This window comes from Triticum urartu, chromosome 5A (assembly GCF_056163025.1).
Source record: "Triticum urartu cultivar PI428250 chromosome 5A, HENAU_Tu73, whole genome shotgun sequence".
NCBI lineage: Eukaryota > Viridiplantae > Streptophyta > Magnoliopsida > Poales > Poaceae > Triticum > Triticum urartu.
Genome location: NC_141877.1, coordinates 595,053,678 through 595,125,766, shown reverse-complemented (window position 1 = coordinate 595,125,766; position 72,089 = coordinate 595,053,678).

Below are 72,089 nucleotides of genomic sequence, written 5' to 3'. Positions count from 1 at the left end.
GTGAGACTATTCCACATTGTTTCAAATGAAGACCAAACTCATAACTCAAATATTCACCTCCACGATCAGATCATAGAAACTTTATTTTCTTGTTACGATGATTTTCCACTTCACTCTGAAATTCTTTGAACTTTTCAAATGTTTCAGACTTATGTTTCATTAAGTAGATATACCCATATCTGCTCAAATCGTCTATGAATGTCAGAAAATAACGATACCCGCCGCGAGCCTCAACACTGATCGGACTGCATACATCAGTATGTATTATTTCCAATAAGTCACTTGTTCGCTCCATTGTTCCGGAGAACGGAGTCTTAGTCATCTTGCCCATGAGGCATGGTTTGCAAGCAACAAGTGATTCATAATCAAGTGATTGCAAAATCCCATCAGCATGGAGTTTCTTCATGCGCTTTACACCAATATAACCTAAACGGCAGTGCCACAAATAAGTTGCACTATTGTTATTAATTTTGCATCTTTTGACTTCAATATTATGAATATTTGTATCACTACAATCGAGATTCAACCAAAATAGACCACTCATCAAGGGTGCATGACCAACAAAAATATTACTCATATAAATAGAATAACCATTATTCTTTGATTTAAATGAATAACTGTCTCGCATGAAACAAGATCCAGATATAATGTTCATGCTCAAAGCTGGCATCAAATAATAATTACAGGTCTAAAAACTAACCCCGACGGTAGATGTAGAAGTAGTGTGCCGACGGCGATCACATCAACCTTGGAACCATTTCCCACGCGCATCGTCACCTCGTCCTTAGCCAATCTTCATTTAATCTGTAGCCCCTATTTTGAGTGGCAAATATGAGCAACAAAACCAATATCAAATACTCAGGCGTTACTATGAGCATTAGTAAGGTACACATCAATAACATGTATATCAAATACATCTTTCACTTTGCCATCCTTCTTATCCGCCAAATACTTGGGGCAGTTCTGCTTCCAGTGACCAGTCCCTTTGCAGTAGATCGGTCTCAGGCTTAGGTCCAGACTTGGGTTTCTTCCCTTGAGTATAAAATTGCTTGTTGTTCTTCTTGAAGTTCCCCTTATTCGCTTTGCCCTTTTTCTTGAAACTAGTGGTCTTGTTAACGATCAACACTTGATGCTCCTTCTTGATTTCTACCTCCGCAACCTTTAGAATCGGGAAGAGCTCGGGAATTGTCTTTTCCATCCTTTGGATATTATAGTTCATCAAGAAGCCTTTATAGCTTGGTTGCAGCGATTCAAGAACTCTGTCAATGGCACTATCATCAGGAAGATTAACTCCCAGCTGAGTCAAGTGGTTGTGGTACCCAGACATTCTGAGTATGTGTTCACTGACAGAACTATTCTCCTCCATTTTGCTGCTATAGAAATTGTTGGAGACTTCATATCTCTCAACTCAGGCATTTGCTTGAAATATTAACTTCAACTCCTGGAACATCTCATATGCTCCGTGACATTCAAAATGTCTTTGAAGTCTTCTAAGACATAAAGCATGGCACACTGAACTATCAAGTTGTCATCAACTTTGCTCCGCCAGACGGTCATAACGTCCGGAGTTGCTCCTGCAGTGGGTCTTACACCTAGCGGTGCTTCCAGGACGTAATTCTTTTGTGCAGTAATGAGGATAATCCTCAAGTTACGGCCCCAGTCCGTGCAGTTCCTACCATCATCTTTCAACTTAGCTTTCTCTAGGAACGCATTAAAATTCAAGGGAACGGTAGCACGGTCCATAGATCTACAACAACATAGACATGCAAAAACTATCAGGTACTAAGTTCATGACAAATTAAAGTTCGATTAATCATATTACTAAAGAAATCCCACTTAGATAGACATCCCTGTAGTCATCTAAATGATCACGTGATCCATATCAACTAAACCATGTCCGATCATCACATGAGATGGAGTAGCTTTCAATGGTGAACATCACTATGTTGATCATATCTACTATACGATTCACGTTCGACCTTTCGATTTTAGTGTTCCGATGCCATATCTGCATATGCTAGGCTCGTCAAGTGTACCCTGAGTATTCTGCACATGCAAAACTGGCTTGCACCCATTGTATGTGAATGTAGAGCTTATCACACCCGATCTTCACGTGGTGTCTCAGCGCGACGAAATGTAGCAACGGTGCATACTCAGGGAGAACACTTATACCTTTAAATTTAGTGAGGTATCATCTTATAATGCTTCCATCATACTATGTAAAATAAGATGCATAAAGGATATAAATCACATGCAATTAAAATATGTGACATGATATGGCCATCATCATCTAGTGCCTTTGATCTCCATCTCCAAAGCACCGTCATGATCTCCATCGTCACTGGCTAGACACCTTGATCTCCATTGTAGCATCATTGTCGTCTCGCCAACTATTGATTCTACGACTATCCCTACCGCTTAGTGATAAAGTAAAGAAATTACATGGCGATTGCATTTCATGCAATAAAGCAACAACCATAAGGCTCATGCCAGTTGCTTATAACTTTTACAAAACATGATCCTCTCGCCTTGACCATATCACATCACAACATGCCCTGCAAAAACAAGTTAGACATCCTCTACTTTGTTGTTGCAAATTTTACGTGGCTGCTACGGGCTTCTAGCAAGAACCGTTCTTATCTACGCATCAAAATCACAACGATTTTTCATTAAGTCTGTTGTTTTAACCTTCAACAAGGTCCGGCCGTATTCAAACTCGATTCAACTAAAGTTGGAGAAACAGACACCCGCCAACCACCTATGTGCGAAGCACGTCGGTAGAACCAGTCTCATGAACGCGTTCATGTAATGTCGGTCCGGGCCGCTTCATCCAACAATACCGCCGAATCAAAGTAAGACATTGGTGGTAAGCAGTATGACTATTATCGTCTACAACTCTTTGTGTTCTACTCGTGCATATCATCTACGGATAAACCTGGCTCGGATGCCATTGTTGGGAACGTAGTTATTCAAAAAAATTCCTACGATCACGCAAGATCTATCTAGGAGAAGCATAGCGACGAGACGGGAGAGTGTTTCCACGTACCCTCGTAGATCAAAAGCGGAAGCATTTAGTAACAAGGTTGATGTAGTCGAACGTCTTCACGATCCAACTGATCCACGTACCGAATGTACGACACCTCCGTGTTCAGCACACGTTCAGCATGATGACGCCCCTCAAGCTCTTGATCCAGTAGAGGGTCGAGGGAGAGTTCTATCAGCACAACGGCGTGGAGACGGTGTTGGTGATGTCATCCATGCAGGGCTTCGCCTAAGCACTACGGCAATATGACCGAGGTGGTAAACTGTAGAGGGGGGCACCACACATGGGTGACGAACAATTGATGTGTCTTCGGGTGCCTCCTGCCCCCGTATATAAAGGAGGAGGGGAGGAGGCGGCCGGCCTAGGGGCACGCCAAAGGGGGGATACTACTAGGGAAAATCCTAGCAGTAGCGCGGGTTTTAGACCTACCAGTAGTGAGGGTGGCCGTGCTACTAGTACGACGCTATAGCTAATGGTTAGCAGTTGCGTGGGATTAACCGCACTACTGCTATATCCACGTAGTAGTAGCTCTTTCTAGAAAGGGCGCTACTGGTAATTACTAGTAGCGGCTCTTGCAGCCCGAGCTACTACTACTATTCCGTATTATATTTCTTTTTTATTTCATGTTGTATTCATACACCTTTATACAAGTTTTCATACGACAACAATTTAGAGATTGTTTTTACATCATAATGAGTTACTACATCACTGGGTGAAAGAACCATGGACTAGTTTCAAGTGGATGGACATCCACTTGAAACTAATCTGCGGTTCTTTCACCCAATGATATAATAAGTATCATCACATCATCATCATATCAGTAACAACTTATAATCATAATACATCATTGTCATATGACACCTCCTCATGATTATCATTTTCTTCAATGAGACATCATATAGCAAGTTGGTCACTAGTCATAATCACAACTTCTCATCATCATCATCAACTCTAACACATTGTACCACATTGTTGGGGAACGTAGTATTTCAAAAAAATCCTACGATCAAGCAAGATCTATCTAGGAGAAGCATAGCAATGAGTGGGGAGAGTGTGTCCACATACCCACGTAGACCGAAAGAGGAAGCGTTTAGTAACGCGGTTGATATAGTCGAATGTCTTCATGATCCAACCGATCCAAGTACCGAATGCACGACACCTCCACGATCTGCACACGTTCAGCTCAGTGACGTCCTTCGAACTCTTGATCTAGTTGAGGCCGAGGGAGAGTTTCATTAGCACAACGGCGTGGTGACGGTGATGATGATGTTACCGGCGCAGGGCTTCGCCTAAGCACTACGACGATATGACCGAGCTGTTAACTGTGGAGGGGCGCCACACATTGCTAGGAACAATTGATGTGTGTTCTAGGGGTGCCCTCCCCATGTATATAAAGGAGGGAGAGGGAGGGAGGCAGCCTAGGGAGCGCCCAAGTAGGAGGAATCCTACTTGGGCCCCTAGTCCAATTCGTCCCCCCTTACCATATTTGGAAAGGGGGAAAGGAAGGAGGGGGAGGGGAAGGAAGTAGAAGTCGTACTTCATACTTTCCTTTTCCTTTCTCCCCACTTGGCTGGTCCTATAGGGGGCGCACCAGCCCCCTGTGGGCTGGTGTGTTCCTTGCTTGGCCCATTAAGCCCATATCTGTGCCAGGGTTTGCCCAGAACCCCTTCCGGTGACCCGGTATCACCCGGAACACTTTCGTTGTCCGATTATAGCCTTCCAATATATGAATCTTTACCTCTCGACCATTTCGAGACTCCTCGTCATGTCCGTGATCTCATCCGGGACTCCGAACAAACTTCGGTACATCTAATCACATAACTCATAATAGAAATCGTCATCGAACGTTAAGCGTGCGGACCCTACGGGTTCGAGAACTATGTAGACATGACCGAGACACATCTCCGGTCAATAACCAATAGCGGAACTTGGATGCTCATATTGGCTCCTACATATTCTATTAAGATCTTTATCGGTCAAACCGCATAACAATGACATACGTTGTTCCCTTTGTCATCGGTATGTTAGTTGCCCGAGACTCGATCGCTGGTATCATCATACCTAGTTCAATCTCGTTACCGGCAAGTCTCTTTGCTCATTCCGTAATGCATCATCCCGCAACTAACTCATTATTCACATTGTTTGCAAGGCTAATAGTGATGAGCATTATACACGGAGTGACAAATCCTAATCTTGATCTATGCCAACTCAAGAAACACCATCAGAGACACTTGTAGAACATCTTTCAGTCACCTAGTTACGTTGTCATGTTTGATAGCACACAGAGTGTACCTCCAGTATTCGGGAGTTGCATAATCTCATTGTCAGAGGAACATGCATAAGTCATGATGAAAGCAATAGCAATAAAACTAAACAATCATTTATGCTAAGCTAACGGATGGGTCATGTCCATCACATCATTCTCTAATGGTGTGATCCCGTTCATCAAATGACAACACATGTCTATGGTTAGGAGCCTTAACCATCTTTGATTAACGAGCTAGTCAAGTAGAGGCATACTAGGGATACTCTGTTTGTCTATGTATTCACACATGTACTAAGTTTCCGGTTAGTACAATTTTAGCATGAATAATAAACATTTATCATGATATAAGGAAATATAAATAACAACTTTATTATTGCCTCTAGGGCATATTTCCTTCAGTCTCCCACTTGCACTAGAGTCAATAATCTAGTTCACGTCGCCATGTGATTTAACACCAATAGTTCACATCATCATTTGATTTTACACTCTATAGTTCACATCGCTATGTGACCAATACCCAAAGGGTTTACTAGAGTCAATAATCTAGTTCACATCACCATGTGATTAAGACCCAAAGAGTACTAAGGTGTGATCATGTTTTGCTTGTGAGAGAAGTTTAGTCAGTGGGTCTGCCACATTTAGATCCATATGTATTTTGCAAATTTCTATGTCTACAATGCTCTGCACGGAGCTACTCTAGCTAATTGCTCCCACTTTCAATATGTATATAGATTGAGACTTAGAGTCATACAGATCGGTGTCAAAGCTTGCATCGACGTAACTCTTTACGACGAACTCTTTGTCCCCTCCATAACCGAGAAACATTTCCTTATTCCACTAAGTATAATTTTGACCGCTGTCCAGTGATCCTCTCCTGGATCACTATTGTACCCTCTTGCCAAACTCATGGTGAGGTACATAATAGGTCTGGTACACAGCATAGCATACTTTATAGAACCTATGACTGAGGCATAGGGAATGACTTTTCATTCTCTTTCTATTTTTTGCCGTGGTCGGGTTTTGAGTCTTTACTCAACATCATACCTTACAACACAGGCAAGAACTCCTCCTTTGACTGTTTCATTTTGAACAACTTCAAAAACTTGTCAAGGTATATACTCATTGAAAAAATTTATCAAGTGTCTTGATCAATCTCTATAGATCTTGATGCTCAATATGTAAGCAGCTTCACCGAGGTCTTTCTTTCAAAAACTGCTTTATGTTTTCTAGAAAATTCTACACTATTTCCGATCAACAATGTCATTCACATATACTTATTATAAAGGCTGTAGTGCTCCCACTCACTTTCATGTAAATACAGGCTGCTTCACCGCAAGTCTGTATAAACTATATGCTTTGATCAACTTATCAAAGCGTAAATTCCAACTCCGAGATGCTTGCACCAGTCCATAGATGGATCGCTGGAGCTTGCACACTTTGTTAGCACCTTTAGGATTGACAAAACTTTCTTATTGTGTCATATACAACTTTTCTTTAATAAATCCATTAAGGAATGCAGTTTTGACATCCATTTGCCAAATTTCATAAAATGTGGCAATTGCTAACATGATTCAGACAGACTTTAAGCATCGATACAAGTGACAAAATCTCATCGTAGTCAACATCTTGAACTTGTAAAGACCCTTTTCGACAAGTCGATCTTTGTAGATAGTAACACTACTATCAGTGTCTGTCTTCCTCCTTGAAGATCCATTTATTCTCAATGGCTCGCCGATCATCGGGCAAGTCAATCAAAGTCCATACTTTGTTCTCATACATGGATCCCATCTCAGATTTCATGGCCTCAAGCCATTTCGCGAAATCTGGGTTCCTAGGTTCGTCATGATCTAGTAACATGGCTTCCAGAACAGGATTACCGTACCACTCTGGTGCGTAACGTACTCTAGTTGACCTACGAGGTTCGGTAGTAAGTTGATCTGAAGTTCCATGATCATCATCATTAACTTCCTCACTAATTGGTATAGGCATCACTGGAACTGATTTCTGTGATGAACCATTTTCCAATTCGGGAGAAGGTACAACTACCTCATCAAGTTCTACTTTCCTTTCACTCACTTCTTTCGAGAGAAACTCCTTCTCTAGAAAGGATCCGTTCTTAGAAACAGATAGCTTGCCTTTGGATCTGTGATAGAAGGTGTAACCAATAGTTTCCTTTGGGTATCCTATGAAGACGCATTTCTCCAATTTGGGTTCGATCTTATCAGATTGAAACCTTTTCACATAAGCATCACAACCCCAAACTTTAAGAAACGACAACTTAGGTTTCTTGCCAAACCACAATTCATATGGTGTCGTCTCAACGGATTTTGGTGGTGCCCTATTTAAAGTGAATGCAGCTGTCTCTAATGCATAACCCCAAAATGATAGTAGTAATTCGGTAAGAGACATCACAGATCGCACCATATCTAATAAAGTACGGTTATGACGTTCGGACACACCACTATGCTGCGGTGTTCCAGGTGGCATGAGTTTGTGAAACTATTCCACATTGATTTAATTGAAGGTCAAACTCATAACTCAAATATTCGCCTCTGCGATCAGATCATAGAAACTTTATTTTCTCGTTACGATGATTCTCTACTTAACTCTAAAATTCTTTGAACTTTTTCAAATGTTCCATAATTGTGTTTCATCAAGTAGATATACCCATATCTGCTCAAATCATCTGTGAAGGTCAGAAAATAATGATACCCACCACGAGGCTTAACACTCATCGGACCGCATACATCAGTATGTAATATTTCCGATAAGTTAGTGGCTCGCTCCATTGTTCCAGAGAACGGAGGTTTAGTCATCTTGCCCATGAGGCATGATTCGCAAGCATCAAGTGATTCATAATCAAGTGATTCCAAAAACCCATCAGCATGAAGTTTCTTCATGTGCTCTACACCAATATGATCTAAACGGCAGTGCCACAAATATGTTACACCATCATTATCAACTTTGCATCTTTTGGCATCAATATTATGAATATGTGTATCACTATGACCGAGATTCAATAAACCATTTATTTTGAGTGTATGACCATAGAAGGTTTAATTCATGTAAATAGAACAACAATTATTCTTTGACTTAAATGAATAACCGTATTGCAATAAACATGATCCAATCATATTCATGCTCAATGCAAACACCAAATAACATTTATTTTAGGTTCAACACTAATCCCGAAGGTAAAGGTAGTGTGCGATGGTGATCTTATCATCCTTGGAATCATTTTCAACACACATCGTTACCTCGCCCTTAACTAGTCTCTTTTTATTTGGCAACTCTTGTTTCGAGTTACTACTCTTAGCAACTGAACCAATATCAAATACGAAGGGGTTGCTATAAACACTAGTAAAATACACATCAATAACATGTATATCAAATATACCTTTGTTCACTTTGCCATCCTTCTTATCCACCAAGTATTTGGGGTAGTTCCGCATCTAGTGACTATTCCCTTTGTAGTAGAAGCACTCAGTTTCAGGCTTATGTCTGGCTTTGGGTTTCATCACGGGAGTGGCAACTTGCTTGCCATTCTTTCTTGAAGTTCCCTTTCTTTTCCATTACCCCTTTCCTTGAAACTAGTGGTCTTGTTAACCATCAACACTTGATGCTCTTTCTTGATTTCTACCTTCCCTAATTTTATCATCGCAAAGAGCTCGAGAATCATTTTCATCATCACTTGCATATTATAGTTCATCACGAAGTTCCAGTAACTTGGTGATAGTGACTAGAGAACTGTATCAATCACTATCTTATCTGGAAGATTAACTCCCACTTGATTCAAGTGACTATAGTACTCAGACATTCTGAGCACATGCTCACTGGTTGAGCTATTCTCCTCCATCTTGTAGGCAAAGTACCTGTCAGAGGTCTCATACCTCTCGACTCAAGCATGAGTCGGAAATACTAATTTCATCTCTTGGAACGTCTTATATGGCCCATGGCGTTCAAAATGTTTTTGAAGTCCAGGTTCTAAGCCGTAAAGCATTTCGCACTAAACTATCAAGTAGCTAGTCATCATACCGAGCTTGCCAAACGTTCATAACGTCTGCATCTGCTCCTGTAATAGGTCCGTCACCTAGCGATGCATCAAGGACATAATTCTTCTATGCAGCAATGTGGACAATCCTTAGATCACGGACCCATCCCGCATCATTGCTACTATCATCTTTCAACTCATTTTTCTCTAGGAACATAACAAAATAAACAGGGAGCTACATCGCCAGATATTGATCTACAACATAGATATGCAAATACTATCAGGACTAAGTTCATGATAAATTAAAGTTCAATTAATCATATTACTTAAGAACTCCCACTTAGATATACATCCTCTAGTCATCTAAGTGATCACGTGATCCAAATCAACTAAACCATGCCCGATCAACACGTGAGATTGAGCAGCTTTCAATGGTGAACATAACTATGTTGATCATATCTACTATATGATTCACGCTCGACCTTTCGGTCTTAGTGTTCCGAGGCCATATCTGCATATGCTAGGCTCGTCAAGTTTAACCCGAGTATTTTGCGTGAGCAGAACTGACTTGCACCCGTTGTATGTGAATGTAGAGCTTATCACACCCGATCATCACCTGGTGTCTCGGCACGACGAATTGTAGCAACGGTGCATACTCAGGGAGAACACTTATACCTTGAAATTTAGTGAGAGATCATCTCATAATGCTATCGCCGTACTAAGCAATATAAGATGCATAAAAGATAAAAATCACATGCAATCAAAATATGTGACATGATATGGCCATCACCATCTTGTGCCTTTGATCTCCATCTCCAAAGTACCGTCAAGATCTCCATCGTCACCGGCATGACACCATGATCTCCATCATCTTGATCTTTATCAACATGTCATCACATGGTCATCTCGCCAACTATTGCTTTTGCAACTATTGCTATTGCATAGCGATAAAGTAAATCAATTATATGGCGCTTGCATCTTATGCAATAAAGAGAAAACCATAAGGCTCCTGCCAATTGTCGACAATTTTAACAAAACAAGATCATATCATACAACAATTTATATCTTATCATGTCTTGACCATATCACATCACAACATGCCCTGAAAAAACAAGTTAGACATCCTTTACTTTGTTGTTGCAAGTTTTACGTGGCTGCTAGGCTTCTAGCAAGAACTGTTCTTACCTACGCATCCAAACCACAACGACTTTTTGTCAAGTGTGTTGTTTTAACGTTCAACAAGGACCGGGCGTAGTCAAACTCGATTCAACTAAAGTTGGAGAAGCAGACACCCGCCAGCCACCTGTGTGCAAAGCACGTCGGTAGAACTAGTCTCATGAACGTGGTCATGTAATGTCGGCCCGGGCCGCTTCATCCAACAATACCGCCGAATCAAAGTAAGACATTGCTGGTAAGCAGTATGACTATTATCGCCCATAACTCTTTGTGTTCTACTCGTGCATATAACATCTACGCATAAACCTTGCTCTGATACCACTGTTGGGGGACATAGTATTTCAAAAAAAATTCCTACGATCACGCAAGATCTATCTAGGAGAATCATAGCAACAGGCGGGGAGAGTGTGTCCACATACCCTCGTAGACCGAAAGCGGAAGCGTTTAGTAACGCGGTGAATGTAGTCGAATGTCTTCGCGATCCAACCGATCCAAGTACCGATCGCACGACACCTCCGCGATCTGCACACGTTCAGCTCGGTGACGATCTTCGAACTCTTGATCAAGTTGAGGCCGAGGGAGAGTTTCGTCAGCACGATGGCGTGGTGACGGTGATGATGATGTTACCGGCGCAGGGCTTCGCCTAAGCACTACGACGATATGATCGAGCTGTTAACTGTGGAGGGGACGCCGCATATGGCTTGGAACAATTGATGTGTGTTCTAGGGGTACCCTCCCCACGTATATAAAGGAGGGAGAGGGAAGGAGGCAGCCTAGGGCGCGCCCAAGTAGGAGGAATCCTACTTGGGCCCCTAGTCCAATTCGGCCCCCTTACCATATTTGGACCAGGGGAAAGGAAGGAGGGGGGAGGGGAAGGAACTAGGAGTCCTACTTCATACTTTCCTTTTCCTCCTCTCCTTTTCCTTTCTCCCACCAGGCTGGCCCTATAGGGGGCGCACCAGCCCCTTGTGGGCTGGTGTGTTCCCTTCCATGGCCCACTAAGCCCATATCGCTGCCAGGGTTTGCCCGGAACCCCTTCCGGTGACCCGGTATCACCCGAAACACTTTCGGTGTCCGAATATAGCCTTCCAATATATCAATCTTTACCTCTCGACCGAGACTCATCGTCATGTCTGTGATCTCATCCGGGACTATGAACAAACTTCAGTACATCAAATCACATAACTCATAATACAAAATCATCATCGAACGTTAAGCGTGCGGACCTACGGGTTCGAGGACGATGTAGACATGACCGAGACATATCTCCGGTCAATAACCAATAGCGGAACCTATATGGTCATACTGGCTCCTACATATTCTACAAAGATCTTTATCAGTCAAACCGCATAACAACATACGGTGTTCCCTTTGTCATTGGCATGTTAGTTGCCCGAGATTCGATCGTTGGTATCATCATACCTAGTTTAATCTCGTTACTGGCAAGTCTCTTTCCTCGTTCCGTAATGCATCATCCCGCAACTAACTCATTAGTCACATTGCTTGCAAGGCTTATAGTGATGAGCATTACCGAGAGGGCCCAGGCATACCTCTCTAATACACCGAGTGACAAATCCTAATCTCAATCTATGGCAAGTCAACAAACACCATCGGAGACACCTGTAGAGCATCTTTATGATCACCCAGTTACGTTGTGACATTTGATAGAACACAAGGTGTTCCTCCGGTATTCGGGAGTTGCATAATCTCATAGTCAGAGGAACATGTATAAGTCATGATGAAAGCAATAGAAATAAAACTAAACGATCATTTATTCTAAGCTAATGGATGGGTCATGTCCATCACATCATTCCCTAATGATGTGATCCCGTACATCAACTGACAACACATGTCTATGGTTATGAAACTTAACCATCTTTGATTAACGAGCTAGTCAAGTAGAGGCATACTAGGGACACTCTGTTTGTCTATGTATTCACACATGTACTAAGTTTCCAGTTAATACCATTCTAGCATGAATAATAAACATTTATCATGATATAAGGAAATATAAATAACAACTTTATTATTGCCTCTAGGGTATACTTCCTTCACACATAATAACACATTCTACCTAGGACCTACTTCTCTCTCATATGACCTACTACCTTCTCTTAGGTAAAATAGCATAAAACAATATAGGCCCTGACTCTCCATTATGGAGAATGGAGATAATCATGTCTCCAATTCTTGCCTTTCGCGCAATGTTGCTTCCAAGTACCTCCTTATGACTGTCCATACTTTTTTCCATACTTTGATTTTTCATGTCTTCACCGGTTTTACAAATCCGATATGGACAGGTGTGATTCGTAGGATGACCTGGTAGTATGTTCAAAAATCAAGGCGACCATTCTGAAACATCAGATGAGGCACACAATCCTTCGGGATTTTTTGTTGAAAAACATAGTAATAACTAGGTAGTTAGCAATGTACTTCAGTTTTAGAAGAATTTATGCAAAACAAGAACGAATGTCATAATAGTAAAAAATCTCACCATGACATCTCCATGGATGTTAGCATAGTTCAACACGTGCACTAGTGGCACGTATTGACCATAATGTGGAGATAATAGATATTGTAATTCTCAAGATCAGTACAAAATGCGATGAGATGATTTTTCTCCTGATAGGTTAATTTTGAGCCATCTGTGTAGTAGGTTCTGTCTACCATCTTTCGCACATTCTTTGAAGAATGAAAATAAGCTGTCAGTGGAAATAAGCTGTCAACTATTTTGAAATAAACAATATAAATAACTTAATAACTATGTTTGAGAAACTCACATAGCGGTAGAATTGGAAGCGTATCAACAAGGACCCAAATGTCCATATTGTCTTGCTCGATGTCGGGATCACCAAGATCCATGGTGGCAAGCATACCCTCATAAAAACCTTACATCTTGCAAAGTGCTTCCCAATTTGTGCAACCAAAAAGGGTTACGCTCTCAGAATTGTACATATTTACTTCAAAATCCATACCATGATGGGTCCTTAGGTGAATTTTCTTTGTTTCGAAACTTTCGTGGTCTTCAAAACCCATCCTCTCGAAGACATAGTGTCTTGCATGGCATGGGATATGCTAGTTGAATTGTAAAAGATGAAAATTACACATTGAAATAGTTAAAGTCATGCTTAACTACGAAAAATCATGATATTTCCTACATATTCCAGCACAAGTCATGCCAAAAATCATGGAAAAGTTCGGCATGACCTTTGCTAAAAAAGGACATATCGAGAGCCTGAACGGAAATTAATCAACACTCCGGCAAAACATAGGCAAGCACATACCCTATTTGAGCAACACAAGATATACATGTTTTTATATACATCATATGAGCATTCAAACTTGACAGTCATTGCATTTCAATGGTTGAAAATATGAACAAAAACATTTCAAAATATCTTATAGGACTCATATTGACATGGAAATTTGGCTGGTCTCACCTCGAGGTCGGAGGGGGTCGGTGACGGGGACGATGACGGAGATGATGGAGGGGCTCCTTGATTTCTCCAAAAACAAAAACCCTATAAGCTATCAACTATTCAAATGCATACGCCTTGCATAGTGGGGTCCAATTTGAGCATTCAAAATAGGAGTACTTCTCCAATTTGAGCATTCAATATGCAAAACCAAATCGTAAAATAAATAATTATTCAAATTAGCATGCATTCAATAAGCAAAAGTAAATCATCTCTTGCGTCCATACATCGTCGAATATCATCACTAATACATATCGAATAGTATCATACATATAACATCACTAATACAACTGAATCCCTAGCAAACGACAGGTATCGGCGCGGGCGGTGGACACCCAAAGAGAAGGAAACATCACAGGATCATAGCTCCTGTGAGATCCTTGAAGAACCTACCAGGTATTGGAGAACCTTCCCTCCAACGCAACCTTGTATCGACGGACGTGTGTGTCCTCCTCGCTAACACGGTGACGTACCACCTCCGCGGGGTCCTCAAGCCTCTACACCGTCACTGGCCCACGTGACCACCACCAAAGAAGGTTTGGTTCAACGACGGGCTGGCTCCTTACCAAGTTGCGCCCCCCGGTAGGTAGCACCTTCCAGTACCAGCCCGGCGGAGCCCAGTCCGGACATGGCCCCTCTGATCAAGGTTTCCTTCACCAAGTCCACGACGAGGATGCGGGATAGGCATCGTCGACGTCGATGCGGGAATAATTGCTATAACTAAAAAAACAACTAAACATAAATTTTCTTACTAAAAATAAACTACTTCTATTAATTCAATTAAACACTTACTATAAATAAAAATAAACTACTTCTTACTAAAAATATACTAGTTCAACTAGTTCTATTAATTTTCTTACTAAAAATACACTAGTTCTTTTAATTCAACTAGTTCTTACTAAAAATAAACTAGTTCAACTAGTTCTATTAATTTTCTTACTAATTCTATTAAACACTACTTCCCTAGTTCTTAAGCATCTATAAGTAGTAACTAATTAGATGAACCCTACCTAGGAACTACTACCCTAATTAGCATCTAATTTGATGAACCCTAACTAATTTGATGCACTCTAAAATTTGATGAACCCTAGGAACCCTAGCTAGCACTGGTAGAAAAAGGGCCTATAGTCCTGGTTCGTAAGGGCCTTTAGTCCCGGTTCCAGAACCGGGACTAAAGTGTCGGTACTAATACCTCCCCCCTTTGTCCCGGTTCAATCCAGAACCGGGACTAAAGGTCCTCCACGTGGGCAGTGCGCAGAGCCCAGTCAGGAGACCCTTTGGTCCCGGTTGGTGGCACCAACCGGGACCAATAGGCATCCACGCGTCAGCATTTCTATGGCTAGGGTTTTTGTTTTTTTTGAAAGGGGGGGGGGGTTGGGGGTTTTGGGGGGTTAATTTAGGTGTTTCATATATTGTGTTAGCTAGCTATAATTAATAGAGAGAAGTGTCCTCTCTTATGTCCGTGCTTGGTCGACGCTACGTACTATACATACGTATAGAGAGGACTAGACACGCCGGCTAGCTAGTAAGCAAACGAAGGAAACAGAAGATCGTCATGAACATATATGCATACAGAGAGAAGTGATATCGACCACCTCTCCTTCTCCGAGAGATTGGTCGAACAACAAGTTCTCGTATATCTATCTGACACTACCGGCTACATATATACAATAATTATCTCTTACAAATATAATCATACGGACTCAGGGTCCACATAGAATTCTCCGTCTTCAGGGATCACGTGGTCAAGAAAGAATGACGCCAGTTCCTCTTGAATTGCTCGCATGTGAGCTGGTGCTAGGAGTTCATCCCGCTTCCGAAACATCTAATTTGAAGAAGGGGGTCAATACATATATATATATAAATGAATGAAACTCAACACAAATGATGGTAATAAAATAAAATTGTGAATGTTGTTATTTACGTACTTCATATTGTTCGTTAGAGTACCCGCCCCGCTCACAGGTCGTGTGGCGGATGGACTCGCAGATGTAGTATCCACAGAAATCATTCCCTTGTTCCTGCCACAACCACTTTACAAGAAATAGAGGTCAATCAAACTGATAAGCAAGAATGCTAAATGGTATTGATGAAACTAGCACTTGAATCACTAGGAGATGCGCGGAACATGCTACTATAGTACTTACTTTCGGGTGTCTAAATTCCAGCTCCTTCGGCAGTCCCGGAACTTTTTTGGTGAATTTTCTCCAAACCCTGCCGGACAAAGAAAACAATTACTTGATATCAGGAAATGAACAAAGTTGCTGATATGGTGGATAATGATCGATTTAACTTACTTCTTGAGGATTTCAGTCAAGTCAGCATACTCCTTGGGATCTTTTCATTTAGAGTCCAAGACGGTTACTACTCCCTGCTCAAGCTTAATCTCTAGGAGAATATAGTGGAAACTGCACACACATGCATAACTCATGAATTACGTTACTATAACCTTGACTAATATATAAGGGAAACCGAATACGCACAAGACAGTAACACTCACCTGAAGTTGTAAGGAAAGAGTATTATATCTTTGTTTTGATTTATTACGAATGATCATAGCAAGTTGGCCTCGGTAGCTGCGGCATGAAGTTTAACCTGAGTTGCATCTATGAGATATGTGTTAATGAACCCAATATCACCGACTTGTCTTTTCTTCAATTCGGCGATCTTCAATCTGCATAATATAGTGAGGATGATTATAAATACATGCAATGAAAGAGCTAAGCTATATAGAGAAACTTAATGACAGAAGTAGTAGTACTTACAGACAGTAGCAGGCGACCGTTGTTTTATTGAGGGCCAATTGATTGAAAACTGATAGAACTCCTCAAATGGAACAGGCAACAGATCAATTCCAACGAGGTCATGCTCCTTTTTAACTTTCACATACAAAGTACTCCTCCCCCAGAGTCTCTGCAGATTTTCAAGTACCAATCATGCAATCTTCGCATCATCGTTGATAGAGATCTTTCATCTTTGACGAGAGGCTTCCCGTACTCGTATCTTTGTATCTGCACCTCCATGGGTTCATAATGTACTTCTCGGGCAGGTAATCTGCAAGATTGCTATAACCGGGCACCATCCTCGGATCATTATCGACATTGTGGCTAGGCACCTTGAGCGGGGGGCACGATTGCTTCGCTTGTTCGCCGAGCTGGGCAATTTGTTTCCCAGCTTGTCATTCTTTCAGCCTTTGATCACTGACAGTACTTCCCGACCGCTCCGCTTCGGCAAATTCCTTTCCAATAATGCGTTCATAGTTTCCTTTCGGCGGATCAGACTTCGGTGGTTTTGTCAGGGCAGCCAGAGTGTGCTTCACTTTCACCCGATCTACCTTCTCCTCTGGAGGTGGATGTTTCTTTGCTTTCACCCCTTCAAAGAAGTTCCTCACTTATTCTCGCGCGATCTCGGCGTTCTCCTCCAGGGTCCTCTCATATGGTAACTTCTCTGGAGTCTTCAGAGAAGGACTGAATCTGTATGTCCTCCCACCTCTGGTTGTACTGCTAGACGCCGACCGAGCAAACGGAGCGGTTGTCTTCTTTACTTGCTTAAGCGGCGGAGGAGAAGGACTACGACGCGCCGGAGTAGCTGGAGCGGCGGCAGGTCTCTTCCGCCCTTGCTGACGAGGTGGAGAAGGAGGAGGCTGGCTGCTCGGGCGCGTCGGCGCAGGCGGAGAAGGAGGCGGAGTGCCGCCACGCGCCGGAGAAGGAGCCGGCCGAGGGCCCTGATCGTCACTCGCCGGAGGAGGAGGCGGTGGAGGCGGAGTGCCCTGACTCGCCGGAGGAGGAGGCGGTGGCGTCCAGTTCGGAAGGTTGATGAGCTCCTTCCGCCATAGGCATGGAGTCTTCAGAGCAGACCCCAGCCGAGTCTCCCCTTCACCGGTAGGGTGGTCAAGCTGGAGGTCCTCAAATCCCTCCGTTATCTCATCCACCATCACCCTAGCATATCCTTCTGGAATCGGCCGGCAGTGAAAAGTTGCGCCGGGTTCAGTAGGATAAACAGAGCCAACAGCCGCCTTGACCTTCAAATTCATCCATTGCGTCATAAGGTGGCAATTTTGAGACTCCGTTATAGCATCCACGGGATAGCTGGCAGGAGCCGTCAAGGCATGCTCCAGCTAAAGCAGCTCGTTGGAAGCCACGCTGCTTCTGCGCTGAGATGGCGGGGTAGCTTCGGGGGAGGCTTCAGCAGTACGTTTGCTGCGATTTGCTGCTCGTTCCTCTATCGCGTCTGCCCTTGCTTGCAGCGCCTGTATTTGGGTCTGCTGCACTTTTTTCCTCCTCTCATGGGATTTGTAACCGTCTGCGTCCGGAAACCCAACCTTCCACGGAATGGAGCCTGGCGTGCCTCATGTCCGTCCAGGGTGCTCAGGATTCCCGAGGGCCATTGTGAGCTCGTCGTTCTCTCTGTCTGGAAAGAACGTCCCTTCCTGCGCTGCTTCGATATACTTCTTAAGCTTACTGACTGGTATGTCCATTTGATTGTTCGTCCAAATGCACTTCCCTGTTACAGGGTCCAGTGTTCCACCAGCCCCGAAGAACCAAGTCCGGCAACGGTCTGGCCAGTTAATTGTCTCTGGTTCGATCCCTTTATGAACCAGATCATTCTCAGTCTTGGACCACTTAGGCCGGGCTACGAGGTAGCCACCTGACCCCGTGCGATGGTGAAGCTTCTTCTTCGCAGCATTTTGCTTGTTTGTCGCCGACATCTTCTTACTCTTTTCTGATATCTTGTGGGCCACAAATGCGGGCCAGTGATCTCTGATCTTCTCATATCTGCCCTTGAATTCTGGTGTCTCATTATTTTCGACAAACTTATTTAGCTCTTTCTTCCACCTCCTGAATAGTTCTGCCATCCTCTTCAGAGCAAAAGACTTGATTAATTTCTCTTTAACTGGGTTCTCTGGATTATCCTCAGGCGGTAGGGTGAAATTTGACTTCAGCTCAGTCCAAAGATCATTTTTCTGCATATCATTGACATAAGACACCTCAGGGTCTTCTGTAGCCGGCTTAAACCATTGCTGGATGCTTATCGGGATCTTGTCCCTAACCAGAACCCCGCACTGAGCAACAAATGCGCTCTTTGTCCGGAGGGGTTCAATAGGTTGGCCGTCGGGCGCGATTGCTATGATCTCAAACTTTTCATCCGAGCTCAACTTTTTCTTCGGCCCTCGTCTATTTACCGAAGTTGTGCTCGATTCGGAGGGCTAGAAAAAAGAACAAAGACTTAATTAATATGTGTACATACCAAAACAATGAATGCATTAATCAGCTAGTCAGCATAGGCTTAACTAATATATATACCTGGCCGGACTCGGTTCGGTCACTGGAGCCGTCATCACGGTCTCCTTCTTACACCGGCATTGGGTCACCGGAGCTGTCCTCATGTTCTTCTTCTTGCACCGGCATTAGGTCACCGTAGCCATCTTGTTCACCCTCTCCTTCCAGACCATCGGTTTCATTGAGAAACAACGAGATGGCATCACTTCCTTCTGCGATTATGTCCCTCAACAACGCTTCTTTTGTTGCTTCGTCTAGGGCGGTGTCCATAGTTTCTACATATATTTACAACATGGCAATTATTATTCAAACATGACAGATGGATATATTAGTGCCAAACGTAGAACTAGCTACCTAATCATAGTAAGCTATCGGGAGGGGGTATATATCGACAACGACGACACTACATCTATGTCCCTCGACGACCCTCGTTCCCGATAAAAAAAAGAGGAAGAAGAAGAAAAATAAGAGGAGAAGAAAGAATAGAGGAGAAGATATCTCATCTATTCTTTCTTCTCCTCTTATTTTTCTTCTTCCTCTTCTTTTTTTATCCTCTTCTTCCTCTCATGTTCGATAGGATCGCCGAGGGGTCGGGTGGTTGCCTAGTGTCAAGGGATTCAACAAAACCATGTCATCATCATTAGGTGAAAGTAACATGTGCATGATGGTACGAAGCTCTTCAAAGTTGTTCTGGAACGGAGTCCCAGATAGGATAATTCGCTTTTTGGTACAAAGTTCAGCAAGAGCCTTCCGAATATCGCTATTTGGAAGGCCTTTGCTGAATTCGTACCAAAAGGCGGATTATTCTATCCGGGACTCCATTCCAGAACAACTTTGCAGAACTTCGTACCAACATGCCCTGGTTACTTCCGGCTAATGATGAAGGCATGGATGTCTTCAATACTTTGACACTAGGAAACCTCTCTCTACTTCCGGCTAATAAGAATAAGAAGAAGAAGAAGAAGAAAAGAAGAAAAAAAAGAGGAGAAGAAAGGAATAGTGGAGAAAAGAGAAAATAGAATATATTCTATTTTCTCTTCTTCTCCACTATTCCTTTCTTCTTCTCCTCTTCTTTTTCTTCTTTTTTCTTCTTCTTATTTATTTGTCCTCTTCTTTTCGGTAGAGGAAACCCTAAATAGCTAGCAAGTATCGTGGGTTTGAGATACATGTGGCCTTCGGTGTCGGATACTACATCCATGTCCCACAAGTGACGTGGGCGTCGAAGCCCGCGCCACTTGTGGGATGTGGGTGTAGTGTCCGACACCGACGGTACATGTATCTCACACCGACGATACTTTCTATTTAGGGTTTCTCCTCTACCGCTCCTCGACCTCTCGACGACCCTCGTTCCCGATAAAATAAAGAGGAAGAAGAAGAAGAAAAAAGAAGAGAAGAAAGAATAGAGGAGAATACTTCCTCTTCTTCCTCTCCTCTTCTTCTCCCTCTTCTTCCCCTTCTTCCTCGCCTCTCTCATGAATGTCCGGCGTTCTCGACCCCCCCCCCACGTGTCGAAAAAAAAAAGAAGAAAAAAAAAGGAGAAGAAGAAAAGAATAGAGGAGAAAAGAGAAAATAGAATATATATTCTATTTTTCTCTTCTTCTCCTCTATTCCTTTCTTCTTCTCCTCTTCTTTTTATTCTTTTTTCTTCTTCTTATTTATTTCTCCTCTTCTTTTCCTCTCCTCTTCTTCTTTCTTTCCTCTTCTTATTTTCTTCTTTCCTATCCTTCTTTTTCTAAAATTGTAACTTTTGCATATGTTAAACTCTTCTAAAATTGTAACTTTCTATATAAAACTTTCCTATCGGGAGGGGGAGAAGATCGAAGAAAAAAAAGAAGAAAAAAAAGAGGAGAAGAAGAAAGGAATAGAGGAGAAGAAGAAAAAATAGAAAAAAATTCTATTTTTTATTCTCCTCCTCTATTCCTTTCTTCTTCTCCTCGTCTTCTCCTTCCTCCTCTCCACTAACATAAAATGCACTAACCTAAAATGCAACAAACATAAAATGCACTAAATCGATCAACTAACCTAAAATCGATATCTACTAACAACTTAAAAAAATTAGTACATATATGAAAAAATGCATATATGAAAAAAAACATCATCATATCATCAACAGAAAAAAGACATCATCATATCATCAACAGAAAAAAAACATCATCATATCATCAACATCATCATATCATCAACCTAAAATCAGTGATAAAAAGGGCGCCGGCGGCCGGACCGAAAGTGGCAGCGTGTGGTCGGGGCAACGGCGACGGGGTTGGGGAAGGGGCGGCGCGCGTGGCGACGGCGACGGGGTCAAGGAAAGGGCGGCGCGCGGCGGGCGCGTGGCGGGGCGGGCTCGGGGACGGGGCAGGGCGACGACGGGCTCGGGGACGGGGCGGGGCGACGGCGCTGGGACGGGGTGGGGTGACGGCGCGGGGACGGGGCAGGCTCGGGGACGGGGCGGGGCGGGCTCGGGGACGGGGCGGGGCGACGACGGGCTCGGGGACGGGGCGGGGCGATGGCGGCGGGCGCGGGGCGACGGCGACGGGGTCAGGGAAGGGGCGGCGCGGGGCGACGACGGGCTCGGGGCGGCGCGCTGCGGGCGCGGGGCGACGGCGCGAGGCGACGACGGGCTCGGGGCGACGACGACGACGAACGGTCTGGGGGTGAATGGGAGCGGTTGGCAAAAATTTCACAAGTGTTGGCTTATATAGCCAGAGCAATGGTCCCGGTTTGTGACACCAACCGGGACTAATGCCCCTCTTTGGTCCCAGTTGGTGCCACGAACCGGGACCAAAGGCCAATTTTCAGCAGCCCAAAGGGCGGGAAGCAGCGGCCTTTGGTCCCGGTTGGTGCCACCAACCGGGACGAAAGGGGGGCATTGGTCACGGTTGGTGCCACGAATCAGGACCAATGCCCCCTGTAGTCCCGGTTGGTGCCACCAACCGGGACCAATGGCCTTTGCTGCCCTGAGCACAAAAGTTTAGTCCCACATCGCTAGCTGAAGGGCGCCGGCACTGGTTTATAAGCGCTGGTGTGCCTACCCATTCGAGCTCCTCTCTAATGCAGGCTTTCGGGCCAAAACTTGCTACTGCCTGTGGGCCTATTGGGCCTTCTGCGGGCCTGAATCCTGGCCCATCTAGGGTTTCTAGTCGTATTCAGGCCGTGGAAGCCCAGTAGGAGGCTTTTTTTGGTTTTTTCTTTTTTATTTCTATATTTTTTTGGTTTTTTATTTTTTTATTTCTACTTACAACTAAATACTTACAGTTTTTTAGTGATTTCTTTTTGCTTTTAGGTCACAAAAATTATAAACTTTCTGTTAGTGCCATTAGTTTTCAATTTTAAATAGTTTAAATTTGAATTTTTAAAAATTTGTGTGAATCACTAGTTTATGAATAACTTTACTATAAAAATAGATTTTTTTCTATTTATTTTTTATTTCTACTTAAAACTAAATACTTATAGTTTTTTAGTGATTTCTCTTTGCTTTTAGGTCACAAAAATTATAAACTTTCTCTTAGTGCCATTAGTTTTAAATTTTAAATAGTTTAAATTTGAATTTTTAAAAATTTGTGTGAATCACTAGTTTATGAATAACTTTACTATAAAATTAGAAATTTTTTCTTCTTTGCTATTTATTTTTTATTTATACTTACAATTAAATACTTATAGTTTGATTTTAGGTCACAAAAATTATATTCTTTTTGCTATTGAAGAATATTATAGTTTTATTTTAGTTGATCATAACATAATATTTTAATTGATTGTTTTTATTTTCATAAAAGTTTTGTAGTTTATTCTGTTTGCTATTAATTCATTCTTTGAGCTAAATGACTCTGAAATTGGAAAGAATTTCAAAATGAACTCTGAAAAGGTTGAAAGTTGGCATGGTATCATCATTTCACCCACATAGCATGTTCCAAAAAGTAGAGAGGGTTACGACAAAAACTTGATGCACTTCATGTACAAAATGGACAATCACTTTCGAAGTATCAAAGTTTCAAACCATACGACATGAAAGCATTTCAAATGAACTCTGAAAAAGTTGAAAGTTGGGATGGTATCATAATTTCACCCACATAGCATGTGCATGTACAAAACGGACAATGGTGGCATGTTCGTCTACTACAAATTTGGCATGGTATCATCATAATAGTTGCGGGAGAAAGTCTTCACTTTTTCTTCGCTTGTGTCATTTTCTTATTGCGCCGTAACCATGGATAATCTTCATTGTTTATCAGGATGCTTGGGTCAGCCTTGACATTGAAGGGAGGAATTTCATGAAACTTTTCATAATCTTCAGACATGTCTGTCTTGCCGTCCACTCCCAGGATGTCCCTTTTTCCTGAAAGAACTATGTGGCGCTTTGGCTCATCGTATGATGTATTCGCTTCCTTATCTTTTCTTTTTCTCGGTTTGGTAGACATGTCCTTCACATAGATAACCTGTGCCACATCATTGGCTAGGACGAACGGTTCGTCAGTGTACCCAAGATTTTTCAGATCCACTGTTGTCATTCCGTACTGTGGGTCTACCTGTACCCCGCCGCCTAACAGATTGACCCATTTGCACTTAAACAAAGGGACCTTAAAATCAGATCCGTAGTCAAGTTCCCATATGTCCACTATGTAACCATAATATGTGTCCTTTCCGCTCTCGGTTGCTACATCAAAGCGGACACCGCTGTTTTGGTTGGTGCTCTTTTGATCTTGGGCGATCGTGTAAAATGTATTCCCATTTATCTCCTATCCTTTGTAAGTCAATACAGTCAAAGATGGTCCCCTGGACAACAAGTACAACTCATCACAAACAGTGTTGTCACCTCTGAGACGTGTTTCCAACCAACTGCTGAAAGTCCTGATGTGTTCACATGTAATCCAGTCGTCGCACTGCTCCGGGTGTTTGGAGCGCAGACTGTTCTTGTGTTCATCGACATACGGGGTCACCGAGGTAGAGTTCTGTAGAACTGTGTAGTGTGCTTGAGACCAAGAATATCCATCCCTGCATATTATTGAGTCTCTTCCAAGAGTGCCTTTTCCAGTCAGTCTCCCCTCATACCGCGATTTAGGGAGACCTATCTTGTTAAGGCCAGGAATGAAGTCAACACAAAACCAGATAACATCCTCTGTTTGATGGCCCATGGAGATGCTTCCTTCTGGCCTAGCGCGGTTACGGACATATTTCTTTAGGACTCCCATGAACCTCTCAAAGGGGAACATATTGTGTAGAAATACGGGCCCCAGGATGACAATCTCGTCGACTAGATGAACTAGGACGTGCGTCATGATATTGAAGAAGGATGGTGGGAACACCAGCTCGAAACTGACAAGACATTGCGCCACATCACTCCTTAGCCTTGGTACGATTTCTGGATCGATCACCTTCTGAGAGATTGCATTGAGGAATGCACATAGCTTCACAATGGCTAATCGGACGTTTTTCGGTAGAAGCCCCTTCAATGCAACCGAAAGCAGTTGCGTCATAATCACGTGGCAGTCATGAGACTTTAGGTTCTGAAACTTTTTCTCTGGCATATTTATTATTCCCTTTATATTCGACGAGAAGCCAGTCGTGACCTTCATACTGAGCAGGCATTCAAAGAAGATTTCTTTCTCTTCTTTCGTAAGAGCGTAGCTGGCAGGACCTTTATACTGCTTCGGAGGCATGCCGTCTTTTTCGTGCAAACGTTGCAGGTCCTCTCGTGCCTCAGGTGTATCTTTTGTCTTCCCATACACGCCCAAGAAGCCTAGCAGGTTCACGCAAAGGTTCTTCGTCATGTGCATCACGTCGATTGAGGAGCGGACCTCTAGGTCTTTCCAGTAGGGTAGGTCCCAAAATATAGATTTCTTCTTCCACATGGGTGCGTGTCCCTCAACGTCATTCGGAACAGCTAGTCCACCAGGACCCTTTCCAAAGGTTATGTAGTGTAAATCATTGACCATAGCAAGCACGTGATCACCGGTGCGCATGGCGGGCTTCTTCCGGTGATCTGCTTCGCCTTTGAAATGCTTGCCTTTCTTTCGACATTGATGGTTGGTCGGAAGAAATCGACGATGGCCCAGGTACACATTCTTCCTGCATTTGTCCAGGTATATACTTTCAGTGTCATCTAAACAGTGCGTGCATGCATGGTATCCTTTGTTTGTCTGTCCTGAAAGGTTACTAAGAGCGGGCCAATCGTTGATGGTCACGAACAGCAACGCCTTAAGGTTAAATTCCTCCTGTCTGTGCTCATCCCACGTACGTACACCGTTTCCATTCCACAGCTGTAAAAGTTCTTCAACTAATGGCCTTAGGTACACATCAATGTCGTTGCCGGGTTGCTTAGGGCCTTGGATGAGAACTGGCATCATAATGAACTTCCGCTTCATGCACATCCAAGGAGGAAGGTTATACATACATAGAGTCACGAGCCAGGTGCTGTGATTGCTGCTCTGCTCCCCGAAAGGATTAATGCCATCCGCGCTTAAAGCAAACCATACATTCCTTGGGTCCTTTGCAAACTCATCCCAGTACTTTCTCTCGATTTTTCTCCACTCGACCCGTCAGCGGGTGCTCTCAACTTCCCATCTTTCTTTCGGTTCTCACTGTGCCATCACATCAACTTGGCATGCTCTTCGTTTCTGAACAGACGTTTCAACAGTGGTATTATAGGAGCATACCACATCACCTTCGCAGGAACCCTCTTCCTGAGGGGCTCGCCTTCAACATCACCAGGGTCATCTCGTCTGATCTTATACCGCAACGCACCGCATACCGGGCATGCGTTCAGATCCTTGTATGCACCGCGGTAGAGGATGCAGTCATTAGGGCATGCATGTATCTTCTCCACCTCCAATCCTAGAGGGCATACGACCTTCTTTGCTGCATATGTACTGTCGGGCAATTCATTATCCTTTGGAAGCTTCTTCTTCAATATTTTCAGTAGCTTCTCAAATCCTTTGTCAGCCACAGCATTCTCTGCCTTCCACTGCAGCAATTCCAGTACGGTACCGAGCTTTGTGTTGCCATCTTCGCAATTGGGGTATAACCCTTTTTTGTGATCCTTTAACATGTGATCGAACTTCAGCTTCTCCTTTTGACTAATGCATTGCGTCCTTGCATCGACAATGACCCGGCGGAGATCATAATCATCGGGCACATCGTCTGGTTCCTCTTGATCTTCAGCAGCTTCACCCGTGGCAGCATCATTGGGCACATCGTCTGGTTCCTCTTAATCTTCACCATCTCCCCCCGTTGCAGCATCACCGTATTCAGGGGGCATATAGTTGTCATCGTACTCTTCTTCTTCGCCGTCTTCCATCATAACCCCTATTTCTCCGTGCCTCGTCCAAACATTATAGTGTGGCATGAAACCCTTGTAAAGCAGGTGGGAGTGAAGGATTTTCCGGTTAGAGTAAGACCTCATATTCCCACATTCAGTGCATGGACAACACATAAAACCATTCTGCTTGTTTGCCTCAGCCACATCGAGAAACTCATGCACGCCCTTAATGTACTTGCGGGTGTGTCTGTCACCGTACATCCATTGCTGGTTCATCTGCGTGCATTATATATAATTAAGCGTCCAAATTAATAGAAGTTCATCATCACATTAAAACCAAAGTGCATACATAGTTCTCATCTAACAACATATAGCTCTCCAGAGCATCTAATTAATTAAACCATACATTGAAACTATGTAAAACATTTCAATGCAAAAACAAATGCGATCATAATCGCAACCAAGGTAACAATTGATCCAACGGCATAATGATACCAAGCCTCGGTATGAATGGCATATTTTCTAATCTTTCTAATCTTCAAGCGCATTGCATCCATCTTGATCTTGTGATCATCGACGACATCCGCAGCATGCAACTTCAATATCATCTTCTCCTCAATTTTTTTTCCTTAAACAAATTGTTTCCTTCTTCAACTAAATTTAACCTCTCGATAATAGGGTCGGTTGGCATTTCCGATTCACATACATCCTAGATAAATAAAATCTATGTCACGTTGGTCGGCATAATTTTCATAAACAATAAATGAACCAATAGTTATAAAGATAATATACATACCAAATCCGAATCATAGACAGGACAAGGGCCGACGGGGGCGGATACCAAAACCATCGCACTATATAAGATGCAATAATAAATGTAAGAAAATGATACAAGTATCTATCTAAACATACAAGTTAGAATATTTTTCCTTTCCGAAAGAAGATAAGAACAAGAGGCTCACCACGGTGGTGTCGGTGATGAGATCGGCGCGGGTGATCGACGGCGGTGAAGACGGGGACGGGGCGTGACGGACCACTAAATCTAGACAAATCTTGAGGAAAATGGAGCTTGGAGGTCGAGCTTCGAGAGGAGAAAGCTTAAGTAGTGTGGCTCGAGCATTCCATCGAACACCTCATGTGCATAGGAGGTGAGCTAGAGCACCACAAAGCCCTCTCCCCCTCGGCCAGAAAAAACAGAGCACTGTGCTCTGCTCTTGCGCGAGGGGGTATATATAGGCACCTTATTGGTCCCGGTTGATGACATGAACCGGGACTAAAGGGAAGCCTTTGGTCCCTGTTCAAGCCACCAACCGGGACCAATGGTGGTGGGCCAGGAGCGAGGCCCATTGGTCCCGGTTCGTCCCACCAACCGGGACCAAAAGGTCCAGACGAACCGGGACCAATGGCCCACGTGGCCCGGCCGGCCCCCTGGGCTCATGAAGTGGGACGAATGCCCACATTGGTCCCGGTTCTAGACTAAACCGGGACTAATGGGCTGATCCGGCCTGGACCATAGCCCTGTTTTCTACTAGTGTAGGAAGAGGTAGGGGAGGAGGAGGAGGTGTAGCCGTGCTCACCTTGGGTGCCGGCGGAGTTAGGGAGCGGCCGAGGGAGGGGCAGGCGGCATCGTGGTCCGGGTCGGGGGCGGCGTCGAGGTCGAGGGCGTGCAGAGGGCGACGGGAGAGCGCGCGGTGTCCGCTGACGATGCAGGGCGACGACGGCGGCGAGAACAGATGAGTTCGATTTGGGGGAAGTGGCCGTGGAGAAGAAGGAGCGAGAGGTTAAGTCAAAAGTAGCAGTAGCGTGTTCCAGAAAAAGTGCTACTGCTACATTAGCTATAGCTAACTTAGCTGTAGCGCTGGATGACATAACGCGCTACTACTAAGTTAGCTATAGCGCTTGTCCTGAAAACACGCTGCTGCTACGCCTTCCTCCTTTATTTTCCTTTTTTATTTATTTTCCTTCACATTTTTTACTTCCCTTTTAATATTTCTTTCATTTTCATTTACTTTTCTATATGTTTTACATTTCATTGGTAGTAGCGCTTTCTGTGCGAAACACGCTACTACAATAAGCTTAGCAGCAGCGCGCTCTACTTAAGCTCGCTCCTATTAATGGTAGCCTGGCGAGAAAAGTAGGGGAATTGTAGTTGTAGCGCTTCTTCCCTGGGACACGCTACTGCTATAAACGTAGCTGCAACGCGTTTCTCTGCCACGCGCTAGTGGTAAGTAGTAGTGCTTGTTTTTGTCCCGCACTACTGGTAAAATTATGTGTATAAGGTTTTCCCTAGTAGTGGGAGTCCAACTACAACTCCCAATCCTAGTTGGACTCCCTTTCCTTTTCCGGAGGGGGAAAGACGGAAGGGAGAGGAAGAGAAGGAAAAGGGGGGCGCCCCCCTCCCTAGTCCAATTCGGACTCCCTATAGGGAGGGGGCACAGCTACCAGTTGTGGGCTACCTCCCCTCTCCCCTATGGCCCATGTAGGCCTAATATTCCCCCGGGGGTTTCGGTAACCCCTCGGTACTCCGAAAAAATCCCCGAATCACTCGGAACCATTCCGATGTCCGAATACAACCTTCCAATATAAGAATCTTTACCTCTCGACCATTCCGAGACTCCCCGTCATATATTTAATCTCATCTGGGGCACCGAACAAACTTCGGACAGCAAAACACATAACTCATAATACAAATCGTCATCGAATGTTTAGCGTGCGGACCCTACGGGTTCTAGAACGATGTAGACATGACCGAGACATATGTCCAGTCAATAACCAATAGCGGAACCTGGATGCTCATATTGGGTCCTACATATTCTATGAAGATCTTTATCGGTCAAACCGCATAATAACATACATCATTCCCTTTGTCATCGCTATGTTACTTGCCCGAGATTCGATCGTCGGTATCATCATACCTAGTTCAATCTCATTACACACAAGTCTGTTTACTCGTTCTGTAATGCATCATCCTGTTACTAACTCATTAGTCACACTGCTTGCAAGGCTTATAGTGATGTGCATTACCGAGAGGGCCCAGAGATACCTCTCCGATACTCGGAGTGACAAATCCTAATCTCGATCTATGCCAACTCAACAAACACCTTCGAGGACACCCGTAGAGCATCTTTATAATCACCCAGTTACGTTGTGACATTTGATAGCACACAAGGTGTTCCTCCGGTATTTGGTTGTTGCCTAATCTCATAGTCAGAGAAATATGTAAAAGTCATGAAGAAAGAAATAGCAATAAAACTAAACGATCATTTATGCTAAGTTAAAGGATGGGTCTTGTCCATCACATCATTCTCTAATGATGTGATCCCGTTCATCAAATGACAATACGTATCTATGGTCAGGAAACTTAACAATCTTTGATTAACGAGCTAGTCAAGTAGAGGCATACTAGGGACACTCTGTTTTGTCTATGCACTACTAGGGAAAAGGATAGCAGCAGTGCGGGTTCTAGGTATATCAGTAGCGCGGTGACCGGCGCTACTAATAAGAAGCTACAGCTAACCCGTAGCAGTAGCACGTGCTCACCGGTGCTAATGCTACACAATTGTAGCAGCAGCGCGCCTCGTGGAAGCTCGCTACAGCTAATAGCGCTAGCGCGCTTTGCCGGGACGCGCTACTGCTACTGTGGCGCTGCTGCTAACTTTTCTCCACTCACCACTGCTAATTTTAGTAGTTTTTGTTTTTTTTGCATATTTGTTTTGTATTTGAACAGGCTTTATACAAGAATCTTTAGCAGATACAAATGTCATCATGATACACATACAAATGGCCGTGAGACCACAAATGTAATCATAGCATATACATACAAATAGTCTCATCATAATCATCATCCAATACAAAGTGGTATCTCGTCATCATCTCGAAAATAGCGATACATGCAAGTCTCAAATACGTGCAACTACAATGTCATCCATCTAAACAATGGTATACGCGAGAAGAGCTATCACTATGAGTGAGAGCGGAACTATGCAGTACATGAGGCGGCGGTTACGAGTCCTCTCTCGCGCTAGCGTGAACCTCAAGTAACTAGCTTCTCCTTCTTGTCTGCTTTTGAAGCCTTTATGGCTGGCGCCCGAGACCCCATTCACTTGCGCCTGACACTCAGACCACTCGTTGTACACCCCCGGAACCTTCCCTTTGTACACGACATAGCACCGCCATCTCGCCATCAAGAAACTAGGTACCTGTAAGAGATGCATGTTCATCAAGAGGATGTACAATCATATGCAACAAAATATATTAGAGCAACACGAAAAAGAAAGGGTTAATTAGCAACTAGATGCAACATACAGTACGCAAACTAATTAACTAGAGGTACGCAGGTCATCATACCCAAACAAACAAACTAGCGTTACACAAGTTCGGCAGGGACCCTGGACATCACAAAGTTTCATCGTTACAGAATGTATACAAGTTCAACCGACACATATCATCATCATCGGCATCGTAAATGACTAGAAGTTCCATCCTTCCATGTCATAGAGGATGGACCCTAGCTTCTTGAATGGCGTGAGGTCTTGACGTTGCATGCCTATGCGAGTTCGGACGTCAGCTCGCGATATAGGGCCGTGGTGGAACATCCCCTTCTCATCCACAACTTCTTTCATGATGATCGTCGCAATGTCCCTTTGGATATGAAAGAAGTCATCTCTAAGTTTATAATCCGCTTCTCCATGAGATTCTAGACACTTGTGGATATGTTCATCATTTCTGCTTGTCATGCGAAGCTTTTGGTGATCCGTGTTGAACTCAATCATGAGATGGAGGATGTAGAATCCATCCTTCTTGCTTTGTTTTGGGACATGGATGCAACAGAAGTTAGTTTTAGGCGCGAAACCCATCTTCTTGTTATTTTGTTTCCTGATCTGCATGTGGCCACCTCTAATGCTGAAACCTTGGAGAGCATCATCTAGAATATTCATTATGTGGGTGTAGTCCTTCTTCTTGTAGTCTCTGGAAGGGTCAAAATACACGGCGCGGAAGACTCACGGGTAAAGAACGATAAGGACGGCGCGCCCGTTGCTGCGGGGAAAAGACACCTCAAATTATTGTCCATATGAGCGAGAAGGAATGATTGAAATGTACGAAAGGGTTGTCCGGAACTGACTTACTTTGGATGATAAGGCAGGAGGACAATTTCCTGGTCCTTATTCTGTACCATGAAGTTTTGGAGGTAGTTCCTAGCAGTTTCACACTCAAAGTCGCCGAGACTGAAGAAAGACTCGTACATGTAGTACGGATCCGCCACACAGATTTGCGAGAATTGTTCTCTCTTCATGACGGAGCTCATCTGTAGCGCAAAAAGGCGGATGATTGTAAAATCAAGCCGGCTTGTCAGAAACATCTCAAAGATATGGTCAAACCGCAGGAAGAACACCTCCGCGGGCTTGTGTCGATGTAGCACTTCCCCTCAGGCACACGAGCCGCATATGTCGGATATCCTGGATCCTTCGAGGCTAGTAGGATTTTCTCAGTCGACAACACATGGTCGTGCAGTCTCCTAAGATCCCCTGATAGTGCCTCCAGCGGTTTCGATGGTAGCATCGGCTCGCCTGTGAGATGGAATATGGCCGCAACTTTCACGGGTACACACTCTTCAGAATCCATCATCTGGCTGCTATGTGCTCTGGCTTGTTTGGAGGCAGCTATCTTCCCCAATCTCTTCCTCTCCTTTTTCTTGGGCACACCTTCCATAACCTTCCTTAACCCCTGCCCCAGTGTTCCCGGGCTAAGCACTGTACGACCCTCGGCTAGTTGAGCCTGTGTTGAGGCGGCATCTTTAGGCGTGTCCTGTGACGATTTCATGAAGAGAGACTTTTTGCACTCCCTGCTATGACCTTCCTGCCCGGGCAGATCATCCATATCCTCATTAGCATGCTGATAGCCCGATTTGTCATATGGTTGACTCATCATATCTATGTCACAGTCATACGCGTTCGTATTGAGGAAACCCATTGGGTGGACCTCCGTCTCGTCATCCATTCTATGTTCTATAGGACCGATTACATCAGCCAGTACTATTGCACCCCCTTCATCACATTGTCCGCCGCTCTCACCCGGCATTACAGGAGCTGGTAATTGTGTAGGCAGGGTGGTGGTATCCGCACATGGTTGTTGATGTGTAGTTATTGGTGTGCTCTCGGTCGGCTCTAGACGAATAAGATTCTTTGACCATAGCAGCACCCAACCCTTGCAGTCTCCAATCCACGGCGGGGTCTCATCGTCCTCTCCCATAGGCTGTATTGGAGGAGGCAAATGCTCGTGTCCTGATTTCACACCGGACAAGTTAACTTCGAAGTGCGCAGCAGGGATCGGGTGGTTGTGGAACGTGGGTTGCAAGGGGTTCATTATCATCCCCTTTCCCATGTCCACCTTCTGGCCTTTGATCAAGTAGAGTATGGTGCACGGGGTTTCTTCGGCCTACAAACACATGTCTGTGAGGTAAAACATCCGAAAGGCAACGAAAATGGAATATTATCTCTCTCTATATATATATATGTTGGTGCAACATGTAATTACCATGAGGGTGTCAAGCTCAGCCAAAGACGAAGGCCCACCTAGCGCGCCAGAGACTGAGGATGGGCTGCTATGAGTGGGAGCGACTGCGAGAGGAGGCCCGATTGCGTGAGCAAGTGATGGTGCGGTGGTGTTTTTGTTCACGGAGTTGATCCCGACGAAACTGGGCAACGGGAAATCATGTACCGTCTTGTCTGGATTTTCCTTTGTCTAGTTGATGATAGCTGGAACCAAGTTAGTGGCGAAATCATTTCTGCAGGCAGTTATAGATGCATTGACTGCCTCTTGTAGCAACTCATTTTTCTCCTCGACTGTTTTTTCGCGTCCTTGGCTGCTTTTTTCTCGACCGCAAGCTTCACCTTCTCGTCGATGTCCGCCTGACTAAACTTCTTTTTCTGCTTCTTGGCCTCCGGGCCCTCGTTGTAAAACACCTTCCACGTGGCGCCGTCTCCAGCGCCATGCACACGACCATATTGCGTCCGTTGGCCCAAAGGGAGTCCCTTAAGTTCGCTCAAGGCCCGGTTGAGAGGGGTGTCCCACTTGGGCCTCATCGGAGAAGTAGGTCTTTCGGCTGCAAGCTGGTGTTGCTTCTCCTGCATAAGGAGCGTGAACCATTTAGGAATGTGTAGTCGACTAGATCTGGAGCTAAATGTAAGGTGGTAAAAGAATAATTACCAGTAGTCTAATCAATTTCCTCATGATCCGGTCCATGTAAAAAACCTTCTTGTCCTTGTCCCACTTGTAGCGGACCCTGATGAAGTCACGCTCCAAGGGGTTGGTGAACTTCGCGAAGGGGTCTGGGATACCCGCGGCTTCACGTTACGCGTCCTCCTTATCCCATATGGGCCTTTTACCGAGGTAGCCACGACTTCCTAGGTGATGCTTCCCCATGTTCCTTTGCTGCAAGCTCTTGAATTTCGCAGCCTTAGACTTGGCTGTCTCGGTAGCGCAAGTGTCCTTGAACTTTTCGATCTCCTCTTCCGTAAGTGTCGCATTTTCCTCGAAAATCTTGGATAGGGGTTCCTCAACCTCAATAGCTTGTTTCAACCTCCCTTTCCAGGAGCCCAAATCATTCCTGAACATGCCCATGGCGTGATTGTTAATCTTTTTCATCTTCAGATCATCCCACAGTTCTTCTATGTTATCATCCCGGTCGGGGAACTTGAATCTCTTGTGCAACTTCGTCAGGAGCAACTGCGTCAAATGTTCTTTACTCCTTAAGTCATCATCGTTGATGCTCGCGCATTCTCATAAGATGCATCCTACTTGGTTCCCATAGCACTTGTGAGGTTCTTCCGGCTCTAATGGCTCAAACTTGCTAGGAGCCATCTTTGTGATCACCAGTCGTCCAATCCCTAGTTTGTTGGGTTTTCGTATCCTCTGCTTCTTCTTCTGCTTCTTCTTTTCGGTAGAGGCATCAGCGCCGGTACCTTCCCCGCCGGTATCTTCCTCGCTGGTACCTTCCCCGCCGGTCTCGGCGCCTCCATCGGTCTCGGTGCCGCCGTCCGTGTGGATGTTGGCGTCGGTACCATCATCGAGGCCGACCTGCAAACCTTGACTTTGCATTTTCTTAGCAGTCCAAAAGTCAGGGTACTCTTGTTCACCTTCATAATCCATCTCGTCTGCATCTTCGTCAGAAGGCCCAGTTTCTTCGTTGTTCGACATGTTTCCTATGATTAAGTCTCCTCGTTTAATTCTAAAACTATGAAAAAATTGAGAAATGACATAAAAAAGAAATCTATGATTGCCGGAATGTCGTTTCCCAGCACTCGATATGCCTACTATCTAGCACAAATCATGCCAAAATTCACGGAAAATTTCGGCATGACCTTTGCTAAAAATGGACATATCGAGTGCCTGAAATTCACCGGAACGGAAATGAATCAACATTCTGGCGTAACATAGGCCACTCGAATCATTTACCCAGCACATAATCATCATGTCCAAATTTCCAAATATGACATGTCCAAAACATCACATGTCCACATATCACATGTCCACTTCAAATTTGCATATAAAAGGAAGAAAATATAGAATTTGCAAAAAAACCCTATCTAAATTGATAAATAAATATATAACCTAATTAACCATCTGCCTAACTAAAAGCTAACTAAATTAACAAAAAAACCTATCTACCAGAGAGTGGAGGAGAGGTGGGGGGCTTACAGAGGGTGCAGGCCCGACGACGGCCGAGGTTGGGAGGGGTCGGGGTCGGGGCTGGCGCCGTGGGAGAGCGCCGGGGTCGTGCCGGGGCCGCGGGCGAGCGCCGGCGTCGGGGTCGGGGGCCGAAGCCGGCGCCTGGGTCGGTCAGCGTCGGGGTCGGAGGCAAGCACAGAGGCGCGGCGAGGGCTCCGGCGACGCAACGGGGGAAGAGAGAGTATGGGGATTTGGGGGAAAACAGGCGGGATGAAGAGAGAAGTGGGGATTTTCGGGGTTAAGTGGGCATAGCTACTCCAGGTAGCTATAGCGGTTTCGTGTAGAAACCGCTACTGCTACCTTGACTAGTTGTAGATCTTTTCTCAAAAAAGCGCTGCTGCTATAACCAGTACCTATATTAGGAACATATATATTACATCATTGGACCCATGCATAACAATGGCTAAGTGTGTATACAAAATAGGAACATATATATTACATCATTTAACCGATAACATACGGTTCCTCAGCGTTGACGTTTTCGTTTTTGAGTCAGCTTCTTTCCCTTCTTGTTTGTTGAAGAATAATTAAGCCCCTCATTGTGACTTTTCCTTTTCCATGGATTATGATTTTTCTTAGGTAATGTAGTATTGATTCTCCTTTTGACGTATACTTCATCATCATCATCAACTTCCCTCATTGGGTTGCCATACTGATCGTAGTCTTCCTCGTTGGCGACTCCATCCATTCCAATGATGTTCCTTTTGCCTCTCCTCACGACAACACGGCTGGGATTACGCGGGTCGGTTATGAAGAAGCAGTCGTGCTTAGCGTGTACCCATGGCTCATTTTTTGCGATAGTGTTCATGGTAGCGCTCTTGGCGTCGGGTATAGTCATGGTAGTGAAATTCCAGTTTTCTCTTTCGACATTCTTAGCCCATCTCACACGGAACATCATCGTGTTGTGCAGTCCAGAGTAGTCAAGCTCCCAGATCTCCTTGACCCTTCCATAAACTCTTTCAGTTGCGCCGTTGTTGCTGCCGGTCATGCATTCCATCGTCACCCCTGAGTTCTGATCATCACTGTCCATATCTTTGGCCTCCGTGTAGAACGTGTATCTGTTGATATCATATGCCTGATAGGTTAGGAGGTTGGGCGAGGGGCCATGTGCTAAGGTGTATATGAGCAATCCGTCCTTAGAGCACTCCTCTGGGGGATTAGCAATAATATGCTCTTTGAACCAATGCAGGAAAGTGCGTCCGTCCTGCATACCCCCCAGTCACAATACTTCTTTGCGATAATTTCTTTGTGCAGTGCCACGAAAGGATCTACCTCGTCTAGGTGTTGTACCACTACCAAGTTTGCTATGTCAAAGTCGTTGTGTCGATCTGAGTATGCCACGTGCAGTTCCCTGCGACCGTTGGAGTGACCTTCTCCTTCGAGCCTCCCATCGTGCTTGTTAATGGGCAAACCAACACTAACATCAGGCGGCTGGTCTGCGCCATATAGAAAATTCTCACAGAAAGAGATGCACTCTTGTTTCAGATGGCCCTGGAAGATCCTTCCATCCGGATGGGACATGTTACGAACGGATCCTTTGATGATCCCATTCATCCTCTCAAACGGCATCATGTTGTGCAGAAATGACGGCCCCAAGTCTATTATGTCGTGCACAATATGGACACACAGATGCACCATCACGTCAAAGAACGCGGGCGGGAAGTACATCTCAAGCTCATTCAGTATCAAAACAATCTCTTCATGTAGCCTTCGGAGCTACTTCAAACTGATCGACTTTCGAGAGATGATGTCGAAAAAGTTGAAGAGACCAAGAAGCGTGTCACGGACATGCTTGTCCATTATCCCTCTAAGGGCAACAGGTAGTATCCGCGTCATCATCACATGACAGTCATGGGATTTCATCCTACGGAACCTTTTCTTGTCCGTGTCTAGATATCTACTTATCTTGCCATAGTAACCGGAACTAACTATGACTCCGGTAAGGCACTTAAAGAATTGATCGATCTCGGCTTGACTTAAGGTGAAGCAAGAAGGGGGCAATAATCCTCTTTCTTTATTTTCTTCCCTTCTGCTCCCGCGCCTCTGTCTCCGTCTCGTTTGACTGTTTACGGGGCGGCATGTGCAGATCTTCCCCGATATTCAAATCTTGCAAGTCTTTTCTTGCCTTCGGCCCATCCTTGGTCTTATCCGGCATGTTCATCAGTGTCGCGAGCAAACACTCAAGGGCATTCTTACAGATATTGTCACATCCCTGGCTAGTCAGTGCTTGTCCTTGCATCAATATTCTTGCATCATGTTTAAAATTATGAAAGTTGAATTGGGGAAAATGGAAAGCCTCAGAAATCATTTCTAAAAATGATCAACATTAAAAAAAATTGCTTCAAATAAACCCAAGAAAATGTTCCTGTTCATTTCTGAAAATATTGGCAAGAGGTAAAATTCAAACCAATATTTTTGGAATCACAGAGATATTTATTTGGGTCTTTGAATTAAGTCAATACTTATTTGAACTGGAGATATAAATTCCTATAAATACTTCTATAACTCCAATAATTCTGAAAACTTGTGAGTGGCTCTGAATATGTTGTATCAGGCTGTCAGGACCCCGATTCTAAGTCACACCGATCTAGCCTGTAACACCTCATAACACTTTGCGGCCTCACGCACGGTATTCCACAGGTGTCGCCTTACCATGGCCCGGGACCGTTTGCGCCTTTTGGCTCACGTATCTGATAGTGTCGCTAGCATCCATATGACAGAGAACCCGGGCCGACATGACTAGTCGTGAACCCAAAGTGGCACTAACTTACAGGGACAGGCATACATGAATCAACATCGAGCATGTCGGTCAGCAACATGTGAATCCGGGTTGTAGCACTGGGCTAACAGGACTTCGGGAACCCGGGCTGTAGCAGGCTAGGCAGGACTCCGAATGTCACCACGTGACATTTCCCCGAAGGGAAAGACACAGGAACAAAGTGAATCATATGCCGGCCAGTCAAGTGCTCTAGAGCACACTACTAGAAAAAGGGCTATAGATGGGATTGACACTAACGGCGCACCAGACAAATTGTGCGCCATTAGTATATACTAATGGCGCACCACCTTCTGATACGCCATTAGAGCTGAAACTACTAATGGCGCACCTGGCCCAGGGTGCGCCATTAGTATCAAAATTTTTTTGAACTAGTGCGCCTGTCCAGACATACTAATGGCGCATCCAGACACAGTGCGCCATTACTAGTTGTAACTAGTAATGGCACACCTGTCGGAAAGTGCGCCACTAATGTTGTTTTTTTTATTATATTTTTTATTCCTTTTTTTCAAAACTACTAATGGCGCACTGTTCGACCGTGCGCCATTACTAGTTTTGACAAAAAGGAATAAAAAATATAATAAAAAAACAACATTAGTTGCGCACTTTCCGACAGGTGTTCCATTACTAGTTTAAACTAGTAATGGCGCACTGTGGAACAGTGCGCCATTAGTATGTTTTTTTTGCAAAACTACTAATGGCGCACCACCAGAAGGTGCGCCATTAGTAACCTGGATTACTAATGGCGCATTTAGAGTTGGTGCGCCATTAGTAAGTGGGCAGCAACAAGATATTTTGGACAGCCTCTCCTACCCACACTCACTTTCTCCCCACTTCATTCTCTCCACCTCCTCCTTGTCTCGGGTGCCTCCTCTTTCTCACCTCATTTCCACCATAGATTCATTCAATTTAAGTGGTTAAATTACCTTGTTTTGATAGGTAAGTAAGGGGGGAAGCTATATTTATGTTGTTCTCCCTACAACAATGTGCACATGCACTTTTTATGGCCTAGCTAGATCTATGTATGTTTGTGGTGCTGCATATGTTTGTGGTGTTGCATATGTGTTTGTGTTTGGAGGTGTACCGGTATTTGAAATGCGATAGTTGCCAATATTTTGCCGGAATGTTGATTCATTTCCGTTTCGGCGAGAATTTTGGCATTAAGCATTCTTTTTGGTCCTATTTTTAGGGAAAGCCATGCCAAATTTTTTCTTGGTTCTAAAATATCGTTTTGCTCTATCCCGCAAGCGACCATGGTCCGCACGATGACCGAAGGCATCGTGAATAGGTTTTTGAGGTCCGCGAAGGCCGAGATGCTTCAAAAGAACGAGACGGAGATAAGATGTCCGTGTCGAAGATGCAAGCTGAAGAGCCTTATTGCGGACCCAGAATCCGAGCAGGTGCGGGACCACCAGCTCTTGCGTGGTTTCATGGATGGCTATCGGTGGCAAGGTGATGAAGATGACTACAAAGTCGTCCATGGGGGCTGGGCAAGAAATGAGGAAGGGCAGCAAGACAACCACCACGGCTCGGGCGGGCGAGAAGACGAAGAATCCCCAGGAGATGATCACGACGGTGATGCTGTACACAGTCATCATGTAGAAGATGGAGGACATGATGATGCCGGCGGAGCAGACGACGCTGGACCATCGATGGGCTGGGTACAGGACCCTCATATTCAAGAGTTGCTTCTCAAGCAGACGGATAACGCAAGAGCTGCCGCCCGAGAGAAAGCCAAGATGGATCAACTTGAGTTATACGCGGTTACTCCATTGTATGAAGGATGCGGGCCCAAGGATACCCGCCTGAAAGTAACGCTCATGGCTCTAGAGATGAAGGTAAAACACAAAATGACCGACACATGCTTCGACGAGAACATGTCATTCTGGCACGAATGTCTTCCCAAGGGGAACAAGTGCCCGACCAGTTTGGAGGAGGCGAAGAAAATCATGTGTCCTCTGGATTTACCGCACGTGAAATACCATGTGTGCATGGACAATTGCATCATTTATCGGGACGAGCACGCGGATTCTACCATATGTCCGGTGTGCGGCGTCACTCGATACAAGAAGAGGAAGAAAGCTCCTCGAAAAGTGGTGTGGTACTTTCCGATCACTCCTCGTCTGTAGCGGTATTTCGCGGACCCTAAGGTAGCAAAGCTCCTACGTTGGCACGCGGATAGGGAGGAGAAGAAGCGAGAAGATGACGCAAATGATCCGGAGATAGATAAAAAAGACAAGATGCTGAGTCACCCTAAGGATGCGAGCAAGTGGCAAGCGTTGAACTTCGAAGACCTAGAATTTGGGAACGATCCAAGGAACATCGTGTTGGGCGTGAGCACCGATGGAGTCAATCCGTTTGGCAGCCAGGGAAGCACACATAGCACCTGGCCTGTGTTTGTGTGGATGTACAAACTTCCCCCCTTTTTGTGCATGAAGAGGAAGTACATTCACATGAGTATGCTAATTGATGGACCGAAACAACCAGGGAACGACATCAATCTGTATCCGGGGCTGCTAAAAGAGGAGCTTGACACGCTGTGGAAAACGCCAGCCAATACGTGGGACGCCGTAGAGAAAGAATATTTCCCTATGAGAGCCGCGCTGCTCACGACGGTGCACGACTATCTCGGTTACGGATATGTCGCGGGGCAGGTGGTCCACGGATTTTCTGGATGCGTCAGGTGCATGGATGACACAATGTATTGCCAGCTAGATAGAGATCCCGGGTCTTCGAAAACCATGTTCATGGGACATCGAAGGTGGCTTCGCGACGATGACTCGTGGAGAAAGCGCAAGGATCTGTTCGATGGTGAAACCGAACCCCGAGGACGCCCGCATACGAGGAGCGGCGAGGAAATAGACGAGCTGTTGAAAAATTGGAAAGATTTCCCACTGCCGGGAAAGAAGCAAAAGACGCCAGAGCCGGGAAAGAAGCGAAAGGCGCCAGAGCCGCTGGTGAAGGTATGGAAAACGAGGTCTGTTTTCTAGGAGTTGCCGTACTGGAAGATCCACTGTGTGCCTCACAGCCTTGATGTAATGCATATCACGAAGAACGTGTGCGAGAGTCTGCTTGCTACCCTGCTCAACATGCCAGAGAGGACAAAGATGGGCCGAAAGCAAGGGCAGACTTGAAATCAATGGGCATCAGGCAGGAGCTTCACGCTATATATGATGATGATGATGATGATGATGACGATGATGATGATGATGATGATGATGATGAGGCGAAGCAGGACACGGAAAGTCGTCGCAAAGGCAAAAAGGCCAAGAAGACCGGAAATGACTACCCTCCCGCGTGCTTCACTCTAAGTCAGGAGGAGATCGAGCAGTTTTTCACCTGCCTCCTAGGAGTAAAACTTCCTTACGGTTACGCGGGGAAGATAAGCAGATACCTAGACCCAGCGAAGCAGAAGTTCAGCGGGATGAAGTCTCACGACTGTCACGTGATGATGATGCAGATACTTCCAGTTGCAATCCGTGGGATCATGGACGCGCACGTCCGTGAAACGCTATTTGGCCTATGCAACTTTTTCGACGTCATCTCTCGGAAGTCTGTTGGCGTGAGGCAACTCAGAAGGCTACAGGAAGAGATCGTGGTGATACTATGCGAGCTTGAGATGTACTTCCCGCCCGCATTCTTCGACGTTATGGTGCATCTGCTGGTCCATATCATGGACGATATCATCCAACTCGGGCCGACGTTCCTGCACAGCATGATGCCGTTCGAAAGGATGAATGGTGTCATCAAAGGATACGTTCGCAACATGTCACGTCCAGAGGGAAGCATAGCCAGGGGCTTTCTGACCGAAGAGTGCATCTCCTACTGCACGAATTATCTAGGCATCGAGAACCCCGTTGGTCTACCTGTCAACAGGCACCTCGGCAGGCTCGCTGGATGGGGTCACCGTGAGGGTCGCCGTGAAATGCATGTCGACTTCGAGGGTCGACTCGCCGACTTTGAAAGAGCAAACCTAGTCGCGCTACAACACATAGACGTGGTCGATCCTTGGGTGGTAGAGCACAAAACCTTTATTAAGAAGACGTACAATGACCGAGGCCAACAGAGGACGGACGGAGATATACTCAAAGAGCACAACTCATGTTTCACGCGTTGGTTCAAGCAGAAGCTTCTGTCGTACCCTTTACATGAGGATTCTTCCGCGGAAGAACAACTCATATTCGCCTTGTCACAGATCGCCGAGCACAACCTGATGACCTATGAGGCGTACGATATCAACGGCTACACATTCTACACCGAGGCCAAGGACATGAAGAGCGATGGTTATTAGAACTCCGGGGTAACGATGGAATCCTACACTGGTAACGACAAGGACAGATACTACGGAAGGATCAAGGAGATCTGGGAGCTGAGCTACGCTGGAGAGAAGGTCCCGATGTTCCGTGTCAGATGGGCGAAGAGCGTCCTAAAAGAAGACCAGTATTTCACCACCATGGTTATACCCGAAGCCAAATCCAAGACCGCGGGCGCAAACGTCACCGCGAAAAATGAGCCATGGGTACTGGCTTCCCAAGTGGACCAATGCTTCTTCATTACCGACCCGTCAAAGCCCAGTCGTGTTGTCGTGAGGAGAGGCAAAAGGAAGATCATCGGAATGGATGGAGTAGCCAATGAGCAAGACTTCGACAAGTACGGCGACCCGAGGATCAAACATGACGACGATGATGAAGTAGCAGCATACACCACAAGAAGAAGCAGGACCACCTTACCTAAAGGACGTCCGTTCCACAGAAGAACTCCATTTGCGAAAAAGAAGGGCAAGAAGATTGTGAACAGATAGCTAGCTAAGATCGATTGTATTTAAATCGTAGCCTTCATTTCTCGATTGTATTTCAAGGGCACTTTTTGAACTATCATGAATATTTTTAAATTTCATGGACACTCGATCTCGATCCCCCTCCATCTCGATCGCTATCCCACCTCACCAGATCCGGTCCCCCTCGCCGCTGAGCACCCCCTGGTCCACCGGCCGCCACCGCCGACCCCCCGCACCCTCGATTCCCCTACTCAATCGCCGCCGCCGACCCCCCGCACCCCTCCCCTACTCAACCGCCGCCGCCGAGCCCCCGCACCCCTCCCCTACTCAACCGCCGCCGCCGACACCCCGCACCCCGCGCACCCTCCCCCGCTCCACCGGCATTACTGTTTGATGATATTTTTTAAAAAATTATTACTGTCTTATAAAAAAATATTACTGTTGCAGTAGCCATCTTATAAAAAAAATTATTACTGTCTTATAAAAAAATTATTACTGTCTTATAAAACAAGTTTGAACATATTTAAACACAAATACTAATGGCGCACCGTGGTGAGGTGCGCCATTAGTATGGATGTACTTATGGCGCACCAGGGTGAGGTGCGCCATTACTATGGATGTACTAATGGTGCACCAGGGTGAGGTGCGCCATTAGTATGGATGTACTTATGGCGCCCCGAGGGGTGGTGCGCCATTAGTATTGTGCCGCCCCCATCCATATTTCCACCCCGGCCCAAACCTATCCCCTCTCTCTCCCTCGCCCTCGCCCTCGATCCCCTTGCCCTCTCCTCTCGCGACGCCCCTGCCCCGCCGGCCCGACGCTGCCCTGCCGCCTCAACGCCGCCCCGACGCCGCCTCGACCCCGCCGCAACGTCTCCAACCACCGCCGCCTGAGGCCCCGACGTCGGCGCCGCTCTCCCCGTCGCCCCACCTCGTTGGACGCCATCGCCCCACCGCCCTCGTCGCCGGTGGCCCGGACGCCGCCCCGTCCACACCACCGTCGCCGGAGCACCACCACCACCCGGACCTCGTCGCCTCCTCCCCTACGTCGTCGTCCCTGACATCCTCCCCGCGCCCCACTGCCCTATCCCTACGGCCACCGTGAGCTCCCCCTCCTCCTCTCCCCCTCTCCCCCACGCGCGCACGCGCTTACGTCGTTTAGCACATTAGGGTAATGCACCCCCATCCTCCCTCCCTCCTCCGGATATGTTCTTCTTAGTTATCTGAATCTATTCAAGTCTGAAACTGTTAGTGTGAGGTGTCTGCAACTGTTGCAATCTTGTTGATAAGTAAAAGATGATCTGAAATTGAAACCCCAAATCACATGATTCACAATTAGATGATCTGAATCTATTAAGAAGTTTTAGACAATGGTATGATTTCTGAGTTGGACCGACCAGGAGAGATTGTTCATGATTAGTATATCCCCCAAGTTCAAATGTTGCTAACATTCTAGCTATAGTTCTTGATACATACTTAGAATTGGTCCACTGATTATCTAGGTTTGATGCACCGTATTTGTCCCAAGATTGTCGATGGTTTTCACCAATTGATTGCGTGTTTGCATTGCCTGCTCGTGCACTTTACTTTAAATCTGAGCATCCAAGTACTTATATTTACTACAATAGATCTAAATCCAGTAATGTCATGTGTGATCAAGGCTGCATAATTATGTAGGGCTTAAGAGTTTCACTTTGATGATCATGCCCTTTGCTGCTCAAGATTTTTCATATATGGGCACTAGAACTCATCATCTATTATTTCGCAGTGAACATGTAACCTTTTCGCTTTTGCTCTGCATGTGCTTCTCAGTTTTCTAGCTATATCTCTAGGTTCTTGATTGGCTTCACTAGTTGATTGGTTGTTTGCATTGTCTGTTTGTGCTACTTTCCCCCGAGCACCCATGATCTATATTGAAGAATGTTACTTTTGAATTCTGATTATGCCGAATAGTTGTGTAGGGGTAAGAATTTTCACTTTGAAGATGCCTTTGGTGTTCTGGATGTTCCAATATGAGCACCAGAACTCAGATGTCTACTATTTGCATTGAATAGATATTAGAAGTTGACCTCTTTGCTTATGCTCTGTCTGCGCTTGTCAATTTGGAAAGTCAATTCAGTTTACCTTGTACCTTATTGATTGAGCACTTACTAGGTAATTTTAGCTTAAAATACTAGGTAATTGCCATCCGGATGCGAAGTGCATAACTAGTATATCCCCAAGTGCATCTGGTGATAGCTTCCTAGTTATAGTTCTTGTTACAAACAGAGAGTTGGTCCACTAGTTATGTAGTTTTTAGGAAAATGCTAGTAACTTGTGCTTTCATATCCTAGTTATGTAGTTTTTAGGCAAATGCTAGTAACTTGTGCTTTCATATCTCTGTATTGGTTCGTGTTGCTATTGTAGTTCTTGAATTTGTTCAGTTACCTCCTCGTAGGTTAGATGCAGGTGATTAGTTTCCCTAGTTTAGGGTTTTCTCAGTGTATCAGATTTAATGAGTCAGCTCTGCATTATTCCTGTGTCTATATGGTTTTCTAGTGCCTTTCACTGGATGTTTTTAAGTGTAATCCCCATGTGTTTTTAGCCCTGTATTGGTTCAGTAGGTGTTTCCTTTATTTTGTCAGTGTTAGATCATCTCACTGAATTTGTGTGTACAAGCCCTGCAGTGCAGATGTATTTTAGTGTAAGCTCAGCAACTTTTAATGAATTCTCAGTGTAATATACCCTACAATTATAGTGCAATTTATCCCATATTTTGAGTGTATTTGTCAGTGTAATATACCCTAGAATTACAGTCTAATTTAGCCCATATTTTCAGTGTAATCTCCATGATTAAATTTTCTAGGTGCAGTGCAATTCTTGTTATATATTTCTGGTTGTTAGACTGTTCAGCTATGCAGAGTGAAATACAAGTTCAGCATGTCGATAATGATTTTGGCAGCAGTGTGAGGCAGCAGTGTGCGGCACAATTCCTTCATTGGATAATGATTTTGCAGGTACCCCGAGAGGCCCTTGAGTTTGCCGGAATGTCGATTAACTTCCGTTCCGGCAAATTCGGGTACTCCATATGTCCTATTTTCAGCAAAGGTCATGCTGAAATTTTCCGTGAATTTTAGCATGACTTTGCTAAAAATAGGACATATGGGGTACTTGTGACTAATGCATGGGCCGGGGTATCTTAGTAGTTAATTAAGTAGGATCAAGTGCCCCGGCGTACTTGTGACTAATGCATGGCTTTTAGGGTGCCTCGGTGTCGATAAAAACCGAAATGATGAAAGCTTAGGCTTTTAGGGTGCCTCGGCGTCGAAAAACCCTCAATGATAAAAGCTTAGCTTTTAGGATGCCTCGGTGTCGACAAACCCTAAATGATGAGACCATGATCTTGTTCCTTGACAATAACCAACTTTTTGACCAAACTTTGTTCCTATATAGAGAGAAACATGGCCAACAACGATGAGGCCGGGGGTTCGGGCGGCAAGGCATTCTGGGAGCTGCCCCAGGAGATGGAGGAACAACCTCACTTGTATGAGGACACCGCCTTCCCCACCGATCCTGAGACCACTGATGGTACTGCCGAGGATGACCCCACCGATGCCACCACTGATGGTGCCGCCGAGGATGCCACCACTGATGATGGCGGCGCACGCACAGATGGCAGCCAACCGAAGAGGCAACGGAAGGACCGGCGCCCGACCGTGCTCCGCACCCTCAAGGAGGAAGTTACTCAAGTGGACTCCGACGGGAATCCAACGGCGCCCGAACGAATAGTCAAGGGGTACTCGCTTCAGCTCGGGTGCATTCTTCGGAGCACCGTCTTGATGAACACCGAGAACCTGAGGCATCCTGACCGAGGGAATTTGCGCAACTTCCTCTTCACGAAGCTGCACGAACGATACAAGTTCCCCGCTGAATTTGAAAACACAAGCCTCAAAGGGAATAAAGTGAACAATGCTGCCCTCACGAAGATGAGAAAGGCCCTGTCTACTTGGAAAAGCAATGTGAAGAGAATGATCGAGAAAGGTGAGAGTTATGAGAAGATCAAGGAGGAAAATCCTTCGATCACCGAAGATGACTACAACGACTTCAAGATCAATTGCTCGAGCACCGCAAACTTCGAATCAAGTAAGTGGGGGAAAGAAATGCGGGAGCTGAACTTAGGGGAACACACACTCGGTCCCGGCGGTTACAGAGTGGCGGAGCCTATATGGGACAAGGAGGAGGCGGACCGTGCCGAGCAAGGCCTACCGCCCCTCTTCGATAAATACGGTGACAAGTAGACCAGGAACTTTGTCAGGGCCCGGTACAAGAAGGACCCGAAAACAAAGGAGCTTACCACGGATCCGAAGACGAGGGCGCTTGAGCTTGTTCTGGTAAGGAATACACCCCCGCGTAATTAGCTCCATATGGTTGCATTCTAATTAATGAAGCCAAATTTCTAAATGGTTCACATTCCTTCCGCAGGCGACTGAAAGCAGTAGCGCGGGGTCGACTAAGAGGAACCCTTGGGACACCACTCTGAATAGGGCGTTGAATGTAATGAAGAATAAGGATAAGCTCAGTAGGCCGACGTCAGCTGGTCGTGTGGCCGGCAAAGGCTTGTCGACAAAATGGTCGTCATACTATAACACTGGTGGGCGAAAGGAGAAAAACACCAGCTCGGAAAGCCAGGCGCGCGAGGTTCAAGAACTCAGGGCACAGGTGGCGCGGATTCTGGAGATTGTCCAAGAGCAAGTGCAACAACAACTCGGAGCGATGATCACCGCCATTGTGCCTACCTTGATCCAGGGGATTAGTGCGTGGATTGCGGGCGGCCAACAGGGGCCGCCCCCGATTCCTAGATTCACGGCCAGCAACTCGCAGAACGCGATGGCGGGGCCATTGGTGTCTCCGGCGGAGGCGGCATTGGTGTCTCCGACGCCGGCACGGGAGCTTAATGCACCCGGGTGTACGCCGGCCGGCACCTCTGCAGCAAGCGGCCCCTCCGTCAACTGCACGCCCGCCGTTGGCGGTGCCTCGACATTAGCCGAGCTCGACGCCATCATCACGGTAACTAATTAAGCCTCTCTCGGCTGAGGACTTCATCTCCATGCCTTTGACTGGGCATCCCTGACGCCCTACATGTTTTCGCAGGGCGCTGCCGACGTTCCGTGCACTCTCCTGCACTTCGTGAACAACGAGTTGGTCGATGTCGCCAAGGGCAAAATCGTTCAACCGGGCAACCCCTTGTTCCACGGTACCCAGATGCCACCCAACTTGTTTAGGGTTCAACTGGTTCGGGTGCTGCCAGGCTGCGACGAGTTGTTACCTCCGATTCGACCCGTCGAGGCCGATGATGATGACGTGATGACCCTCAGCGCCTGCCTGAGCTGGCCCCTGCTTTGGCCGAATAGCCAGATTCGTTTGGGGGCGGGGGACACCACCACAAAGACAACACCGCCAGTCGTGCCGGCGCCAAGTCGGCCCCATGGCAAGACCACCGCAACGGTGCCAGACATCCCTATGCCACTGGATCCAAACATGCATATGGCACAGGAGCAGAACGACGACGACGACGATACATTTGCAAACGTCGATCAGTACTTTGCCGATCATGGGTACGGTGGCGACTTCATGGGGCCTCCTTCTCAAGAACCCAACCAAACAAAAGACGTGCGCGATCTAGCTGGTACCGCAGAGAAGCCAAGTTGCAACAGGCGTCGTCTGCCATTCAGGTCTCAGGAGACGCCTCCAGCTGCCGACTTCACCGAGCCTCAGATAGGCGAGGTGCGAAATATTATCAGCCCCAACACACTCAGGAAGGCGGTCTGTGAGCAGAACTCGGTCGCATTACAGGAGAAGAAGAAGGCACGCAAAAGAAAGACTAACAAGGGTGCGGGCCAGCCGGCACCGAGTACGATCCGTGCTCAGGACGGGCCACCTTCACCTGAGGATATCCCGAGGAGGGTGCATGTGGCGGGTAGGCCGATGCTACCGAGAAATATGCTCGATGCTGCAACCGGTGCTATGCGGAGTCAGCATGATAGTGTTCTTTCTTTGGAGAAGCAGCGTCTCGCAGAGAAGGATGTGGCATACCCGGTTTTCGTGGCCAAGGCGCCAGAGGGCAAGGGCTTTGTGGATAACTCCATCGGGGGTACGATGGTCCTGCGGTTTGATGACATCCACGCTATGTTGAACCTTCATCCGCTGCACTACACCTTCGTTCGGCTATTTTCGCTGAGTATGGAGATGCGGATCATTCGCGACAAGACCCCGGACATCGTGATAGTCGACCCCTTCTCCATGCGTGCCAAGATCTTGGGCAGCGCTGGGGACCGGCAAGTCGCGACTTCTTACCTCGAAGGCGTCATTCTGGCAAACCAAGATAAGGATAACTTCCTCGTGCCTTACTTTCCCGAGTAAGTCCTCCCCTCAACCGCCCCGTAACATATGAATTCTTAGATTTCGATCGTTTTTCTTTTAACATTCTATGTTTTCTGCAGTGACACACATTGCACGCTCATCCTCCTAAGCCCCAAATATTCCATGGCCACGTATTTCGACCCGAACCGTCAGTCGAACGTAGACTACACAAATGTCAAGAAGGTTCTTGATGATGTTCTCCCCGGCTACGTCAAATCTGGAGGCACCTTCACCAGGCCTATTCGTAAGTACGGCAAGCACGTGTTCTCCCACAATGCGACATTCTGCTGCGTTAAGCAGCCGCCTGGCGGTCAGAAGGGTGCCTACTACGCCATCCATCACATGCGGGCGATCGTACGGGACCATCATCAACTTCTGCTACCGAGTAAACTCAAAGATTGGGCCGCGAGCATGTCGGCAATCCAGGACGCGGACATCAGACAAGAATTCTTTTGCATCCATTCAGAGTTTGCGGAAATCATCCATCAAGATGTCCTTCGTACCTTGGGGCAGTTCTACCTCAGAAATCAACCGTCCAACGGTGACATCGACACAATGCTACAAATGCAGGCTAACAACGACCGTTATTTCATGACTCCCACGAAGACGGCGGCTTCATCCACGCTCCGGTCCCTTGAGTCAAGTCGAAAATAGTGATGCTGTGTCTAGTTCTGAAACATCGATTGGCTCATGTTGGAATTAAACTTTAATGAACTTGTAGTATGTCTCTTTGGTTTCGAGAGTCGTTCAACTTAGATGTAATCGATGCTATTAATGGCTTGCTTTTCTCTTCCGATTGTTCTGTTGCATACTTATATATTGCTTATGTATTGTCTGTGAATTGGTAGTAACGTTTCGTTTGGCTACTGCATTGCGATGCGGTCGTATGTCGGGTACAAGGGTAAGGTTCCCAGAGTCTACGACGACTGGGAGGAGTGTCGGAGACAGGTTCACCGATTCAGCGGTAACAATTACAAAGGGTACACCACTAGGGCCGAGGCCGAATCTAGATATGCCCGCTATCTAGCGGGAGAGGGGAGGGAGCGCTGGAGGAACCGGATGAAGATGAGTTTCATCGTGATGATGCTCATCATGATGACCGCAGCTCTCTTCTATGTGATGGTAGTTTAGATGATCGATATCGACTTGTAATGTGAAGACAAACTCGCTACTCGCGGTCTCGAGACTTGTAATATAATGTTCTATCTTTCTTCGGTCTTTTCAATTCAGAGACTAATATGATGAATTGTATTCGGAGACTAATATGTTGAATTGTATTCAGAGACTAATCTTCTATTGTATTCGATGAATATGTTGTTGATGTGTGCTGTCTATATTTTGTCCAATTATACATTTTGTAACCTGTGCAAAAAACAGAAAATAAAAAAAATAAAAAAAACTTAATATTCATACTAATGGCGCATCACATCACAGTGCGCCATTAGTATGCCAAAGGATACTAATGGCGCATCATTAAACAGTGCGCCATTAGTATGCCGAAGTTACTAATGGCGCATCTTGTTGTTGTGCCCATTAGTATGCCAAAGCACCTGGGTATACATGGCCCCCTGGGAGGCATACTAATGGCACACTATTGTATATACTAATGGCGCATCTGAGGTGCGCCATTAGTATACCAGATACTAATGGCGCACCTGTGGTGCGCCATTAGTAAAATATACTAATGGCGTGGCACTAATGGCGCACCACTAATGCACCATTAATGGCCAAATTAGGTGCGCCATTAGTAGGCCTTTTCCTAGTAGTGGCAGTAGTGCTGGGCTAGCAGGACTCCGGTGAACCAGGCTGTAGCGGACTACTATGGCTCATGGAAGCACAAGACCACATTTCCCCATAAGAGAGGCTACGAAGGATAAACAACTAGGTTGCCGGATCCCACACATACCAAGCATTTCAATCATAGACACAATATGCTCGATATGTGTAAATACAACATGGCATCACAACATAACTCTACGACTCAAGTATTTATTCATTAGGCTCCGAGGGGCGAGATATTACAAACATGGGTCTCATGACCCAACATCCAGAGCATACAAGCAACAAGCACATGCGGAAGCTTAACTTGTTTGAGTACAGACAACTACAAATGAAGAAGGCTCAAAAGCCTGACTATCTACAAGACCCTCCCAATGTTCAAGATCGTAGTTGAGGTAACAAGCTAAACGTCGAAGTCCACACGGAACTACTAGCGAGACTGGCGTCTCTCTGCAAAACATAGAATAAGCAAACATGAGTACAAATGTACCCAGCAAGACTTACATCACAACTATCTACATATGCATCAGTATCAACAAAGGGGTGGTGGAGTTTAACTGCAGCAAGCCAGCTTTGACTCGGTGGCTATCCTGAACTACGACTGCAAGTAACTCTTTTGAGGTGGCGCACACGAGTCCACATATTCACCATATCAATACTCCACTATGGATCCGCTCCCGTCTCCCTACGAGAAGGCCATCCATAGCACTCATGGTTATCTTGCACATTTTAGAGTATCCACTTCCACTTTTCTATGAACTATGCAAGGGGTCCAAGTTTCCATATCCGAGGAATCCGGCTATTCGAATAGATAATGATAACCCTGCAGGGGTGTACTTCTTCACACACGCTCTCGCCACTTATCGCCCTGTACACGTCATGTACCTCGGCAACCTTCAAGCGGAAGCCGAGCGAGGGAGTCGGCCACGACCTGACTAACCGACAAGTCTCTAGTCCAGGTTTATCGCCTATTTGGGTTCCGTCCTCAAGGAGATCCGGCCGGGGTGTCGCTCACGGCCCCAAACGATGTGTGCAGGGTTCCCAAGCCCACCATCCGGGTGCCACTTGGTACACCATGCCACTGTGCCTAGTCTCTCCCAAGCCCACCTGTACCGGGTGCCACTTGGTAGACTACTAACACTACTTACAAACACCAGAAACTAGTTGCAACTCCTGGTCAGAGATCGAGTTGATTAATAATTCGAGAGGGGCACTTAAGCATTCCAATGCGTGGAAGTAGCTGTTCATGGATCACAAACACAGAACTCAGTTCCTAAGGACGGCTGCAATGAGACAACCCACCATGTACTTCTACGTGGCCTCTCACCGCTACCTTTACCAAATCGTGTTCACACACTTAGCTCTCAACAGTAGGACGTGTTCACCACATTCCAATTCATCCCCGATGAATCATACCTGACTCAACTCTAAGCAGTAGCAGGCACATCAGGGCTCAAACAACTCCTACTCATGCTAGTGGGTTTCATCTATTTACTGTGGCAATGACAAGTCATGCAGAGGAAAGGGGTTCAGCTACCGCAACATGTAACAGTTGAAACGTTGTTGTCCTAATGCAGTGAAAGAGAGCAGGAGCGAGAGAGTGGGATTGTATCGGAATGAACAAGGGGGTTTTTCTTGCCTGGCACTTCTGAAGATAGTAAAGCTCTTCATCGGTGTCATCGAATTCATCGCTGGATCAATGTCTACTGAGGGGGAGCAAACACCGACAACTGAGAAAGAACACAATCAACACATGGCGATATGCAACAATATGATGCATGCTATGACATGGCAATATGAATTTGTTTTGGGCTGCTAATGCAACAGAAAGTCATTTTAATTGAAGTGGAATCAAAACTATATCAAATTCCAACTCCAAACCTATTATGAAATTTGCCCTAATCATGTTTCATCCTAAACAATGAGGATAACTTGCTCAAACATGCATGAAAATGGTACAGTTGGATTCCTTGAATTTTTCTGATAATTTTTCATATTTAATTTATTTCATTTGGAGCTATAGATTAATTTCTATGATTTTTAGAAGTTTAGGCAATTTTCTGGAATTTCTTGTAAAAGAATAAATCCAGAAAAGAGTTATTGCATCAGCACTCCGTCATGCTGACCAGTGGGACCCGCACGTTAGTGAAATAGGGAAGGGATAGAGGCTGACCAGTGGGTCCGGCTCAACGTTGACGTGGCATGGTCAAAATGACATGTGGGGCCGGCTATATTAACATAAACTAAGCAGGGAATAAATCCCGGGGTTAATTAAGGGGTGGGGCCCATAGTGAGAGAGGATGGTTAGTTAGCCGGGTCATTAGTGGCTAATGACAACGCCACGTCAGCGTCGCCGGAGTTACGCTGGCGGCGACCAAAAACGCGGTGGAGGCACACTGGAGGGGCTCGGGTTTCGCCTATGGTGCACCGTTCGGTGCGTCCTTTGGCCCTACGAAGAGCTGGCGCGATAGCGCGTCAGATGGAGGTGGTCTCTGGGCCTGGGGTGGCCAGAGTCAATGGCGGCGACCGCGGTTGCGGTCGCCGGTGTTCGGGCGCGAGCTGGTACGCGGTTGTGGTGGCCGTGGCGATGTGCGCTTAGCACCTACGGCGTCTACGTGGTGCGGTGAGTTCGATGGGCGCATGCCCAAGACCAAATGGTCACCGGAGCATCACCGGAGATGAGCGTAGGCGGCGGCGGGTTCGGTTGCAGATGAGGTGACGGCTACGGCGCATGAGGAGGAAAACGGAGAGGGGGAGCAGGAGCAGGGGCTCACGGCGAGGTCGTAGAGCAGCTCAGGGTGCTCGGGGAGGCGGCGGAGACGGCGAATCGACGGGCGGCAATTGTCGGGGCAGAGGATGATGACGATGGCGATGGTGGCGTTCCAGGGCACCCGGCGTTGCGTGACTCGGCGAGGAGGACGAAGGCGATGAGGCGGATCCCTGGGGCACGTCGGGGAGGTGAGAGGGGGGGCAGTGGCCATGGTGAACGGCGACGGTGGCGACGAGCTCCACTCGGTGGTGCGCGCGAGAGGGGAGCAGAGGAGGTGAGAGGAACGGGGAGAGTGAGAGGGGCCTGGGGGGTGCATGTCATTCGTAGCCAGCTCCAGGCGGACAGCAGCAAGCAGGAGGTGGCGAGCTACGGCGCGCGTGCGGACATGCCTCTGCCAGTAGGCAGAGGTTGAAGACGGCTCTGCCCTTGGTGGGCTGGGCCACCAGGTGGGTTGGCCAGTGCAGCTGGGTCGACTACAGGTAAGGCCAGGTAGGTTTTCTCCTTCTCTTTTTTTTCTATTTTGGTTTCTGTTTTCTATTTTTGCAATTTGTTTTTGATTTGGTAAAAACACCAAATCATTTCTATAAATCCTGAAATTAATTATGGGCAATAACTGAATTATCTCAGAGGCCCTTAGCTATTTCCAGAATTGTTGGAGTATTTAATAATATTAATAGCAATTAAATGCCCCAATTCAAATATTTTATGACTTAAATTCAATGCCCAACTTGTTCCTTAAAATGCTCATTATTTTTGGTATGGATCAAAACCATTGCCAAAAATATCAAACATCAAATAAGAGCATTTTGGGTTCTTGAATGCAATTTATTTAAGCTGGACCTATTTGGATTTCAAAGTGCTAGGGTTGTATCAACCCCAATTCAACTTTAAAAAAAATTAAACATGATGCACACATGAAGCTAGCCTAGTGCAAAACCAGAAGCTAGGGATGTGACAACTCACCCCCACTAAAACAAGAATCTCGTCCCGGGATTCAAGACGTGAGGTAAGAAATCAGAGGGGACACAAAGCTAACACGATCTTCATGATCCAACTGCCCTTCTCGGAGATGTTGATCCGCTACATCATATTGATTATGACATCCTTTCCTTCGAGAACTTCATCCAACATGGCGACAAGAGAGCATGACTACCTCACAGGACTGGATCATCAATATTAATGAACACAAGATCAACTCAAGGAATGAGATGTAGAAACATCCCTTGAGGTGAGATGCAGAACACACATCAGAGATGATGGATGAGAAACATATGACAAAGGTTCAAATTGGTAGGCAACAATTCGACGCTTAAATAGATGGTAGGGGGTTTCAAAGTATTGAGGAGTTAAGTTTCCCACGATACCATAACGGGACACCTTAGGGAAATGTGACTCATAGAGCATTTCCCTTAAGCGGCAAAAAGAATTACTTTTGATACAAAGATCATTGAAACTCTTTATACCAGCCTGAGGTAATCACAATCGATCGTTGGAAGGGGTTCGAAAGAATGGCATACTCCGACTAGGATGGATGATGTGGACTACCTTGTTGAAGACAACGCAATGGATGATTTTTAGCTTATCGTCGGAAATGGATGGGACCCAAGGTAAGTCCACTTTTGAAGATGATCCTGAACAACAACTACTGAGGTGCAAGCTGGGAACAAAATGCAAATGTTGGGAATGATTCTGGTAACTGGGGAAGAACTCAACAGTCGAGAGTGTTTCCAACGTTCCAATGGTTATAGAGTCATCGAAGAAACTGAGAGCACAAGGATCCCTAAGGAACAACTTCAAGAATAAGTCACACTAAATTCACATGGAGAAGATGGTTGTCGGTGTCAAAACCGGCAGATCTCGGGTAGTAGGTCCCGAACTGTGCGTCTAGGCCGAATGGTAACAGGAGGCAGGGAACACGATGTTTTACCCAGGTTCGGGCCCTCTTGATGGAGGTAAAACCCTACGTCCTGCTTGATTAATATTGATGATATGGGTAGTACAAGAGTAGATCTACCACGAGATCAAGAAGGCTAAACCCTAGAAGCTAGCCTATGGTATGATTGTTGTATATGGAGTTGATCGCCTACGGACTACAACCCTCCGGTTTATATAGACACTGGATAGGCTTAGGGTTACATAGAGTCGGTTACAATGGTAGGAGATCTTGAATATCCGCTTCGCCAAGCTTGACTTCCACGCCAAGGAAAGTCCCATCGGAACACGGGACGAAGTCTTCAATCTTGTATCTTCATAGTCCTGGAGTCCGGCGGAAGGTATAGTCCGGCTACTGAGACACCCCCTGATCTAGGACTCCCTCAGTAGCCCCCGAACCAGGCTTCAATGACGACGAGTCCGGCGCGCAGATTGTTCGGCATTGCAAGGCGGGTTCTTCTCCAAATCTTGTGTACCTGTAGGAATAATGTCCGATTTTCGTAATGCAGTGCTCCTCGGCTTCTACGCCCAATAATGGCTGTCTTCCACGTGTCAAACGAATGCGAAAAGCCGGGGCGTTTTTACACCCACACCCCTAGCCGTATAAACGAGCCGCCTATTTAACAGGATGGGGATTTAGGTCCAAACCACATCTTCTCCTTTCCGCGAGTTATCATCAGAGCGTTTCCAGCAAAGGTCCAGTCCAACATGGCCAGCCGTGCCAGCTCCTCCTCTCGCCCTTCCAGTCCTAAACCTGGAGACTGGGAGAGGTGCTCCATCCCGCACAGCGAGCTAGTGTCGCTTCAGGCCAAGGGATTTCTCCCTCAGGCCTATATGGTCCCGGTCCGAGCCGGACTCGCCACCTATAATGGTGGAGAGCAAGCGGAGAGCACCCCCCAATCCTTCCAAAGGAGAGCGGGTGTGCCTCGTCCCTTATTTCATAAGAGGACTTGGATTTCCAATTCATCCATTTCTCCGCGGGCTTCTGGAGTTCTACGGCCTCCAGCTGCACAATCTCACGCCCGGATCTATATTGCATATCGCGGGCTTCGTCGCCCTTTGCGAGCTATTCCTGGCTGTGGAGGCTCATTTCACGCTGTGGAAGAGGTTGTTCTGCCTGGTGCCCCACTCTAAGGAGGGGTTAATGTATCAAGTGGGCGGAGCCGAAGTGTGGCGCATCACCGGGACCAGATATCTATCCGGAACCCCAAAGAAGGCGTCCGAAGACTGGCCTTCGGAATGGTTTTATATAGAGGACGTCCAGCTGCCGGATCCTGTTCGGATCGGCCTTCCTGAGTTCGACAATGCTCCCTTAAAGAAGCGCCTGAGCTCGCGTCCACGGAGCCCTCAGGGGGAGAGTAAAAGGGACATCATTTACCTGATGGGCCGAATAAGATTGTTAGCCCATTCCGGACTGACCATGATCGGGGTTATGGCCGAATGCATTATGCGGGGGGGGGGGGGGGGGGTGCAGCCACTTCAGTATAGAAGCCACCCCATGTGGGACTACAACGGGGAGGACGACGCCACCCGCTACGGCCGTAAGGGGCCGGATTCGGCTGCCGCTCTACTAAAGATCTTGTCCACTTTATATAAGGGAGAAGAGGAGGAATTCCTCCGCGTCAACCCACAGGGAGGATTCTCTATGCATAATCCACCAAGCTGGGTAAGCGGTCGCACTTACTTGCCCATTCGCTTTGTATTCCCATTATTAGATATTTAGTCTAATGACTTCAACGCAGGAACTACGCCGGGCTGTTAAGGAAAGAAACAACCCTCCTCCACAACCCGAGGACCCAGGAAGGTCCCTCGACCTAATATTCAAAAAAAGGTCCCTCGACCCGTCCTCTCAAGAGGATCCGGACATATCTGTGGAGCTGATTGATGGAGTGTTCCATCAATTGAGCAAGGACAACGCTTTGGTGGCCATTACGGCCGATTACCCAGGGCTAATCCCGGCCTCCCAGGTAACTGAGATCGAAGTCCCAGTACCCCGAATAGGTGTCCACCCTCTCATGTTTGTAGTTTTTTGATTACAACCGAGCTTTGCAGGGGAGATTTCCGAGGCAGGAGGCCGAACCTGCGGCGCTTAGCCGACGAGGGGCCGCAGGGCCCCGTGGGACAAAAAGGAATGCAGTCCGAACTGAGATGCCGGCGCAAAGGTATAGCACACCCTCTGTTTCCCTGGTGTTAATCTGTCAGGGCATATTAACGTTCATGCTATCTTCAGAACGAAGAGACCTCGCCAGACTACATCCGGAGAGGTTGCCAATCGCGCCTCCACCAGCCAGGCTCCAATGTCTGGCCAGGGAGTGGAGGCGAGCACAAGGCGCGCACCGGACGCTCCTCCGACAGAGGATGCGGACAGGTTGTCTGCCACAATTTCTGAGGTGGAGAGTGCCATGAACCACAGGCGTCGTCGGACAGTTCTACGCGACGCTTGTTTCTCCCAAGAGGCTTTTAATGCCTTTAATTTGGGAGATGCGTACCTCCGTGCCGCTCAAAATGGTTTAGCCAGAGCCACGGAGCAGTATGTAAAAGACATACGGGTAAGAAAATTTTGGTTGAACATATATATGCCAGTAGCCCCCGAGACTTGAAGTTGTTAGAGCAACTAATTTAAGAATCATTTAATATGCAGGTTCTTACAGAGAAGAATACCATACTGTCCCAGGAGCTGGAAAAGTGCAAGGCCCAACTAGAGGCCGCACTAGCCGCAGCAGGGGAGCCCAAAGAGACCCCCTCAGGTAAGATATACTTCAAAAGATTAGTATTGTGCGGTGTGGGTACAAATCTAATAAATCATATTGCAGATGGCGCCGGACTCGATCCGGACAAGCAACAACTCTTACGCCGGCTAAAGGCCGGTGAGAGTATGTTGACAAGGTTGAGGCGAGAGAAGAATGATCTTCAGGATGCCAACACCAAGCTGGACGTCGAACTTAAAGATGTTCGTGGCCAGCTGTCGGACTCCATGAAGGAGAATCAGCGGCTTCGACGCGGCATTTTTAGTAAGTGCTTGAGCGAACTTTGAAAAAAAAGTTCGGCGAGGAAGTCGACTAACAGAGTAATGTCTGTACGTATGCTCACAGGTCGTCCTGTAGAGGAGATGCCCAGTTCTACCGGTGACCTTCTTCCCGAACTCCTGCAACTGCACGAGCGAATTTGGCAGGCGATGCAGGGTATTGCCCAAGCCATATGGCCTGCCCACTCCGTGCCCGAAGGCCTTGGAGAGATTGCGGAGAAGCTGAAGGGAGCTCGGCGGCGCTTCCGGTTGTGGAAGATATCGTCCTGCCGACAAGGCGCTAGGGAGGCCTGGGCCATGGTGAAGACCTGTTTTACGAAGTCTGACCCAAACCACATGGCCGAGGTCGGACCAGTGGGGCCTGACGGGAAGGAGATCCCTGTAAGCTTAGTATACGGCCAAGTAGAGTTGGCCGCGAAGTATTCCCAGCAGGATTGTAAATTAGACAGCCTGTTAGATGGTATAGAAGAGGAATACAATCAGTCAGAATGACTGTGTAATTTTGAATTGACATATGTAATACCTTCTAGCCGGATTGTAGATCGTTTGTCGTTGCCGACCTTTTCGCTTCAACCTCGGGACCTGACGGTCCGGAGTGTGTCCGAATACCATAGCGGTTATATAAGAACCGGGGTATGCGTGGAGACCAGGCGTAGGGGTCATTAGTGCTTTATCAGACAAGTGCCCAACTAGTTATGTTATATTACATGGTTAGTAAGAAACATCTTCCAGAGAGAATAGTTCCGTTAGGGGTTCCTTTCGCTGGGAGGCATGCCCTAAAGTGCATGTCCGGACTGCGTGGAAAGACGCGGGAAAAAGCATCTGGGGGCGCATAAAAATAGTAAAAAGATCATCTTTTATTTCACCGACCGAATATTCCCTTAAGAATGCTAGCTTTCGGCTTCACCCAGTCTAAGGTACACATCCGGCTGACCCGGCAATAACAATCGCAGAGGTGCTCCCTTTACCGCCTAGCCGAACAATCGGGAACGTAGGGGTAAGCACAGGAGCCAGGCAACCCAGCTTGGCCAAAACTTAAGTCATATCGATGCATATAATGGTGAAGAAAAAGGTACATGCAGAAGTTTTACGCATGTGTTGGGCGTGAAGCCCGTATAAATAAGCTTCTGATAAAGAAGCCCCTAGGTTTAATGAGCGCGAGTGGCACGTCACTAGATGAGCCTTTAAGGGCTATATAAAAGAAAAGAGGGGAAGGAGAGAAATGTAAGACAGAACAATGCAAAAAAAATGGACAGAGGAAGGAGACAAACACATAGTCCGGCGCTAGGCATAGAATCTTCGGAGACGGGTGGCATTCCACGGGTTCGGCTCGAGTCGGTTGTCCGACGCATCTCGCAGGCGGTACGCCCCACCAGTCAGGACTTGGTCGATTATGAATGGACCTTCCCACTTGGGCTTGAGTTTGTCCTTTTTCTTATCCGGCAGGCGTAGAACTAGTTCGCCAACATTGTAATTTTTGGCCCGTACTTCTCTGCTTTGATATCTTCGGGCCTGCTGTTGATAAAATGCAGAACGGGCTTTTGCCACGTCGCGCTCCTCCTCCAAGGCGTCCAGGTTGTCCTGCCGATCAAGCTCGGCTTCTCTTTCTTCGTACATGCGCACTCTAGGTGAGTCATGAATTATGTCGCAGGGCAGAACTGCCTCTGCGGCGTACACCATAAAAAATGGTGTGTATCCGGTGGTGCGATTTGGCGTGGTTCGCAGCCCCCATAGCACGGAGTCGAGCTCCTCTACCCAGTGCATGTTAGATTCCTTGAGGGACCGCACCAGTCTGGGTTTAATGCCGCTCATGATAAGACCATTTGCGCGTTCGACCTGGCCGTTGCTTTGTGGGTGATAGACGGAAGCATAATCAAGCTTGATGCCCATGTTTTTGCACCAGAGTTTTACCTCGTCGGCGGTAAAGTTTGTACCATTATCGGTTATGATGCTGTGGGGGACGCCATAACGGTGTACAACCCCGGATATGAAGTCTATCACAGGTCCGGATTCGGCCGTTTTAACAAGCTTGGCTTCTATCCATTTGGTGAATTTATCCACCATGACCAGTAAGTATTTTTTCCTATCGGTCCCACCTTTTATTGGTCCGACCATGTCAAGCCCCCAGACCGCAAAAGGCTAGGTGATGGGTATAGTTTGGAGTACGGTGGGTGGCATATGGCTTTGGTTGTCAAAAAGTTGGCAACCAGCGCATCGTTGGACTAGGTCCTGAGCGTCTACCCGGGCCGTCGGCCAATAAAAGCCTGTACGGAAAGCCTTGCTAACAAGGGACCGAGCAGCGGCGTGGTGACCACCGAGTCCGGCATGAATTTCAACCAGAAGGTTCCGCCCTTCCTCTTCGGAGATGCACCTTTGAAGGACTCCGGTAGTTCTTTTGTTATAAAGCTCTCCCTCATGGACTCTATAGGCTTTAGATTGCCGCACTATGCAGCGGGCCTCGTTTTGGTCCTCCGGGAGTTCCTGCCTAGTAAGGTAGGCTAGGAATGGTTCTGTCCATGGGACGATAACTGCCATTATTACGTGGGCTGAAGGTGTAATTTCATTGGCAGAGCCTCCAATTGTGTCAGATTGTGCGGCGTCAAGTGGTGCGGCTGGGTCTGGGCTGTTATTTGCGGGTTCCCCCACCCATGCTACGGATGGCTTGAACAATCTTTCCAAAAAGATGTTGGGGGACTGCATCGCGTTTTGCTCCGATGCGTGCTAGGACGTCCGCTGCTTGATTGTTTTCTCGGGCTATATGCTGAAACTCCAGCCCTTCGAACCGAGCTGACATTTTTAGGACGGCGTTGCGGTAAGCTGCCATTTTTGGGTCCTTGGCGTCGAAGTCTCCATTTATTTGGGATATCGCGAGGTTTGAATCCCTGCGTACCTCTAGGCGCTGGATACCCATGGATACTGCTATCCGGAGACCATGTAGGAGGGCCTCATATTCGTCTGCATTGTTGGAATCCGTGTACATGATCTAGAGCACATATTGGACTGTGTCTCCTGTGGGGGACGTCAGGACGACGCCAGCCCCCAGTCCGGCCAACATTTTGGAGCCGTCGAAATGCATAATCCAGTTTGAATATGTGTCGTACTCTTTAGGGAGCTCGGCCTCCGTCCATTCTGCGACGAAGTCGGCCAAAACTTGCGATTTAATAGCTCGACGTGGCTTATAGGTTATATCAAACGGGAGAAGCTCGATGGCCCATTTTGCAATCTGGCCCGTTGCATCGTGGTTGTTGATAATATCGTTGAGTGGTACTTCCAAGGCTACTATTATGGAACACTCTTGAAAGTAGTGTCGTAGCTTCCGGGATGCCATGAATACCGCGTATGCAATCTTTTGATAATGCGGGTACCGTGATTTGCATGGAGTGAGGATAGTGGACACGTAGTAGACCGGCCTTTGAAGCGGGAATTTGTGTCCGTCCGTTTCCCGCACAACAACGAGCACTGCGCTGACAACTTGATGAGTTGCTGCAATGTACAATAACATTGGTTCGCCGGTGTTCGGCGCGGCCAGGACTGGGTTTGTTGCCAATATGGCTTATATTTCATCAAGTCCGGCCGTGGCGGCATCCGTCCACTCGAAGTGTTCGGTGCGCCGAAGGAGGCGATAGAGGGGTAGTGCCTTTTCTCCCAATCGGGAGATGAAGCGGCTTAAAGCCGCCACGCATCCGGTTAATTTTTGTATTTCTTTGAGGTCCTTTGGGATATCCAATTGTGACAAAGCTCGCATCTTGGCTGGATTTGCTTCAATTCCTCTACCGGATACAATGAAGCCCAAGAGCTTTCCGGCTGGAACGCCAAAGACGCATTTTCCTGGGTTAAGCTTGATGTCGTATTTTCGGAGGTTATCGAATGTAAGCCTCAAGTCGTCTACTAGGGATTCGACATGTCTTGATTTGATGACCACATCATCCACATATGCCTCCACTGTTTTGCCGATCTGGTTTGCCAAACATGTCTGAATCATGCGCTGATATGTTGCGCCGGTGTTTTTCAGCCCGAAGGGCATTGTGTTGAAGCAGAATGGGCCGTATGGTGTGATGAATGCTGTTGCAGCTTGGTCTGATTCTGCCATCTTGATTTGATGGTAACCGGAGTATGCGTCGAGGAAACACAAAAAATCGTGTCCTGCGGTGGCATCGATAATTTGATCGATACGGGGGAGGGGGAAGGGATCCTTTGGGCAAGCCTTGATAAGGTCTTTAAAATCGACACACAGGCGCCAGGATTTGTCCTTCTTTGGTACCATCACCAGGTTTGCTAGCCAGTCCGGATGTTTTATGTCTCTAATGAATCCGGCCTCCAATAGCTTGGCTAGCTCCTCTCCCATAGCCTGTCTCTTGGGTTCGGAAAAACGCTGAAGGGCTTGTTTGACAGGTTTGAATCCTTTTAGGATATTTAAGCTGTGTTCGGTCAGCCTGCGTGGGATCCCTGGCATGTCTGAAGGGTGCCAGGCGAAAATGTCCCAGTTCTCTCATAGGAACTCTCTCAGTGCGGCGTCTACATCCGGGTTCAGTCGTGCCCCGATGGAAGCTATTTTATTGGGGTCCGTTGGATGGATCTGGAATTTGACTATTTCGTCAGCTGGCTTGAAGGATGTGGATTTGGATCTCTTGTTGAGTATCACATCATCCCTGTTTACCGTGGAGCGCAGCGCAGTCAGTTCCTCGGTCGCTAAGGCTTCGGATAGTGCCTCAAGGGCTAATGCGGCTGTCTTGTTTTCGGCACGGAGTGCTATGTCCGGATCACTAGCTAGAGTGATAATTCCGTTCGGCCCGGGTATCATAAGCTTCATGTACCCGTAATGGGGTATTGCCTGGAAGATTCTGAATGCTTCCCGCCCTAGTAAAGCGCGATATCCGCTTTTGAACGGGGCCACCTGAAACGTGACTTCTTCGGACCTATAATTATCCGGCGTGCCGAACACCACATCTAGTGTCATTTTTCCTGTGCAGCGCGCTTCCTGACTGGGGATTATTCCTCTAAAGGTTGTGTTGCTTCGCTCGACGCGGTTCCAGTCTATTTCCATTTTTCGAAGGGTTTCCTCATAAATGAGGTTCAGTCCGCTGCCTCCATCCATGAGCACCTTGGTGAGGCGAAAGCCGTCCACTATGGGACTGAGGACCAATGCGGCTGGTGCTCGGGCTGTTCGGAATCTAGGTTCATCACTTGCATTGAAGGTAATGGCAGTGTCGCTCCATGGATTTATTGTTGCAACTTGATAGGCATCGGCAAGGCTGCGGAGTGTTCTTTTTCGCACATTATTTGATGCGAAAGTCTCGAAGGCTGTGAGAACGGTACTGGTGTCCTTGGGCTGGCTTTCTACGGCCTCCGAAATTAAGAGGTCCTCACCGATTTTGGCCACCTGCCGGAGTATCCAACATGCTCTAAGGCTGTGAGTTGGTGTGGCATCCTCTGTACTGTGAATTCTAAAGGGTCCATCAAGACATCTTTCGAGTACGGTTCCATGCCCTGTAGAGGGTTTTGGCTTTTTGGTGTTTATCCCGGGTTTCCTGTAATGATGCACCCTCTTAGTTTTGATGGGATTACTATTCAAGGCCGGATTATCCCAAAAATTTATTTCGGTTTTCCAGGCGCTTCCCATCGCACAGTATTTTTGTACTATGGACGCCAAGTCAGCGAAGCATGTGACATCACGACGACTTACGGCGTTAAGGATTCCCTTGTCCGTGCAATTACTGCAGAAAATTGAGATTGCGTCTTCCTCGTGGCAATCCTTTATCCTGTTCATAACCAGGAGGAATCTGGCCCAGTAATGATGTACTGTTTCCTCAGGCCTCTGCCTGATTTGGGAGAGATCGCTTATGATCGGGTGGGCGGGTGTCGTTGAATCTGAAACCTCACCCAATCCAAGATTCGGAGGCCGAAGAGTTTCCGAACTCTGAAGTTTGGATTCTTGGATGTTGTCCAGTGAATCTGGCCCGTTGCCTGATCCTAAGCTCAGGTCTTGAGTTACATCTCCGCCTCCGCGGGTATCCGGCTTGGAGGGGTCGGGAATTCGGACATAGCTAGTCCTTAAAATAGATGAAGGGTCGCCACATTGCGTCTCTACCACGGCAACGTGGTGGGTGACTTGGGGAGAGTTAATTTCTCTTAGATCGGGTTTAAGCCCAACCTGGTCGTAATCCGTAGCGACCCCCAGGGCGGCGATGCGATCTAAGAGCTTGTTTACGGAAGAGAGCTCCATTGGATCTAGCTGCTCGACGAGCTCCGAGCTGATGTGTAGGTTGCTTTTGATGATCCGAGAGGTCACCGTCGGCGCAACAGCCGAACAGGCGGTCATGAGGAAACCACCTAGCCGGAGGGTTTGGCCGACAGCCAAGGCTCCCTTAGCAACGGCGCCGTCTTTAAAGACGGGAGGAGGCATCCTTCCTGATTGTGACGGCACAGAGGAACTCTCAATGAAAGCACCAATGTCGGTGTCAAAACCGGCGGATCTCGGGTAGTAGGTCCCGAACTGTGCGTCTAGGCCGGATGGTAACAGGAGGCAGGGAACATGATGTTTTACCTAGGTTCGGGCCCTCTTGATGGAGGTAAAACCCTACGTCCTGCTTGAATAATATTGATGATATGGGTAGTACAAGAGTAGATCTACCACGAGATCAAGAAGGCTAAACCCTAGAAGCTAGCCTATGGTATGATTGTTGTATATGGAGTTGATCGCCTACGGACTACAACCCTCCGGTTTTATAGACACCGGATAGGGTTAGGGTTACATAGAGTCAGTTACAATGGTAGGAGATCTTGAATATCCGCATCGCCAAGCTTGCCTTCCACGCCAAGGAAAGTCCCATCCGGACACGGGACGAAGTCTTCAATCTTGTATCTTCATAGTCCTGGAGTCCGGCGGAAGGTATTGTCCGGCTACCCAGACACCCCCTAATCCAGGACTCCCTCAATGGTCAAATAGCTCAATCAAGATACTACAATGATACATCTTCTGGCTAGGTGTGTCGGCCAGAACATCAACCTTGTCGGGGACCTACATCATAGATCTTGGAAAAGTTCCAACCATCATATCTGCCTGAGATTCAGATCTGGTTGGTAACAGGATATTCCAGACCCATCGAGTCTAGAAGAAAATAAAAGTTTGCAACACAGATGGATGAGATGGCGTTGCGAGATTCTTGGGAATGGACTATGGTACTAAGCTCCAAAACATGAGCTGGTTCTGCTAACACATGTGAACATGTTGTCCCAGACAAGCATGACCACATAGTTGTCTTATAATAAAACACTACCAAGTTCAGGTGGGGAACCATCATCAAGGATAACAAAGTCCTTGCATAAGTCATCATTAGCTCTTAAGAAGGAACTTCTTCTCCTTGAACAAATCAATCAGTGGCTTGGTGTGCTAGGAACACATACAGAATGGAGGCGGCCAACCTATCATACCATAGAGTACTTCGCACATAGGCATGACTAACATGGGATGATTCCAGAGGGAGCAGAAACAAGCTTTCTCGAACTTATGGCAGCAACTTGCTCCAAATGCACATGAATTTGAGGAAGTCACTTCTTCCATCCAAGCATAAGCTTCATGAACGGAACACGAAGGCATTGCTTTCAAAGTTTCCAATACTAGGTTGATGTTCAACATGAATCATGGGGGAGACAAAATGCTGCTGATGGGTTCAACAGCAACTCATTGGAATTTCCATATCACTGGACTTCCACCATCATGTGAACACGGTGATAGAATTGGTCAGACCCAAAGGATGTAATGGTGTATGATCGAGGGACCACCACGAGTAAGACAACATTACGAACACTGTTGGTTCTGATTTGATTTGACGATAGCCCATACTCAAATCAAAGTTGATAAGACAATAGGTCCAGTAACTTATTATAGGGACCAATCGATGAAGATATCATCTTTCTTCAATACACACACACACACAAAAAGATATCCCTTATCATGAACTAAGTCAGACAAGCTTCCATCTTCCAACTCTCCAAGTTGTTGTTTAGCTTAACCAACTAGCTCGGGGGTATCCAACATAGATTCTTGGAGAACGGATGGTTTAGAGAAAAACCAACATGATCACGAACTCAACATAGCGATCAGGGAACAACCTGGTAATACTTCCGAGAAGATATTCGGAAAATCACAAACCACCGATATGTTACTTAGCTCGAGCACAATCTTGCTTTTCAGGGCAAGACGATATGATCAAGGGAGCGAGGGATTGACACAATCCTAACTCATTGATCAAAGATTGCACCAGGAAATATGGACTAGGTAGCACGATCAATCTTAGGATGATGATTCGATAACCAGCACGCTAAGAATGAGAGTATTGTCCATTTACTACCAAGCAACAAGGTTGCTAGGAGTATTGATTTCACACATCACAGTTCACTTGTCGGCATTCCGGTTACAACAACACGAGACCGAAGAATGAATAATGATGGCGATAAGTATCACTGCGTCAAGAATTCATAAGAGGTGGTGCAATTCTCATGACATTCTTGACATAAATATGGTAACACTCCAAGGTAGAACAGAGCAAAAGCTGGGTTGGCATTCTGATCTTTGGAATACAACTACTTTGACCCAATCCTAGAAATGGATGAGGTACTGGAGTTTGTTTCTCCTAGTCATTCCAGAATAGAATGGCTTGACAGACCACAAGAATAAGAGGTATCGTTGAGCATGAATGCAAGACATGCTCTTAACTATCAAGTGATAGACGGAGATCATGATACCACTAAAGAAAGGGACAACTCAAAGGAACATATACCTTTCTGAGTTGTAGATGCATAGATTAGCATGTCGAACGAGTTCAACATAATTCTTCCGGATAACCCATGCAGAAAGGTAGAACTGGCAGAATCACAATTATTAATGGAGAACTCCTCAAGAGTACTCTGATTGTGATCTTTTGATCCAAAAAACTTCTGCCATAAGTGGTTCATAGTATTTGGGAGAAGCAAATACCACAGACCTCGAGGACTAATGCAAAGGTTAATAATAACCTAAAGGAACAAGCAAACACTGTCAACATGAAGTAAGTAGGGTGAATCTCGGGTTCAAAACCGAGAAATAGAAGGCCTACTAACTAAGTGGCATCACGAGATGCTTTCGGGGATGGTGGCTAGAATCATCACACCGGGAACACAAAACATGGCTAGATTACTGGGTGAATCCCTAAAACACCTAGGGTCATAATAATAGCCCCAACATATATACCGAGGTAATAGAGTACCTCAATTCACCGATTAGTGTGATTAATCTGGCCCAAATGGACATCAGGAACATGGAGGAATGATTGCAAGTGCATCAGACTATCTAGAAACCTGGGATGACTCGGACAGCATAACGGCTGTAAATGCTCAAAAAGATTTGAGACAACCTGCAAAAATGGTGGCATAACCACTCAACATCACAATATCAAGGTTCTGAGGCCAGCTATGAACACACGGAAGCAGTCGGAACTGAACTGAGGCTTAAACTCAACATTCGTAGGCAACTACGGTTTAGTAACATGTCATCCTGAGAGATAGAAGAGAAGCCTAGTTCTTAACCCCGCAGAAAAGATAAGATGACACAGATCAGAAGGTCATGAGGATAAGGAGTAAAAAGAGCCTTACATTCCCTTCCACAATCAATTCCCTTATATAACTAAAGCATTTCTAGACTCAACTTCGACCAGCTTGGCTTGGTAATCCTACAAGCAGTTAGGCTCTGATACCAAAGCTGTCAAGACCCCGATTCTAAGTCACACCGATCTAGCCTGTAACACCTCATATCACTTTGCAGCCTCACGCATGGTATTCTGCGGGTGTCGCCTTACCATGGCGCGAGACCGTTTGCGCCTTTTGGCTCACGTATCTGATAGGTTCGCCAGCATCCATATGACAGAGAACCCGGGCCGACATGACTAGTCGTGAACCCAAAGTGGCACTAATTTACAGGGACAGGCATACATGAATCAAGATCGAGCATGTCGGTCAGCAACATGTGAATCCGGGCTGTAGCACTGTGCTAACAGGACTCCGGGAACCCGGGCTGTAGCAGGCTAGGAAGGACTCCGAATGTCACCACGTGACATTTCCCCGAAGGGACAGACACAGGAACAAAGTTAATCACATGCCGGCCAGTCAAGTGCTCCGGAGCAGTAGTGCTGGGCTAGCAGGACTCCGGTGAACCGGGCTGTAGCGGACTACTATGGCTCATGGAATCACAAGACCACATTTCCCCATAAGAGAGGCTACCAAGGATAAACAACTAGGTTGCCGGATCCCACACATACCAAGTGAGGGAGTCCTGGATTAGGGGGTGTCCGGGTAGCCGGACTATACCTTCCGCCGGACTCCAGGACTATGAAGTTACAGGATTGAAGACTTCGTCCCGTGTCTAGATGGGACTTTCCTTGGCGTGGAAGGCAAGCTTGGCGATGCGGATATTCAAGATCTCCTACCATTGTAACCGACTCTATGTAACCCTAACCCTATCCGGTGTCTATATAAACCGGAGGGTTGTAGTCCGTAGGCGATCAACTCCATATACAACAATCATACCATAGGCTAGCTTCTAGGGTTTAGCCTTCTTGATCTCGTGGTAGATCTACTCTTGTACTACCCATATCATCAATATTAATCAAGAAGGACGTAGGGTTTTACCTCCATCAAGAGGGCCCGAACCTGGGTAAAACATCGTGTTCCCTGCCTCCTGTTACCATCCGTCCTAGACGCACAGTTCGGGACCTACTACCCGAGATCCGCCGGTTTTGACACCGACATTGGTGGTTTCATTGACAGTTCACAATCAGGAAGGATGCCTCCTCCCGTCTTTAAAGACGGCGCCGTTGCTAAGGGAGCCTTGGCTGTCGGCCAAACCCTCCGGCTAGGTGGTTTCCTCATGACCGCCTGTTCGGCTGTTGCGCCGACGGTGACCTCTCGGATCATCAAAAGCAACCTACACATCAGCTTGGAGCTCGTCGAGCAGCTAGATCCAATGGAGCTCTCTTCCGTAAACAAGCTCTTAGATCGCATCGCCGCCCTGGGGGTCGCTACGGATTACGACCAGGTTGGGCTTAAACCCGATCTAAGAGAAATTAACACTCCCCAAGTCACCCACCACGTTGCCGTGGTAGAGACGCAATGTGGCGACCCTTCATCTATTTTAAGGACTAGCTACGTCCGAATTCCCGACCCCTCCAAGCCGGATACCCGCGGAGGCGGAGATGTAACTCAAGACCTGAGCTTAGGATCAGGCAACGGGCCAGATTCACTGGACAACATCCAAGAATCCAAACTTCAGAGTTCGGAAACTCTTCGGCCTCCGAATCTTGGATTGGGTGAGGTTTCAGATTCAACGACACCCGCCCACCCGATCATAAGCGATCACTCCCAAATCAGGCAGAGGCCTGAGGAAACAGTACATCATTACTGGGCCAGATTCCTCCTGGTTATGAACAGGATAAAGGATTGCCGTGAGGAAGACGCAATATCAATTTTCTGCAGTAATTGCACGGACAAGGGAATCCTTAACGCCGTAAGTCGTCGTGATGTCACATGCTTCGCTGACTTGGCGTCCATAGTACAAAAATACTGTGCGATGGGAAGCGCCTGGAAAACCGAAATAAATTTTTGGGATAATCCGGCCTTGAATAGTAATCCCATCAAAACTAAGAGGGTGCATCATTACAGGAAACCCGGGATAAACACCAAAAAGCCAAAACCCTCTACAGGGCATGGAACCGTACTCGAAAGATGGCTTGATGGACCCTTTAGAATTCACAGTACAGAGGACGCCACACCAACTCACAGCCTTAGAGCATGTTGGATACTCCGGCAGGTGGCCAAAATCGGTGAGGACCTCTTAATTTCGGAGGCCGTAGAAAGCCAGCCCAAGGACACCAGTACCATTCTCACAGCCTTCGAGACTTTCGCATCAAATAATGTGCGAAAAAGAACACTCCGCAGCCTTGCCGATGCCTATCAAGTTGCAACAATAAATCCATGGAGCGACACTGCCATTACCTTCAATGCAAGTGATGAACCTAGATTCCGAACAGCCCGAGCACCAGCCGCATTGGTCCTCAGTCCCATAGTGGACGGCTTTCGCCTCACCAAGGTGCTCATGGATGGAGGCAGTGGACTGAACCTCATTTATGAGGAAACCCTTCGAAAAATGGAAATAGACTGGAACCGCGTCGAGCGAAGCAACACAACCTTTAGAGGAATAATCCCCAGTCAGGAAGCGTGCTGCACAGGAAAAATGTCACTAGATGTGGTGTTCGGCACGCCGGATAATTATAGGTCCGAAGAAGTCACGTTTCAGGTGGCCCCGTTCAAAAGTGGATATCGCGCTTTACTAGGGTGGGAAGCATTCACAATCTTCCAGGCAATACCCCATTACGGGTACATGAAGCTTATGATACCCGGGCCGAACGGAATTATCACTCTAGCTAGTGATCCAGACATAGCACTCCGTGCCAAAAACAAGACGGCCGCATTAGCCCTTGAGGCACTATCCGAAGCCTTAGCGACCGAGGAACTGACTGCGCTGCGCTCCACGGTTAACATGGATGATGTGATACTCGACAAGAGATCCAAATCCACATCCTTCAAGCCAGCTGACAAAATAGTCAAATTCCAGGTCCATCCAACGGACCCCAATAAAACAGCTTCCATCGGGGCATGACTAAACCCGGATGTAGACGCCGCACTACGAGAGTTCCTACGAGAGAAGTGGGACATTTTCGCCTGGCACCCTTCAGATATGCCAGGGATCCCACGCAGGCTGGCCGAACACAGCTTAAATATCCTAAAAGGATTCAAACCTGTCAAACAAGCCCTTCGGTGTTTTTCCGAACCCAAGAGACAGGCTATGAGAGAGGAGCTACCCAAGCTATTGGAGGCCGGATTCATTAGAGACGTAAAACATCCCGACTGGCTAGCAAACCTGGTGATGGTACCAAAGAAGGACAAATCCTGGAGCCTGTGTGTCGATTTTAAAGACCTTAACAAGGCTTGCCCAAAGGATCCCTTCCCCCTCCCCCATATCAATCAAATTATCGATGCCACCGCAGGACATGATTTGTTGTGTTTCCTCGATGCATACTCCGGTTACCATCAAATCAAGATGGCAGAATCAGACCAAGCTGCAACAGCATTCATCACACCATACGGCCCATTCTGCTTCAACACAATGCCCTTCGGGCTGAAAAACGCCGGCGCAACATATCAGCGCATGATTCAGACATGTCTGGCAAACCAGATCGGCAAAACAGTGGAGGCATATGTGGATGATGTGGTCATCAAATCAATACATGTCGAATCCCTAGTAGACGACTTGAGGCTTACATTCGATAACCTTCGAAAATACAACATCAAGCTTAACCCAGAAAAATGCGTCTTCGGCGTTCCAGCCGGAAAGC